This window comes from Malaclemys terrapin, chromosome 4 (genome assembly GCF_027887155.1).
Source record: "Malaclemys terrapin pileata isolate rMalTer1 chromosome 4, rMalTer1.hap1, whole genome shotgun sequence".
Taxonomy (NCBI): domain Eukaryota; kingdom Metazoa; phylum Chordata; order Testudines; family Emydidae; genus Malaclemys; species Malaclemys terrapin.
This window is the reverse complement of record NC_071508.1, coordinates 2,727,502-2,780,092: the sequence shown is the minus strand read 5'-3', so window position 1 is coordinate 2,780,092 and position 52,591 is coordinate 2,727,502. Positions and strand designations below refer to the sequence as shown.

At 55.2% G+C, this 52,591-nt stretch overlaps 3 protein-coding genes, 2 long non-coding RNA genes and 1 pseudogene across 6 annotated transcripts in view; 5 read left to right on the top strand and 1 right to left on the bottom strand.

Moving 5' to 3' along the window:
• The first annotated feature begins 7,167 nt into the window (after positions 1 to 7,167).
• On the top strand, positions 7,168 to 12,143 carry LOC128837347 (perforin-1-like). The gene is made up of 3 exons (XM_054028457.1): positions 7,168 to 7,367; positions 9,799 to 10,385; positions 11,024 to 12,143. Exons 1-3 carry the CDS (start codon positions 7,218 to 7,220, stop codon positions 12,141 to 12,143), a joined length of 1,857 nt encoding a protein of 618 aa, XP_053884432.1. The 5' UTR covers positions 7,168 to 7,217.
• A 4,796-nt stretch (positions 12,144 to 16,939) lies between these two features.
• On the top strand, positions 16,940 to 19,767 carry LOC128837332 (perforin-1-like; annotated as a pseudogene).
• Positions 19,768 to 24,205: 4,438 nt separating this feature from the next.
• Positions 24,206 to 33,172, top strand: LOC128836218 (perforin-1-like). Its single transcript, XM_054026273.1, has 3 exons — positions 24,206 to 24,268; positions 26,031 to 26,598; positions 31,957 to 33,172. Exons 2-3 carry the CDS (start codon positions 26,063 to 26,065, stop codon positions 33,068 to 33,070), a joined length of 1,650 nt encoding a protein of 549 aa, XP_053882248.1. The 5' UTR covers positions 24,206 to 24,268; positions 26,031 to 26,062; the 3' UTR covers positions 33,071 to 33,172.
• A 1,984-nt stretch (positions 33,173 to 35,156) lies between these two features.
• LOC128836219 (perforin-1-like) lies at positions 35,157 to 39,191 on the top strand. Of its 2 annotated transcripts, none has more exons than XM_054026276.1 (3): positions 35,157 to 35,452; positions 36,603 to 37,053; positions 37,431 to 39,191. In XM_054026276.1, exons 2-3 carry the CDS (start codon positions 36,629 to 36,631, stop codon positions 38,494 to 38,496), a joined length of 1,491 nt encoding a protein of 496 aa, XP_053882251.1. In that variant the 5' UTR covers positions 35,157 to 35,452; positions 36,603 to 36,628; the 3' UTR covers positions 38,497 to 39,191. The 2 variants fall into 2 exon arrangements, with proteins under 2 accessions (XP_053882251.1, XP_053882250.1); XM_054026275.1 differs by having other exon boundaries at positions 36,486 to 37,053.
• A 7,483-nt stretch (positions 39,192 to 46,674) lies between these two features.
• Positions 46,675 to 52,591, bottom strand: part of LOC128836225 (uncharacterized) — a 13,169-nt gene continuing 7,252 nt past the window's right edge. Inside the window, exons 4-6 of the long non-coding RNA XR_008444751.1 lie at positions 50,477 to 50,648; positions 47,504 to 47,637; positions 46,675 to 46,748 (exon numbers count right to left, since the gene is read on the bottom strand). This is a non-coding gene — a long non-coding RNA (uncharacterized LOC128836225). The remainder of the gene's footprint in view (positions 46,749 to 47,503; positions 47,638 to 50,476; positions 50,649 to 52,591) is intronic.
• Positions 46,702 to 52,357, top strand: LOC128836226 (uncharacterized). Its single transcript, XR_008444752.1, has 3 exons — positions 46,702 to 46,789; positions 47,553 to 49,286; positions 52,093 to 52,357. It is a non-coding gene; the product is annotated as an uncharacterized LOC128836226 (long non-coding RNA).

Below are 52,591 nucleotides of genomic sequence, written 5' to 3'. Positions count from 1 at the left end.
CAGCTCTGATCTGGCCTTAGAGCACAGGGATTGGCTGGCTAAGGAGGCTGGGGAATGAGACATGGGGCCTTTCCCTTCTAGGATGAGCTGGTTCTGATCTGGCCCCACAACATGGCTGGCTCCAGGGGCTGGGGAATTAGCGTAATAGCTCTCCTCTAATGGTGCAGCTCCGATTCCCTCCAGCAGGTGGCAGCCTGGACTCATGCAGCCCCCAACCACTTGATCCGCTAAAATGCATCTTACAGGTCAGTTCTGACAGAGCATGGAAGATGTTAGCTGGGGAGTGGGGACTGAGCTCCTGACCTGCCCCTGGAATGACGGCTGGAATGCTGGTGCAGAAGCTGAGAGATGGGGCGGCTCCGGAGAGCTGGTGGGAACGCTCTTGTGACACATGGTGGACTGGAGAGGATCTTTTCATAGCTTCCTCCCTTCCCACCACATACCCAGTGGCTTCAGAACAAACCCCTGCAGAGTACATGGCCCTAGCTGGCATGGCCCATGTCCATCCTGCTGCCCCGTGGCCCTACCCCTTCCCCGTACCCCAGTGCCCTGGGGCTAGGAGAGGCAGAGCATGAATGAGCTAGTTCCTGCTGCGCCCTGGGAAGGACAGCGGGATGGGCACAAGTGGGAGCCCCATGGCAGGTGGTGGAGCCGAGATGAAGGAGTGGGGAGATAAGGACATGGTGACGCTGATGAGACACAGGGGCCAACACAAGTGTCTCGTAGTGTTGATCTCCTCATAGAACCACAAGCAGGTGGTGGTGGTGGTGGTGGTGGTGGTGGTCAGGGCCGGCTTTAGGCCAATTCAACCAATTCCCCTGAATTGGGCCCCGCCCCTAAGAGGGCCCCGCACCCAAGCCCAGGTACGGTGTACCGGCAAGAGCCAGTGTGCTGTACCCGGGTGGCCCGGCATCCCCAGGGAGCCCTAGACCCTTTAAATTGCCACCAGAGCCCCACTGCTGGAGCCCTGGGGTAGGGCTGCGGGGCTCTGGGGGCTATTTAAAAAGTCCGGGGCTCCCATTGCTTCTACCGCCCTGGCCCTTTAAATAGCCACTGGAGCCCCGCCGCTTCCCCAGGGCTCCCGCGGCTATTGAAAGGGTTGGGGCGGTGGAAGCAGGGGATTCCCGGGCCCTTTAAATAGGCCCTGAGCCCCGGGCTGCTGCTGCTGCTACCCCGGTGGGGTAGGGAGGAGGAGGGGGCACTTACCGTACAGGGTGGGCTGTACCCGCACCCTCTGCCCGCACCAGCCCCACACCCCCTGCCCTGCCCGCAGCCAGCCCGTCTCCAGCCAGCCCCGACCCCCTGCCCTGCCTCCAGCCAGCCCCGCACCCCCTACCCGCAGCCAGCCCGTCTCCAGCCAGCACCACACCCCCTGCCCTGCCTCCAGCCAGCCCCGCACCCCCTGCCCGCAGCCAGCCCGTCTCCAGCCAGCCCCGACCCCCTGCCCTGCCTCCAGCCAGCCCCGCACCCCCTACCCGCACCAGCCCGTCTCCAGCCAGACTCTCACCCCCTGCCCTGTCTCCAGCCCCACACCCCCTGCCCGCAGCCAGCCCGTCTCCAGCCAGCCCCGACCCCCTGCCCTGCCTCCAGCCAGCCCTGCACCCCCTGCCCTGCCCGCAGCCAGCCCCGACCCCCTGCCCGCAGCCAGCCCGTCTCCAGCCAGACTCTCACCCCCTGCCCTGTCTCCAGCCCCACACCCCCTGCCCTGCCCGCACCAGCCTGTCTCCAGCCAGCCCCGACCCCCTGCCCTGCCTCCAGCCAGCCCCGCACCCCCTACCCGCAGCCAGCCCGTCTCCAGCCAGCCCCGCACCCCCTACCCGCAGCCAGCCCGTCTCCAGCCAGCCCCGACCCCCTGCCCTGCCTCCAGCCAGCCCCGCACCCCCTACCCGCAGCCAGCCCGTCTCCAGCCAGCACCACACCCCCTGCCCTGCCTCCAGCCAGCCCCGCACCCCCTACCCGCAGCCAGCCTGTCTCCAGCCAGCCCCGACCCCCTGCCCTGCCTCCAGCCAGCCCCGCACCCCCTACCCGCAGCCAGCCTGTCTCCAGCCAGCCCCGACCCCCTGCCCTGCCTCCAGCCAGCCCCGCACCCCCTACCCGCAGCCAGCCCGTCTCCAGCCAGCCCCGCACCCCCTACCCGCAGCCAGCCCGTCTCCAGCCAGCACCACACCCCCTGCCCTGCCTCCAGCCAGCCCTGCACCCCCTGCCCGCAGCCAGCTCCTGCCACACCCCCTGCCCTGCACCCCCATCTTACCTGCAGCAGCCTCGCACCCCCTGCCCTGCCGCTGCCCGCAGCCAGCCCTGCACCCCCTGCCCACAGCCAGCCCCTGCCGCACCCCCGGCCCTGTCTCCAGCCAACCCCTGCCGCACCCCCCTGCGGCCCTGCCCAAAGCCAGCCAGCCCCGCACACACCCCTTCCCGCACCAGCCCTGCACCCCCTGCCCTGCCTGTAGCCAGCCCCGCACCCCCTGCCCTGTCTCCAGCCAACCCCTGCCGCACCCCCCCTGCCTGAAGCCAGCCAGTCCCGCACTCCTCTGTCTCCAGCCAGACTCGCACCCCTTGCCCTGCCTGCAGCCAGACCCTACCTCCAGTCAGCCCTGCCCTGCCTCTAGCCAGCCCCATGTCCAGTGGTGCCCTGCAGTTCCCAGGGCATAACCCTGCACACCTGCTTCAATGAGGGGGGCAGGGAGCAGCTGGGACCCACACATGTGCACACCCCCCCAGGGAGTGGTGGGGACCCACACATGTGAAACGGAGCTCATTTCTAGTTCAGGCCCATCGTTTTAAAAAAGAACTTTAGGTAGGGTTAACATACATCCATATTTTCCCGGACATGTCAGGCTTTTTGGTTCGTAAATCGCCGTCCGGGAGGAAATACGGACGTATGGTAACCCTATTGGTACAAACAATACATACTGTGGCACAGCCCTTAAATCAGAACTTTTTATAGGGAACCAGTTGCTAAGTAATGAAAGGCTTTTTTGACATTTTTTTTTTATAGTCATCCCTGCTGGGGCCCCGCCGAAAATGTTCGAATTGGGCCCCGCATTTCCTAAAGCCGGCCCTGGTGGTGTGTGTGTGTGTGTGTGTGTGTGTGTGTGTGTGTGTGTGTGTGCGCACGCGCCCAATAATTCATCCTGGAGCCCAGATCAGAAAAAGGAGAGCCATGTGGCCCAGAGCAGTACGGAGCCGGGACGTAGCCCATCCCAGAGCAGAACGCTCCTGCTGGGAAGTAGTCGGGTGGAATCATGGAGCAGAGGCCAGGAGAAAAGGGGGCCTGAAAGATGTGGCAGAATGGGGACAGGATTCCTGTATCCCCCTCCCCTAGAGTCATGGCCCCCCTGCCTGGCACATGTAACCCCTATGACTCAAGCTGTAGCATTGGCAGTGGTAGAGACGCACATTTGAGTTTCTAGAGGCAGAAATAGCTGTTCTGACCACCAGCTTCCCCCGGCCCCTCGCTCCAGCTGCACGGTGCTGGGGCAGGGAGAGGGCGCCTGCGACGTCAGTGATGAGGGAGTGGCCGGAGACCCCAGAGCTCCATGCCATGCCCGCTGCTGCTCCAGTCAGAGCTGTGCCTTCATTCAAGCCTGGGCCTTTCTCATCAGCCTTGCCAGCCATGGGACAGTCACCCCCAACCAGTGAGTGAATGGTGGGTGGAGAATCTCTGGGCTCCCAGGCTCCTCCTGGAGTTGGGGATAGAACCCAGGAGTCCTGACTCCCAGAACCGCCCCCCCCCCAAACCACTGGACCCCACTCCCTGCTCAGAGACAAGATGGAAAACAGGGGCCCTGGCTCCCAGTCCCCAGTCTCCCCCCCCCCCCCCCCCCCGATCTAACCCAAGACACACCAGACTGCTCCAAAACAGACCCATTTTCTGAACCATGCTCCCCAAAGCTGGAGACTTAACAGAAAGTAGCTTAAGAAGTGCTCCTGTCTCTAGCACCCAGACACCCAGCTCCCAATGGGATCCAAACCCTAAATATATTAGTTTTTCTCTGTATAAAGCTTATACAGGGTAAACTCATAAATTGTCTGCCCTCTATTACACTGATAGAGAGATATGCACAGCTGTTTGCTCCCTCAGGTATTAATTAATTACTCTGGGTTAATTAATAAGATAAAGTGATTTTATTCAATATAAAAAGTAGGATTTAAGTGGTTCCAAGTAATAACAGACAGAACAAAGACAGAAATTACCAAGCAAAATGAAACAAAACACGCAAGTCTAAGCCTAATACATTAAGAAACTGCATACAGGTAAATCTCATCGTTAGAGATGTTTCAATAAGCTTCTTTCACAGACTGGACTCCTTCCTAATCTGGGTCCAGCAATCACTCACACCCCCATAGTTACTGTCCTTTGTTCCAGTTTCTTTCAGTCATTTCTTGGGGGTGGAGAAGCCATCTGTAAGCCAACTGAAGACCAAATGGAGAGGCTTCCAGGGCCTTTTATATTCTCTCTCTTGTGGATGGAAACCCCTTTGCTCTTCTTTGCAAAGTCACAGCAACAAGATGGAGTTTGTAGCCACCTGGGCAAGTCACATGTCTATGAATGATTCAGTTTTTTGCAGGCCAACACCATTGTTGACATGTTAGTTTGAATGTTCACAGGAAAGCCCAGATGTGGATTGGCGTCTCCTATAGTCCTTTGTCAGTTAAGTGTTTCTTGATTGGGCAGTTACTTAGAGTAATCCTTTCTCAAGAAGCTAACAAAATGCTTCATTGAGGCTACTTAGAATCAAACACATTGAGATACAAGTGCATAGCCAATATTCATAACTTCAAATATAAAAATGATACACACATACAGACAGCATAATCATAACCAGCAAACTACATCCTTTCTATACACACCCGACTTGACCTCCTCTATTCAAGAGCTGGGGCAACCATAGGACCCAGGTTGCAACAATGATCTATATGGTCACAGTTCATGTCAATAATGTCACAACCACAATTTATCTATTTATCCATCCCCATATACCCCTCTCTATCAATCTATCCATCCCCATACACCCCACTCTATCTATCTATCTATCTTTCTATATATCCCCATACACCCGCACAACCCCTCCCCAATTTATTCCCCATGCCTCTGATATTCCCTCTGTGGCTGGATCCCCAGCATAGAAACTCAAACTGGGGCACAGCAACTCTCCAACTTGGGCTGTCTCTTACAATGCTTTGCTAGTGATAAGCAGCCAACCCCTCCAGGCATTGAGGTCACTCTGCCAAGAACAGGCAGGGAGACACCCAGCTAAATTGCATTAATGCTCTAATTATACAGAGAGACCCCAGCAAATCTCTCAGCCTGGTACCCCAGAAATGTACCATTTTACATGGCTCAAGGCTTTCTCTTGAACAGTGCAAGCTCATTAATTAGTCCACCACTTTGTCAAAGGAAAGTGGACATGCACCAGCCTCTGTAACCTGAGCCGATTCCCCAAGCCCTCTAGACAAACTCACCGGTAAGGATAAAATGTTAAAGGCAGTTTATGAACTTCAGAAAGAGATTTTAGGTGATTAGAAGTGTGAGACACAGAGGTCAACGTTGGTTACACAAGACATAAAATAGAATCGCGATCTAAATTGCGTAACCTGTTAAACTTAGAAGATTTGAATTCAAGAACTTTTCTCACCCCACTGGGTGACAGTTGACAGTTCTCTATACACAGGCTGGATTCCCCTCTCAGCCTGGGACCAAGCTCCCCCGTTCAAAGTCTTTGTCTTCCCAACGATGTTGAGATGGGGGAGGAGAAAGGCCAAGTGGTGATGTCACTGGGATTCTGGATTCTTCTTGATTGGCCATCAGCAGGGGTCTGGCCCATCCTCATATAAATGTGTCTTGTTTCTTGCACCTCTGTTGTCACTGAAAGACTGGCTGTGGGCATTTCCCACTTACCACATATTTCAGAAGCAAACATATTTCAATACTTGATAACTTCACCTACAATGATAGCACTCACCATTCAACAGGTTATTAATGTTCAACAGATCAAGACTTCTCAAATGATACCTCACAAGACCTGTATTGTACAAAACATTTCATTGTCATATCAGAGTGTTGAATATGGGGGTTTCCGGGTGTTATTTTGAGGTACAGTGTCACACCCCCACCCCCAGTTTATCTCTCCATGGGGGAGTAGGAGACAGAAAAGGAGGGGGCAGCCTGAGCTGAAGTGAGGGGGACCTGTGGCAGGGAGTGGGGTGACTCCTGGAAAGATATTGGGGATGCAGGGTGATAGGGGTCCTACCAGCAGTGGGGTGAAGGAGTGAGCAGAATCCCCTGATGGGTGGAGCATGGGGGCTGGGGTTGGAGTCTCAGGGCATGAAATCGTGGATAGAACAAAACACAGGAGAAAGAAGGAAACATCAAACCTGTTCTACAGCAGCATAGGGTCTTCATTCCCCCCACCACCACCCAGTGGCCAATTTCCCCTCCCCCGCCACAGCCTGCTCTACAGGGCCAGGGCATTGGGCTTCCCCTGGATTTACCCAAGGATCAGAATCCTGGCCTGATTCCCCTGGGGTTTGTGGGGTTGTTCTGGATTTACAGTGGGGTCCTTGAGACGCTAGGTGCTGGCCCCAGTGTGGCACTAGGGGGCGCTGTACTGCAGGGTAGGGGGCTCGGCAGGGGGTGCTCTCCCCGGGCAGGCAGTGCTGGCCCCAATGCCCCACTGTGGCACTAGGGGGCGCTGTGCTGCAGAGAGCAGGGCTCAGTAGGGGGCGCTCTCCCCGGGCAGGCAGTGCTGGCCCCAATGCCCCAGTGTGGCGCTAGGGGGCGCTGTGCTGCAGAGAGCAGGGCTCAGTAGGGGGCGCTCTCCCCAGGCAGGCAGTGCTGGCCCCAATGCCCCACTGTGGCACTATGGGTTTCTCTGTTGCAGGGCAGGGGCTCAATGGGGGACACTCTCACCGAAAGGCAGTGCTGACCCCAGTGCCCCAGTGTGGCTCTAGGGGGTGCTGTGCTGCAGGGCCGAGGGTTCGGGGGGGGGGTGCTCTCCCCGGGTAGGCAAAGGCCCCAATGACTCGGTGCAGAGTTTGACTCACTGTGGTTTCCTTTTCAGACTCTCTAGCTCGTAATACCCTGGGTCGAGACCCATGGGAGCTGCGTTTCATCCACCACAGGGGTGGAACAATTGCTGACCACAGCTTCCTTCCCAACTAGATGTGGCTGGGGGCGTGAACGGGGGCTGGAGCTCAGGGCTGGGGGGAACGTGATGACGGCTGAGACAGTGAGAACACAGGAGACCTTTTGTGGTGCCTTGATACACCTTCAAAGCACCTCTCTCCCAGCAGAGACACAGCCCAGCCCGGGACGCCGACCAACCCCAGGGACAAAATATTCCTCAGCTCGTCTCCTGCAGCAGGTGAGTGATATATGGGTCTGCTCAGACCTCTGCCGAGATGAGGAACCCCATCGAACTGGGTGCTGCACAGTCCCTGACCGAGATCAGGGACCCCATCACACCGGGTGCTGCACAGACCTCAACAAATATCATGGTCCCCAGTCCCTCCTGCTCTAACCCACTTGATCCCACTCCCCTCCTAGTGTGACAGGAGAACCCAGGAGTCCTTACTCTCATTCAGTGCTCTATCCACTAGAGCAGTGGTTATAAAACTGTGGGTCACGACCCAGTACTGGGCTGCAGAATGGGTCACAGCAGCTGTGGTCAGGACCGACAACCGGGCTGTTAAAAGTCCCATTGGTGTTGCTGCCTGGCTGAGGCAGGCTAGTCCCTACCTGTTCCGACACCGCGTTGTGCTGCGGAAGCAGCCAGCAGCAGGTCCGGCTCCTAGGCAGGGGAGCCACAGGGCTCCGTGCGCTGCCACCGCGCTGACCACCATTTCCGCACTCCCATTGGACACTTCCCAGCCAATGGGAGCTAGGGCGGGGGTGGTGCCTGTGGGCGAGAGCCACGCCGAGCCACTTGCGCGCCTCCGCTTAGGAGCCAGACCTGCTGTTGGCCACTCCTAGGGTGAAGCGCGGTCTGCGGTGCCTGGACAAGCAGGAAGCCTGCTTTAGCACTCCCCTGCGTCGCTGACCGGGATCCACCCCAGGTCAGCCCACGCCCAACTCCATACCCCAATCCCCTGCCCCACCCATGAGCCCCCCAAACCCAAAGTCCCTTCCTTCACCCCAAACCCCTCATCCTTGTCCCCACCCCAAAGCCTGCACCCCCAGCCCAGATCCCCCTACCACACCCTGATCCCCTCATTCCCGGCCCCACCCCACAGCCCTTATCCTCGCACCCCAACCCTCTGCCGTAGCCATGAGCCCCTCCCACGCCCCAAACCCCTCATTCCCAGTCCCACCCCACAGCCCTTATCCTCGCACCCCAACCCTCTGCCATAGCCATGAGCCCCTCCCACACCCCAAACCTCTCATTCCCAGTCCCACCCCACAGCCCTTATCCTCGCACCCCAACCCTCTGCCATAGCCATGAGCCCCTCCCACACCCCAAACTCCTCATTCCCAGCCCCGCTGGGTCATGGGCATCAACAATTTACTTTTTCTGGGTTGCCAGAAAAACAGTTTGAAAACCACTGCGCTGGACCACGCTGCCACTCAGCTTTTGATAATTAATTTACATAGTTGATAATTTTCATATCAGGAGCATCTTGCCATTTCAGGCTGTTTGATTTTCTATTGGCATCAAAGGAGTGGGGCAGCAGGTGGGGACTGAGCAGAGACGGGAAGGAACCCCAGGGAAGGGCTTGCAGAGGGCTGCAGGCCGGGCAGAACCAAGCAGTCAATATTCAAATATTCCAATGCGTTTTTCCTGCCCGGTTCTGCTGGGGGGGAGGACAAACATTTACTGTCCCCTCCCAGTCTGAGCCTGCTACCACGACAGGATGCAGAGCTGTCACCCTTTGCTCTCCCACAGCCAGCATTGCTGTACAGCTCCAACCCAAGTGGAACATTATTCAGATCTACGTTTGACACAGCATCCCTTGTGGTTAGTACGGGGCGGGACGCACAGAGAAAAGTGAGGTGGTCAAACATCTGATGAGGAAGGAAGGCGACGAGATACCCATGGGTCTGCTCTGGGTTGGCAGGGAGGGGGCAGGATACCGGACTAGATGGGCCCAGGATCTGTTCCGGGGTGGTAGCATTTCCTTCTGTCTTTCTCCAACAGCCACAGTGTAAAGACGCTGGGGCTGATGCTGACCAGGAGAAACCCCAGAAAATGACCCTCCGTCAGGGGTTAAACATAACCAAATCCAGCACTCGGCATGGCCACAAGGGGGCCCCAGCAGTTTCTACAGTGAGGCCAGTCACGCCGAGCATGGCCCCAGCTCCCGCTGCTCTCGCTGGCTATGAAAGCCCCCACTCGCAAGCCACGGTGTGCGTGTGGCTTCGGGCTGCCCCCTAGTGGCCACACCCAGTCACTGAATTGGCTCACTAATTACAAGCCACGGACTCTGTCCACATAGCACCGCCCTCTAGTGGCCCCATTCAGGAACTGCAATGACCCATTATTGCATGCTGTGGAGTGGCCATGTGAAACTATATCTCCTCCTCGTAGTTAGTGCCGATATTACAACATCTAGAAAACAAGGAGGGGAATGAATTGATGCAAATTGGATAATCTGTAGTCAAACATGCAAATGAGGCATCACGTCATTTGTGTAAAGCCTCCAGGTTTCCTAGAGCCAAGAGTTTTCTTAGGTGTGCAATAAAACATGGCTGATGTCGTAGGTGATGGATGGCTCTGCTTCTAGAATAGAGATAACCTGTGGAACTCCCTGCCACTGCATTGTCACTAATTCTGAATCTCTCTCTGTCTCTCCCTCTAGGAGGGATCAGAGGCCAACGGCACCTCCTGGATGGGGGAAACCATTGCATCAGCCATGCCCAGATTTCATGCCTTCATCCCCCTCCTCCTCTTCATCTTCCCTGGGGCCTCCTCCCATTGTCACACAGGCACGGCCAATGAATGCAAGAAGCATATGGCGTTCGTGCCCGGGCACAGCCTGATTGGTGAGGGCATTGATGTGACCACGATGGGCAGGAAGGGGGCCTATCTGGTTGATAGCAGCCTCTGGCAGCACGAAGACGGCACCTGCACCCTGTGCCAGAACCGACTTCAGGGAGGGCAGTGGCAGAGGCTGCCGCTGGCTATGGTGGACTGGCGAGTCCGCGTCTCATGCAGCCGGAAGCTGAGCAGCTCGGTGCAGCAGTCGGCGATGGGCATGATGGAGTCGTCAGCGTCCGCGGTGCAGAACGACTGGAAGGTGGGGCTGGACGTGCCCGTGAAGCCCAAGGTTAATGTCCAGGTGGAGCTGGCCGGATCACATTCCAAACTGGCCAGTTTCGTGGTAGACCACACGCGGATGGACAAATATAGCTTCATGAGCCACGAGGTCTCCTGTGGCTATTACAGGTAAGAGCCAGCCTGGGTCAGGAGGACTCACCTGAAATTGGGATTACAGCAACACCACACAGTGACACAGGGCCTTTCCCCTCTACGGAGCGCCAGCTCTGATCCAGGCCTAGGGTGGGAGAATGGCTTGCTCGGGGGGGGGGCAGGGAATAGGACACAGAACCTTTCCTCTCTAGGGAACACTGGCTTCAATCCGGCCCCAGGATGGGGAACTGTTTCAGGATAATGGGGAATGGGGCACAGGACCTTTCCCCTCCAGGGGGCATCATCTCCAATCTGGTCCCAGGGCAGGGGATTGGCTGGCTAGGAAGGCAGGAAATGCTACAAGGGGTGTTTCCCCTCTCGGGGGCGCCGGCTCCTATGTGGGACTGGACAGCTATCTGGGATTTTCTTCTCATGTGTGTCAGGACAGCCGGCGACCTGCCATGGCCAGAGTGGGGGACGTCTGTCAGAACTATCAAGCAGCTGGCAGTATTCCCAGCACAGTCGTGAGGTTCAGCAGACAGGGTGGTTGCATTGACTAGGAGCCACCTGCTTAGACCTTGGCTTGTGGGTTGTCTGGGGCCTTAGGACACACAGCTAATGACCTCAGCTGACTCACCGAGCTGAACACACTCCTCACCTTGTGTCCCTACCAGGTTCCGGGTCAGCCAGACGCCCCCGCTCACCAGCCATTTCACTCTGGCGCTGGAGAACCTCCCGGGCCAGTATGACAGCAAATCGAAGGTGGAGTACCAGCAGCTAATCAGCAACTACGGCACCCACTACATGTCCCAGCTGCAGCTGGGGGGCCGGGCGCGGGACGTGACGGCCGTGCGGGTCTGCGAAGCGGCATTGAGCAGCTTGACTGATGATGAAATCAAGGATTGCTTGAGCATGGAGGCGGCCGTGAGTATCGGAATGGGCTCGGTCAAGGGTGGGAACAGCAAGTGTGAGGAGGAGAAGAAGAAGGGGAAGGTCCAGGGGAGCTTCCATGAGACGTATCGGGAGCGCCACGTGGAGGTGGAAGGAGGAGAGAGCACGACTGATGTGCTCTTCTCCGGCAGTGATGCCAAGGACTTCTCGGCCTGGATTGAGAGCCTCAAAGCCAGCCCTGGCCTGGTGTCCTATTCACTGTACCCCATCCACATCCTGGTGGAGCAGGATGACCCCAAGCGGGAGGCGCTGAGGCAGGCAGTCAGTGAGTACATCCGTGAGAGGGCCCTGTGGAGGAATTGCACCCGAAGCTGCCCTCCGGGGACTCAACGCAGCGCCCACGACCCCTGCTCCTGCGTCTGCCCCGGGGATACCATGACCAACGCCATGTGCTGCTCGCGGGAGCGCGGCCTGGGGAAGCTGATGGTGACAGTGAAGAAGGCCAGTGGCCTGTGGGGGGACCAATCTACTGCTACAGATGCCTTTGTCAAGGTCTCCTTTGAGAGAAGGGAGATCCGGACCAACACCATCTGGAACAACAACAGTCCCGTCTGGAACGTCCCGTTGGACTTTGGTACCATCCACCTCACCGGCACCAGCAAGATCCGTGTCCAGGTCTGGGACGAGGACACCTGGAACGATGACCTGCTGGGAAGCTGCAACATCCCACTGGAGGCTGGGGAGCCTCACCAGAAGGATTGCTACCTGAACCACGGCCGCATCTGGTTCCAGTACAGCCTGCGCTGTGGGCCCCACCTCGGGGGCCGGAGCTGCTTCGACTATGTCTCCCAGCCACCCCAGCTGGGAACAGCCAAGGGGAAAGAGGCAGAGGCCTTCTGGTGAGCCCCTTAGATAGGGGATCCAAGAGGGTTATGAGTGTGCATTGGTCAATGTCATTTGCTAGCTCTCACTCTGCTGACGCTACTGGGCTTCATGCTGTCACTCCTGCTCAGGAATCAGTGTCTCTGATGCCCATAAGAGACTGTCTGCTCCTGTGGGCCTGTCACCCTCCCTCTGGGAAAACATCCCACCACGTACCGTCCATTTCAAATCCATCAGACCAGTGCGTCCCATGATTCCTGCCATCCAATGTATCCATCTAATCAACCAACCGGCGAATGTGCCTACTGCATCCAACCTGTCTGCCCCTCCCCCAGCCAGCCAACTCCCAGCCAACCAACCAACAAATGGTTGCATTTAGTGTATCCAACATATAAAATCAAGAAATCACCAACTGGATTTAGTGTATCCAATTTATCAATCCAGCCAGCCAACCAATGAACATGTGTATTATATTCAAAATATCCAGCCAGCCAATCAACAAATGTATTTAGTGTGTCCAATGTAACCAGCCAACTAACAAATATATTTATCATGTCCATCCTACTTGCCAACCAATGTATCCAATGCATCCATCCAGCCAACTAACCAGTTTATGTATCTAGTGCATACCTAGTCTCAACCTGTTTACCATGTGGGCTGCATGTGCATCTCTCCATGTGTTACTTTGGCCACATCCACACTGCATATGTACTATCTGTACGACCCTCACGATGGGCTGCAGCTGTGTGCTGATTGGTGCACAAGTAGCCACGGGTTGAGAACTACTGATCTGGTGCATCCAGTGTAACTAACCAACCAACCAACTAAGGTCTTAAGTTTCAGAGTAACAGCCGTGTTAGTCTGTATCCGCAAAAAGAAGAACAGGAGTACTTGTGGCACCTTAGAGACTAACAAATTTATTAGAGCATAAGCTTTCGTGGACTATGCATCCGAAGAAGTGGGCTGTAGTCCACGAAAGCTTATGCTCTAATAAATTTGTTAGTCTCTAAGGTGCCACAAGTACTCCTGTTCTTCTTTTTAAGGTCTTAAGTACATCCAGCCAACCAACCAAGCTGTGTAGCCAGTGCAACAAACCAACCAATGAATGTCCTAAGTACACCCAACCAACCGGTTAACCAATATGTGCAAACAGTGCAATCAATCCACCACCCCATGTATCCATCCACCAGTGGTATTTATCTGTCTCGTGTATCCACCTGAAAACCAATTGTCTCTACAAGAAGGGATAAGGTGCACAGCTCAGCCCTGTCCTATTGTGGCTTCAGTGATTAACCCTCTGTAGAAACCCTAAGATACTCCAGGGTGGACATGGTTCTATACTCTCAGCGGATGGGCCAGCGTCCTGGGTGGAGGATTCATTAGGCTGTTCCCTAAATGTTGTTTCTTTTGCTTTCCACAATTACCGAGCTCCTTAGGGGTTAGTTATATCATCATGAATAAACAGGCCCCACCCACCATCCGGCTGGATGATGTCTCCTCAGATGGTCAACAAAGACGATGACATAGGAGAACATGCCACGGGGCTATTGATTCAGGCTGTCAGCAGGCTCAGGGAGATGGCACTGCATTGGGGTCACATTTGAGAAGGGCAAATTCTCGCTAATTCAGGGATTGAAGCTTCTTCCTGTCTCACCCCATCTGCATCTGTTGAGAGCCTAGATCAATAGCTCCACAATGCACCTCACTGATGGAGGGGGAGTGGTTAACTCTTAACCCTACTGACTGCAACTTAAATTTATCCAGCCTGGAAAATTGCCATGAAGCTTTGCAGCACCACTGCAAAATGATTTGCTTCTGGGAGGATTCCAGCTCTCTGGATTTTTGCAAGTGTATCGCCCTGCTTCAATAAATATTTATGAAAGCAAATTTCAAAGCAGGAAGCCTTGTCATTCTGCTAACCTCAGGGGGTTGGACCCAGATGTAGAGTAGAAATGAGCAGCTGCAATACAGGGGGAGGGATAGCTCAGTGGTTTGAGCATTGGCCTGCTCAACCCAGAGTTGTGAGTTCAATCCTTGAGGGGGCCATTTAGGGAACTGGGGTAAAAATCTATCTGGGGATTGGTCCTCCTCTGAGCAGGGGGTTGGACTAGATGACCTCCTGAGGTCCCTTCCAACCCTGATATTCTATGATTCTATGACACACTTGGGAACACTAGGGGGAGCTCTGGGCTAGAGGCGAGTATGGCATGGCGTGACAGGGGAGCGAGACAGCTGGATGAATTTGCTGCAACGGGGAATAGAGTGTAATGTGGCTAACGCCTTTCAAAGCAAGTGGCTTCTCTTGGGCACAGAGTGGGGTAGGAGGGAAAGAGATACAGGGAGATGGGCAGTGTTATTAGATGGTATTCATATCCCACAACTGATTCTTTAAAGACACCGCTCTTGCCAAGAGGGGATATGAGAAATTATCCTTCTAAAGGGCTTCAGCTCTGATCTGGGCCTAGAGCAGGGGGATTGGTTGGCTCAGGAGGCTGGGGAATGGGACACGGGGCCTTTCCCCTCTAGGGGGCGCTGGTTGTGATCTGGCCACATGATATGGCTGGCTCCGGGCGCTGAGGAATTAGGGTAACAGTTCTCCTCTAATCCTCCAGCTCCGATTCCCTCCAGTAGGTGGCAGCCTGGACTTACGCAGCCCCCAACCACTTGATCAGCAAAATGCATCTTGCATATCAGTTCTGAGAGAGCCTAGAAAGTATTAGCTGGGGAGCCGGATTTGCCTCTAGAATGGAGGCTGGGATCCTAGTGCAAAGGCTGAGAGATGGGGCGGCTCCGGAGAGACAATGGGAGTACGGGATGGGCAGAAGTGGGAGCCCCATGGCTGGTGGTGGAGCCGAGATGGGGGGGAATAAGGACGTGGTGACACTGATGAGACACGGGGCCAAGACAGGCGTCTCGTAGTGTTGCTCTCCTCATAGAACCACGGGCCAGTCATGGTGGTGGAGGCGGATGCAAAAATTCATCCTGGAGCCCAGATCTGCGCTCCCAGGCAGGTTAGGGAATCTACCTCCATAGCCGCCACCCATCCCTAAGAGAGCATGACGTTATCTGCTCCTGGGCCTCTCCTCCAAGGGGGTGTGACTCTGAGTTCTCCTGGCCCCTCCCCAATTTATTCCCCATGCCTCTGATATGTCTTCTGTGACTGGATCCCCAGGGTAGAAACTCGAATGGGGGTGCCACAGCACCCCCTTAACTCTCCAACTTGGGTTGTCTCTTACAATGCTTTGCCAGTGACAAGCAGCAAAACCCCTCCAGGGGCTGAGGTCCCTCTGCCAACAACAGGCAAGGAGACACCCAGCTATATTGCATGAATGCTCTAATTATACAGAGACAGACACCAGCAAATCTCCCCAGCCTGGCACCCCAGAAATGTACCATTTTACATGGCTCAAGAAATTTTCTTGAACAGTGCAAGCTCATTAATTAGTTTGCCACTTTGTCAAAGTGGACATGCACCAGCCTTTGTAACCTGAGCCGATTCCCCAAGTCCTCTAGGCAAACTCACTGGTAAGGATAAAACGTTAAAATCAGTTTATGAACTTCAGAAAGAGATTTTAGGTGATGAGAAGTGTTAGACACAGAGGTCAACGTTGGTTACACAAGAAATAAAAATAGAATCGCAATCTAAATGGCTTAATCTGTTAAATTTAGAAGATTTGAATCCAAGAACTTTTCTCACCCCACTGGGTGACAGTTGACAGTTCTCTATACACAGGCTGGATTCCCCTCTCAGCCTGGGACCAAGCTCCCCAGTTCAAAGGCTTTGTCTTCGCAACCATGTTGAGATGCTGGAGGAGGGAGGCCAAGAGGTGATGACACTGGGAGTCTGGATTCCTCTTGATCGGCCATCAACCGGGGTCTGGCCCATCCTCATATAAATGTGTCTTGTTTGTTATGCCTTTGTTGCCACTGAAAGGCGCTTCCCACTTACCACGTGTTTCAGAAACAAACATAGCAATACTTGATAACTTCACTTACAATGATAGCACTCACCATTCAACCGGATATTAATGTTCAACAGATCACGACTTCTTCAATGATATCTCACGAGGCGTGTATTGTACAAAACCCCTCAATCACATCACAGTGGTTCCCAGGTGTTATTTTGAGGTACAGAATAGCATACCGCCACCTCCAGCTTGTAAATGCATGGGGGAGCAGGAGAGAGAAAAACGGGGACAGCCTGGGACGGAGTGAGGGGGACCCCTGGCAGAATAATGGGTGGTTCAGGCAATGAGGTGACCCCTGGCAAGATAAATGTGGGGTGTATGGAGTGGTGGTGACCCCAGCAAGAGAAATGTGGAGTTTAGTCAGTGGGAGGACCTCTGGCAAGATAATGGGAGTGCAGGGAGATGGAGCAGTGGGTTGGAATGACAGAATCCCCTGATGGGGGGAACACAGGGGTACCATGTGGTCTGTGGGACCCTGGGGTTGGAGTCCCAGGGGATGAAAGGTTGGATAGAACAAAACACGGGGGAACAGAAGGAAAGAGAAGGCCATCTCAGACCTGCTCTACAGCAATCCAGGGCCATCTCCCCTCCACCCTTGCCCTCAGTGCCCCTTTTCCCCACTCCCACCACAGCCTGCCCCACAGGACCAGGGCATTGGGCTTGCTCCAGATGTACCCAGGGATCAGAATCCAGGCCTGATTCCATTGGCGTCCATTGGCGTCAATGGGGTTGCTCCGCATTTACAGTGGGGTCCCCCGAGGTGCTAGGTGCTGGCCCCAGTGCGGCACTAGGAGGCGCTGTGCTGCAGGGTGGGGGCTCAGCATAGGGCACACTCCCCCTGGCAGCACGGAAAATGAATGCAAGGAGCACACGGCCTTCGTGCCTGGGCATAGCCTGGCTGGGGAGGGCATCGATGTGACCACGATGGGCAGGAAGGGGGCCTATCTGGTCGACAGCAGCCTCTGGCAGCGCCATGACAACACCTGTACCCTGTGCCAGGACCGACTTCAGGGAGGGCAGTGGCAGAGGCTGCCGCTGGCTGCGGTGGACTGGCGGGTCCAAGTCTCGTGCCGCCGGAAGCTGAGCAGCTCGGTGCAGCAGTCGGCGATGGGCATGATGGAGTCGGCAGTGTCCGCGGTGCAGAACGACTGGAAGGTGGGGCTGGACGTGCCTGTAAAGCCCAAGGTTAATGTCCAGGTGGCACTGGCTGGATCACATTCCAAACTGGCCAGTTTCGAGGTAGACCACACGCGGAAGGACAAATACAGCTTTGCGAGCCACGCGGTCTCCTGCGGCTATTACAGGTGAGCGCCAGCCTGAGTCAGGAGGGCTCACCTGGAATTGGGATCCCAGCAACACCACAGAGAGATATGGGGCCTTTCCCCTCTAGGGGGCGCCAGCTCTGATCCAGCCCAGAACCAGGGGACTGTCAGGCTTAGCGGGGCGGGGAATGGGACACGGGGCCTTTCACCTCTAGGGGGTGCTAGCTCCCACCTGGAACTGGCCAGCTATGGGGCAATTTCTTCTTCTGAGTGTCAGGACAGCCCGGTGACTTGCCGTGGCCAGAGTTGGGGCAGTCTGTCAGAACTATCAAGCAGCTGGCAGTATCCCCAGCAACGTCGTGAGGTTCAGCAGACAGAGTGGTTACTTTGCATAGGAGCCACCTGCTTAGATCCTTGCTTCTGGGTTGGTTAGGGCCTCAGGGTGTGCATCTAATGACCTCAGCTGTCTCACCGGGCTGAACACACGCCTCACCTTTCAGGTTTCAGTGGTAGCCACGTTAGTCTGTATCAGCAAAAATACCGAGGAGTCCTTGTGACACCTCAGAGACTAACACATTTATTTGGGCCTAAGCTATCATGGGCTAGAACCCACTTCATCAGACGTATGAAGGAAAAAATACAGGAGCGGGTATAAATACATGAAAGGATGGGGGGTGCTTTACCAAGTGTGAGGTCAGTCTAACGAGATAAATCAATTAACAGCAGGATACCAACGGAGGAGAAATAACTTTTGAAGTGGTAAGACAGTGGCCCATTTCAGACAGTTGACAAGAAGGTGTGAGTAACAGTAGGAGAGAAATTAGTATTGGGGAAATTAGGTTTAGGTTTTGTAATGACCCAGCCACTCCCAGTCTTTATTCAGGCCTAATCTGATGGTATCTAGTTTGCAAATTAATTCCAGTTCTGCAGTTTCCCATTGGAGCCTGTTTTTTGTTGAAGAATTGCCACCCGCAGGTCTGTTATTGAGTGACCAGAGAGACTGAAGTGTTCTCCTACTGGTTTTTGAATGTTATGATTCCTGATGTCGGAATTGTATCCATTTATTCTTTTGTGTCGAGACTGTCTGGTTTGGCCAATGTTCATGGCAGAGGGGCATTGCTGGCACATGATGGCATATATCACATATATCACCTGTGCGTGTATTTTTTACTTCATACATCTGATGAAGTGGGTTCTAGCCCACAAAAGCTTATGCCCAAATAAATTTGTTAGTCTCTAAGGTACCACAAGGATTCCTCATTTTTTTTACTCCTCACCTTGTGTCCCTGACCAGGTTCCGGGTCAGCGAGATGCCCCTGCTCACCAGTCATTTCACTCTGGCGCTGGAGAACCTCCCGGACCAGTACAACAGCAAATCGAAGGTGGAGTACCAGCAGCTAATCAGCAACTACGGCACCCACTACATGTCCCAGCTGCAGCTGGGGGACCGGGCGCGGGACGTGACAGCCGTGCGGGTCTGCGAAGCAGCATTGAGCAGCTTGACTGACGACAATCAGGGACTGCTTGAGCATGGAGGCGGCCGTGAGTATCGGAATGGGCTCGGTCAAAGGTGGGTACAGCAAGTGCGAGGAGGAGAAGAAGAAGGGGAAGGTCCAGGGGAGCTTCCATGAGACGTATCAAGAGCGCCACGTGGAGGTGGAGGGAGGAGAGGGCACGACTGACGTGCTCTTCTCCGGCAGTGATGCCAAGGTCTTCTTGGCCTGGATTGAGAGTCTCAAGGCCAGCCCTGGCCTGGTGTCCTATTCACTGTACCCCATCCACATCCTGGTGGAGCAGGATGACCCCAAGCGAGAGGCGCTGAGGCAGGCAGTCAGTGAGTACATCCGTGAGAGGGCCCTGATGAGAAATTGCACCCAAAGCTGCCCTCCAGGGACTCAACGCAGCGCCCACGACCCCTGCTCCTGCGTCTGCCCCGGGGATACCATGACCAACGCCATGTGCTGCTCGCGGGAGCGCGGCCTGGGGAAGCTGATGGTGACAGTGAAAAAGGCCACTGGCCTGCGGGGGGATTACTTTACCGCTACGGATGCTTTCGTCAAGGTCTTCTTTGAGAGAAGGGAGATACAGACTGGCACCATCTGGAACAACAATAATCCCATCTGGAACGTCCACTTGGACTTTGGTACCGTCCACCTCACCAGCACCAGCAAGATCCGTGTCCAGGTCTGGGACGAGGACAACAAGTGGGACGATGACCTGCTGGGAAGCTGCGACATCCCGCTGGAGGCTGGGGGGCCCCACCAGAAGGATTGCTACCTGAACCACGGCCGCATCTGGTTCCAGTACAGCCTGCGCTGTGGGCCCCACCTCGGGGGTCGGAGCTGCTTCGACTATGTCTCCCAGCCACCCCAGCTGGGAACAGCCAAGGGGAAAGAGGTGGAGGCCTTCTGGTGAGCCCCTTAGATAGGGGATGGGAGAGGGGCATGGGTGTGCATTGGTCACTAGTGCTCCCTGTCCCCCAGAGCATTTCCTAGTTCCCACTCCGCTGACGCTGCTGAGCTTCATACTGTCACTCCTGCTCGGGAATCGGTGTCTCCTAAGTCACAAGAGAGAGTCTGTTCCTGTGAGCCCATCATCCTCACAGCTCCCTCTGGGAAAATATCCCACCACAAATTGTCCATTCCGGATCCATCAAACCAGTGTGTCCCATGATTCTGGTCATGCAATGTATCCATCCAACCAATAAACCAAGGTATGTACCTACTGCATCCAACCTATCCGCTCCACCCCATCCAGCCAAGTGTCAGCCAACCAACCAACCAACCAACCAACCAACCAACCAATTGTTGCATTTATTTTATACAACATATTTGGCCAGCAAACCACCAGCCAATGAGTGTATCCAGTGCATCCAAATAACCAATACATTTTATCTAGCGCATCCAATGTAAAAAGCCAGCCAACCACCCAACCAACCAACGAATGTGTTCAGGCTGTCCAATGTAACCAGCCAACCAACAAATGTATCCAGCCAACCTTCCAACCAATTCAACCAATGTATCTAATTAATTCAATATATCCCTCCAGCCAACCAATCACCGTATGTATCTAGTGCATCTGGTGGATCCAACCAACATGTGTAGCCAGTGCAACCAACCAACCAATGAATGTTAAGTACATCCAGTCAACCCATATGTGCTGGCAGTGCAACTCATCCACCACCCCACGTATCCATCCACCCACTGTAATTACCTGTCTCGTCCATCCAGCTGAAAAGAGATCATCGGGAGCAAAGCTCTGCCCCTGTCCTATTGTGGCATCAGGGATTAACCCTCTGCAGAAACCCAAAGATACTCCAGGGATGGACACGGTTCTAAACACCCAGGGGATGGGCTGGGCTCTTGGAGGGAGGATTCATTAGGGGGCTGTTCCCTAGCAGTCATTTCTCTTGCTTTCCACAATTACCTACCAGCTTTGGGGTTAATTATCTCATCCTGAATATGCAGGCCCCATCCACCAACCAGCTGGATGTTCCCTGCTCAGATGATCAGCAGTGATGCTGATATATCATTTGGCATTGGTAGGAATCAGAGTTAAAACCAAGGAAGACATGCCACAGGGCTGTTGATTCAGGCTGTCAGCAGGCTCAGGGAGAAGGCACTGCATTGTGGTCACATTGGGAAGGGCAAATTCCCCCTAATTCAGGGATTTAAGCATCTTCCTGATTCACCCCTATCTGCATCTGTGAGGTCCTAGATTGATAGCTCCATTGTGCAGTTAACTGGTGAATGAGGTTTGTTAACTCTGAACCCTACTGACTGTAACTGAAATATCTCCAGCCTGGAAAACTTCCAGGCAGCTTTGCAGCTCCACGGCAAAATTATTTGCTTCTGGGAGGATTCCAGATCTCTGAATTCTTGCAAGTGTATCTCCTTGCTTCAATAAACATTTGTGAAAGTATCAGAGGGGTAGCCGTGTTAGTCTGAATCTGTAAAACGCAACAGAGGGTCCTATGGCACCTTTGAGACTAACAGAAGTACTGGGAGCATAAGCTTTCGTGGGTAAGAACCTCACTTCTTCAGAAAGCATTGTCATTCTTCTAACCTCAGTGGGGGGGGACCCAGATGTAGAGTAGAAATAAGTGGCCACAATACACGCTTGTGAACATTTAGGGGAGCTCTGGGCTAGAGGGGAGCAAGGCATGGTGTCATGGAGTGTGGGGGAGTCAGGGCCCTGCACCTCCCACTTCCTGCGATTCACCGTGACCTTCAGCCAGCCAGTAAAACAGAAGGTTTATTAGACAACAGGAACACAGTCCAAAACAGAGTTTGTAGGTACAGGAACCAGGACCCCTCAGCCAGGTCCCTCTTGGGGGGTAGGGAGCCCAGACCCCGGTTCTGGGCCTCCCTCCTTTTCCCCAGCCAGCTCCAAACTGAAAACCCCGTCTCCCCCAGCCACACCTCCTGGCTCCTCCTCCAGCCTTTGTCCAGTTTCCTGGGCAGAAGGTGTCAAATGGCCCCAACCCCCTCCTGGGCTCAGGTTACGTGCTCAAGTATCATCCCTCAAGTGAAGTCACAGCCTGATATCCCACCACCCTCAGTATTCATGCAGACAGTAAAGTAGTAAAACTCCCATGCAACATTCCCAGGTTAATACTCCCTACTCCGTCACACACGGCAAGACAGGGGAGCTAGACAGCTGGATGAATTTGCCGCAACGGCGAATTTGCTGCAACGGTGAATCGAATGTAATGTGGCTAACGCCAGCCAATGGGATGGGCTTCTGTCGGGGACAGAGTGGGGTGGGTGGGGAAGAGATACAGGGACATGGGCAGTGTTCTAAGGGGGGCATTAGTATCCCACAGCAGATAGTTGCAAGACACTGCTATTGCCAAGGGATCCAGGAGGGGATAGGAGGAATTTTCCCTCTAAGGGGATTCAGCTCTGATCTGGCCCTAGAGCAGGGGGGTTGGCTGGCTCAGAGGACTGGGGAATGGGACATGGAGCATTTCCCCTCTAGGGGGCGCTGGTTCTGATCTGGCCTCATGACATGGCTGGCTCAAAGGGGCTGGGGAATTAGAATAATAGTTGTCCTCTAATGGTGCAGCTCTGATGCCTTCCAGCAGATGGTAGCCTGGATCTGTACAGCCCCCAACCGGTTGATCTGCTAAATCAGGGCTGGGCAAACTACAGCCCGCAGGCCTTGTCTGACCCATCAGACCTTTTAATCCGGCCCTCGAGCTCCTTCTGGGGAGCAGGGTCGGGGGCTTTCCGCACAGCTTCCAGAAGAAGCAGCATCTCCCCCTCCGGCTCCTACATGTAGGGGCAGCCAGGTGGCGCTGCACACCCTAAGTGTCGGCCCTCAGAGCTCCCATTGGCTGGGAACCCTGGCCAATGGGAGCTGCAGGGGCTGCACCTGTGGATGGGGAAAAGTGCAGAGCCACCTTGCCAGGCATCCGCATAGGAGCTGGAGAGGGGACATGCTGCTGTTTCTGGGAGCTGCTTGAGGTAAGTGCCACCAGCTGCCTGCCCCCCTCCCCTCCCGGGCCCCAACCCCCTGCCCCAGCCCCGATCCCCCTCCCACCCTTGGAACTCTTCGGTCCCAGCCCGGAGCACCCTCCTGTACCCCAAACCCCTCATCCCCAGCCCCACCCCAGAGCCCGCACCCCAAGCCAGAGCCCTCATCCCCTCCTGTACCACAACCCCGAATTTCATGAGTATTCATGGCCCGCCATACAATTTCCATATGTGGCCCTCAGACCAAAATGTTTGCCCACCCCTGAGCTAAATGCATCCTGCAGGTCAGTTCTGACAGTGCAGGGAAGGGGTTAGCAGGGGGTGGGGAGCGGCTCTGAGTTCCTGACCTGTCCCGGGAATGAAGGCTGGGATCACTGTGCCCAGCCTGAGAGATGGGGCAGCTCCGGAGAGTCGGTGGGAGTGCAGTTGAGATGCATGGTGGATGGAAGAGGATCTTTCCATAGCCTCCTCCTGCCCCACCACACAGCCAGTGGCTTCAGAGCAAGCCCCTTCAGGGTACATGGTCCTAGCGGGCACGGCCCACCTCCATCCTGCTGCCCCCTAACCCTCCCCCTACCCTGGTGCCTTCGCGCTGGGAGACGCAGAGCATAAATCAGCTACTTTCTGCAGTGCCCAGGGCAATACTATAAGTTGGCAGGGGGCAGCGGGCTGGGCACAAGTGGGAGCCCAATGGCTGGTGGAGGAGCAGAGACCAGGAAGCAGGGAAGATCAAGAACATGGAACACTTACGAGACACAAGGGTCAACACAGGCGTCTCGTAGCTTGAACCAGGGGCCAAGCGTGGTGGCTCATCCCCGAGCCCAGATCAGGAAACTGGGAGCCACAAAGGCCAGGCCAGGATGGGGCAGGGAGGCAGGAGATCCCAGTGCAGCATGGTCCCACCTGTAAGCTACCTCTGCTCCGAGGGAGGTGCAAACTGAGCCCAGGTCGGGAAACTGGGAGCCACGCGGCCCAGACCAGTACGGAGCTGGGACGTAGCCTATCCCAGAGCAGAACGCTTCTGCTGGGAAGCAGTCGGGTGGAATCATGGAGCAGAGGCCAGGAGAAAAGGGGGCCTGGGAGATGTGGCAGAACGGGGACGGGATTCCCGTAGCCCCTCCCCTAGAGTCATGGCCCCCCTGCCTGGCACATGTAGCCCCTGTGACTCAAGCTGTAGCAACGGGCAGCGCTAGAGATGCATGTCTGCGTTTCTAGAGGCAGGAAGAGCGGTTCTGACCACAGGCTTCCCCCCGCCCCCTTCACTGCAGCTGCTCGGCGCTGGGGCAGGGAGAGCGCCTGCAACGTCAGTGATGGGGGAGTGGGGGGAGACCCCAGAGCTCTATGCCACACCCCTGTCGTTTCAGTCAGAGCTGCGTCTCCATCCAAGTCAGGACCTTTCTCATCGGCCCTGCCAGCCCCGGGACAATCACACCCAGCAGGTGAGTGAATGGTGGGGGGGGAAATCTCTGGGCTCCCAGGTCGCTCCTGAAGCTGGGAACGGAACCCAGGAGTCCTGGATCTCAGGTCCTCCCCCCTCCCCCACTCTAACCCACTTGACTCCCCTCCAACAGCCAGGATGAGAACCCAGGTGTCCTGACTCCCACCCCCCTTCCCCCACAACATCAAGCCTTTCTCATTAGCACTAACTGGGGATGTAGAAAGTTTCACTCTGAGATCTGTCAAATTGTTTCTTTCTACCAGATGTATACCCCAGAGAAAGGAAGAGTTTAAGATGTGAAGAAGTTCTATCTATCTATCTATCTATCTATCTATCTATCTCCACACACCCTTCTCATCTATCTATCTATCTATCTATCTATCTATCTATCTATCTATCTATCTATCTATCCCCACACAACCTTCTCATCTATCTATCTATCTATCTATCTATCTATCTATCTATCTATCTATCTATCTATCCCCACACAACCTTATCTATCTATCTATCTATCTATCTATCTATCTATCTATCTATCTAATCGTCTTATATGATTCTGTTTATCACACTGAAAGGATCTTGAAAATTGACTGGCACCAGCAGCGCTGTGGGGTGGGGGGGGGACCCAGTTCTGTGATAGTAGGGGAAAGTGGCTTGGGATTGATGGGCACCAGCAGCGCTGTGGGGTGGGGGGGACCCCGTTCTGTGATAGTAGGGGAAAGTGGCTTGGGATTGATGGGCACCAGCAGCGCTGTGGGGTGGGGGGAGACCCAGTTCTGTGATAGTAGGGGAAAGTGGCTTGGGATTGATGGGCACCAGCAGAGCTGTGGGGTGGGGGGGGACCCAGTTCTGTGATAGTGGGGGAAAGTGGCTTGGGATTGATGGGCACCAGCAGCGCTGTGGGGTGGGGGGGACCCCGTTCTGTGATAGTAGGGGAAAGTGGCTTGGGATTGATGGGCACCAGCAGAGCTGTGGGGTGGGGGGGGACCCAGTTCTGTGATAGTGGGGGGAAGTGGCTTGGGATTGACGGGCACCAGCAGCGCTGTGGGGTGGGGGGGACCCCGTTCTGCATTAGCAGGGGGCTGCGGGTTGGGGTTGAAGGGTACCAGCTGAGCTGCTTGCGGGGAGCCCAGGGCAGGGCAAGCAGGGGACCGTGGGTCGAGATTCTGCTTTAATTTCCTTCCTTTCCATGGGTCAGAGCTCCCGCCCATGCGTGATGAGTGGAAACATACACACACAAGCTGGGGTGACATCCCACCCCCGCCCCTCTCCAGCTTCACTCTACATTTCTGTTTCATGTTCTGAGACATCCTGTGCCAGAGAGATTTTCACACCTTCAACCGTCAGCCCCTGCAACACACAAACAGCATGTCAGGGGCATAGTCCCACCCCCCGGTACAGAGTATGTGGAGGGGCAGGATACCGGGCTAGCTGGACCCATGGGTCTGATCTGGGCTGGCAGGGAGGGGGCAGAATACCGAGCTACATGGGACCATGGGTCTGATCCAGGGTGGCAGGGAGGTGGCAGGTTACCGGGATAGCTGGACCCCTGGGTCTAAAGTAACCGCAGTGCACCTAAAAGAAAAGGTGTTAACTCTGGATATAGGAGAAGCGCAAGGCACCAAAACTCCTAATTTCACTGGTATTTAGGCCCTGCTTTGAGGAGCCCAGTGTGGATGTAACTTTAACAGCATGTTAACCTGTGGAACTGCCAGCCACAGGATTGTTGTTAATGCAGAATCTGTCCCTGATTCTCCCTGCAGGGTCATTCAGAGACTGACATCCCCTCTCGACCATGCCCAGACCCAGCTCCTTCTCCTGCCTCCTCCTCCTCATTCTCCTTCCTAGGGTCTCCACCCATTGTCACACAGGCACAGCTGAGGAGTGCGAGGAGCACACGGCTTTCGTTCCTGGGCACAATCTCGCAGGAGAGGGCATCGACGTGACCACGCTGGGTAGGAAAGGGGCCTACTTGGTGGACAGCAGCCACTGGCAGCACCAGGATGGGACCTGCACCCTGTGCCAGAACTCGCTGCTGGAGGGGCAGCTGCAGAGGCTGCCGCTGGCCGCGGCGGACTGGAGGGAGAAGGTCTCGTGCCGCAGGAAGCTCTCCAGCACCGTGAAGGAGTCGGCCATGGGCGTGGTCCGCGCGGCGGGCGCCGTGGTACAGAATGACTGGAAGGTGGGGCTGGAGGTGGAGGTGAAGCCCAGCGCCAACACCCAGGTGACGCTGGCCGGCTCGCACTCCAAACTGGCAGAGTTCAGCACGGAGAAGTCTCAGCAAGACAAGTACAGCTTCACCAGCCACGAGGTGTCCTGCGCATACTATACGTAAGGGGCAGGGGAGGGGCGCAAGAGAGCGGGAGACTTGAGGTAGGGGTTAGCATGAAGATTAGCAGTTATGTGTTGGGTGCCGGTGAAGGTTGGGGGTGAGGGGGATGGTCAGGGGTTGATGCTGGTGAAGGATGGGGTGAGGTTGAAGGTCAGGGGTTGGGTACAGGGAAAGGCTGGGGTGAGGTTGAAGGTCAGGGCTTGGATACAGGTGAAGGCTGGGGGTGAGGTTGAAGGTCAGGGGTTGGTGCTGGTGAAGGCTGGGGCGAGGGGGAAGGTCAGGGGTTGGGTACAGGTGAAGGCTGGGGGTGAGGTTGAAGGTCAGGGGTTGGTGCTGGTGAAGGCTGGGGCGAGGGGGAAGGTCAGGGGTTGGGTACAGGTGAAGGCTAATATTGAGGGGCAAGGTCAGGGTCGATGCTGGTGAAGGCTGGGGGTGAGGTTGAAGGTCAGGGGTTGGTGCTGGTGAAGTCAGAGGGAGGTTGAAGGTCAGGGGTTGGTGCTGGTGAAGTCAGAGGGTGAGAAGCAAGGTCAGGGGTTGGTTGTTCCTGAAGGATGGGGGTGAGGGGGAAGGTCAGGGTGTGACAGCTTGGGTCACAGAGACTCCCTTGGGACGGCCACCTGATGTGCTGAGATGACTTCTGAACCCGTTTTCCCTGGGAGCTTGGGACTTCAATACCCTGTCTTGTTGAGCCAGACACATCTGGCCTGAACCATGTCCCCCAAAAACTGGAGACTTAACAGAAAGTAGCTTAAGAAGTGCTCCTGTCTCTAGCACCCAGACACCCAGCTCCCAATGGGATCCAAACCCTAAATATATTAGTTTTTCTCTGTATAAAGCTTATACAGGGTAAACTCATAAATTGTCTGCCCTCTATTACACTGATAGAGAGATATGCACAGCTGTTTGCTCCCCCAGGTATAAATTACTTGCTCTGGCTTAATTAAGAAGCAAAGAGTAATTTTATTAAATATAAAAGGTAGGATTTAAGTGGTTCCAAGTAATAACAGACAGAACAAAGTAAATTACCAATCAAAATAAAACAAAAACACGCAAGTCGAAGCCTAATAAAGTAGGAAACTAAATGCAGGTAAATCTCACCCTCAGAGATGTTCCAATAAGCTTATTTCACAGACTAGACTCCTTCCTAGTCTGGGTCCAGCAATCACTCACACCCCTGTAGTTACTGTCCTTTGTTCCAGGTTCTTTCAGGCATCTCTTTGGGGTGGAGAGGCCATCTTTTGAGCCACCTGAAGACAAAATAGAGGGGTTTCCAGGGCCTTTTATATTCTCTCTCTTGTGGGTGGAAACCCCTTTGTTCTTCTGTGCAAAATCACAACAACAAGATGGAGTCTGTAGCCACCTGGGCAAGCCACATGTCTATGGATGATTCAGCTTTTTCAGGCCGACGCCATTGTTCACATGTTAGTTTGAATGTTCCCAGGAAAGCTCCGATGTGGATTGGCGTCTCCCAAAGTCCATTGTTAGTTAAGTACTCCCAACTACTTGAATAACCCCTTCACACCGTGTTGACCAAATCTGCCTTATGTGCTTCCTACAGCAAACGCTTTAAATACAAGCACAGAGCCAACGCTCATAACTTCAGATATAAAACTGATCCATGCCTACGAATAGAATGAATATATTCAGTAGATCATAACCTTTGCAAAGATATGTTACATGGCATATCTAGCATAAAACATATTCCAGTTATGTCATATTTACACTCATAAGCATATTTCTATAAAGCATTATGGGGTGCAATGCCACACAGGGGTTGGGTGCGGGTGAAGTCTGGGGGTGAGGGTGAAAGTCAGGGGTTGGGTGCTGGTGAAGGCTTTGGGTGAGGTTGAAGGTCAGGGATTGGTGCTGGTGAAGGCTTAGGGTGAGCGGGAAGGTCAGGAGCTGGGTGCTGGTGAAGGCTGGGGTTGGGATGAAGGTCAGGGGTTGATGCCGGTGAAGGTTGGGAGTGAGGGGGAAGGTCAGCGGTTGGGTGCTGGTGAAGGCTGGGGTGAGGGGGAAGGTCATGGGGTGGGTACAGATGAAGGCTGGGGGTGCGGGAGAAGGTGAGCAATTGGGTCTTGGTGAAGGCTGATATTGAGGGGCAAGGTCAGGGTTGATGCTGGTGAAGGCTGGGGGTGAGGGAGAAGGTCAAGGGTTGGTGGTGGTGAAGGCTGGGGGTGAGGAGGAAGGTCAGGGTTAGGTGCGAGTGAAGGTTGGGGGTGAGGGTGAAGATCATTCATTGGTTGCTTGTGAAGTCTCAGCTGAGAGTGATTAGTAGAAGTTCCAAAGATTGATTCCCCTCACTATTGAAAACGTATACCTTATTTTCACTCTTAATTTGTGTAGCTTCAACCTCCAGCCATTGGACCTTGTTACATGATTATTACTCAAACCGTCTTGCTATTCACCTAACAACGCTGTCATGAACTTATGACATAAATGTGTGGATGTAGCAACAAAGAATTTACAAATACACATCAGCCTTGACCATCTTTAAGCATTTAAGGAATAGGAAGATTTTCAGCAGGAAACATAAGTGTTAGACCAATCTTCTGGAGAACATTTCCCAACCATCTATGTTCTCCTTCAAGCCAAACCAACAAAGATCGGTCCATGGTGCAAGCTTTTTAAAGGTTTTTATTTGAATAGGGACTTTCCTAGATTCCCTTGTGGGGTGGTTTGACACCACGTTTTTTCTTGCAAAGTTTCTGGTTAAAGAAATCTTCACTTTGAGGGGATCATTTGTGGCTCTCCGTAGCACAGTCAAGTTGCTGGCCAGTTTACCCAGGGAGCAAAAGACTTTTAGATCTACAATCTGCCATTGAGCATGTTTATGACCTGCACTTAAAGATTTATATCAATTCTCCTATGTAGCGCACGAACCCGCAAAGTACCAGCCAGCCGGCCCTTTGAAGCAAGCGGGCCTCGGTTTTGTCCATTATTTAGCAGCTAGCCCTCAGTTGATGAGCTAACAAGATCAGAGCTAGTTAGTAAAACCTTGTGGGTGTCCTGGGGCTTGATTAGGAGGACTGACCCCACCTGTGGTGGTGAAACAGGGAGGACGCTACTTAAACAGAGCTGGGAACCTAGTGGAAGGAGAGACCCACGATAGAGGAACAAGGGTGAGTTCCTGATGAGGAGGAAGATCCAGTTGTTTGGAACTGGCAGTGGCCAGAAAGCAGAGCTGTAGGAACAGGGTTACCTCCTGGAGAGGAGAGGAGAGGAGCCCTGAGCCAGGGGTGATGAGAACCCAGATGTGACAGGAGCTTATGAAAGCCAGAAGGTTAGTTTAAGCGGTACTTGGACACCCAGCAGGTAAAAGTCCAGTGTGGGTCAGTACCCAGACAAGGAGGATGAACTGAGGTTGACCCCTAGAGCCGAACCCTGCCAGGGGACTTGGCCGGAGAGTTGAGACACAGAAGACGCAGCGAGGCTGTCTGGGGAAGAGACCATCTGGGATATATCACTGCGGCTGAGACAGTAGCCCCCAGAGGCAAAGTCCCTTGCAACGCCATGCCCAGTCGTGAGGGGGTACCCTCAAGGTGAGGGCACACGTTTGCAAAAATTTACTTACTTCTTTCACAACGTAGACTAACAGCAAATAGTCTAAGATGTCAGTAACCGCTAGGAAAGGGATAGCTAATAAAACAGAAAATATCCCAGTGCCACTATATAAATCCATGGTACGCCCATCCTTTGAATGCTGTGTGCAGTTGTGGTTGCCGCATCTCATAAAAGATTTCTTACAAACGGAAAAGGTCCAGAGGTATGGAACAGCTTCCATAGGAGGAGAGATTAGAAAGATTGTTCAGCTCAGAAAAGAGATGACTGAAGGGGGACATGGCAGAGGTCTATAAAATCACGACTGGTGTGGAGAAAGTGAATGGGGAAGGGTTATTTACTCCTTCTCATAACACAAGAACCAGGGGTCACCTGAGAAAATTAATAGGCAGCAGGTTTCAAACAAACAAAAGGAAATACTGTACTTCTTCACACAACGCACAGTCAACCTGTGGACCTCATGGCCAGGGGATGTTGTGAAGGCCAAAAATATAACAGCATTCAAAATATATTAGATAAGTTCATGGAGGGTAGGTCCATCCGTGGTTATTAGCCAAGATGGGCAGGGACACAACCCCATGCTCTGGGTGTCCCTAAACCTCCAGCTGCAAGAAGCTGGGACTAGACGACCAGGGATGGATCACTCAAAATTGCCCTGTTCATTCTCTCTGGGGCACCTGGCATTGGCCACTGTCAGAAGACAGGATACTGGGCTAGATGGACGTCTGGTCTGACCCAGTATGACTAGTCTTATGTTCTTAATGTTATACGCTGCATAGGGCTGTTTTATGGCCAACGGTGTTATCTAGTTTGGCATATGAGGTCTGTAATGTTGACAGAAGACAGAATTCCTCCTAGGCGTTGGTTTAGACAGCTTAAATCTTTCATATAAGGAAATAAATGGTGTAACCGGTTGGCTCTGGGGCAAACCAACCCAGAGAAAAGCAGGGTTCTCTGGCGGAGATCAGGAGGGTGGTCCTATAATGAGAAGCAGGAGGTCACAACAAGAGGGAGAATGTTCAGATTCTGGGTTGGTAGGGCCTGGGAAGAGGAGGAGAAAATTTGGTTGTGTGGACTTCTGCATGGACTTGAAACTTTATTTTGAATGTTTATTCATTGATTGAAGCCCAACCGGAGAAGGGATAGGAATGGACAGAGGTGGTCGTTGAGTTTCTTGAACAGTCCAAGAGGGGAAACCGAGTCAGGCTGCCTGGAGCATGATCGTAGGCCGGGGGGGGGTGGGGGAAGAGGACATTACAAGAAATGATATCACAAGCGCATAATATACATTATTATGTTTTCCAAGCGTCCTGTGTAACCCGTGTAAAAATAATTGAATCTCATGTCAGTTCAGTAAAGGTGCAGGCAAGATATAAGACTAAACTACCATGGGAAGCAAACCTTTGGTCATGAGCTCTTCAGTCTAGCAGAGAAAGGTCTAACATCATCCTGTGGCTGGAAGTTGAAGCTAGACAAATTCAGATGGGAAATAAGGTGTGAATTTGTAACAGTGACAGGATTAATCACTGGAACGATTTACCGAGGGCTGTGGTGGATTCGCCAACATGGCCAATTTTTAAATCGAGATGGATGTTTTTTCTTAGAAGACCTGTTCTCGTTCGAACGGGAATTAATTCAGGGCAGGTCTCTGGCCTGTGTTATCCAGGAGGTCGGACTAGCTGACCAGAACGGTTCCTTCTGGATTTAGAGTCTGTGGATCTATAACACTGAGCTCTACCCCTACAAGACGCCAATGTCCGACGGTACGTCACATGGTGGCCATTTCTCTCGCACAGGTTCCGCGTTACCCACAAACCTCCGCTCACCAGCCATTTCACCCGAGCCTTGAGGGACCTCCCGGAGGATTACACCCGCAGCTCGCGTCTCGAGTACCGTCAGTTGATCAACACGTACGGCACCCACTACGTGTCCCAGCTGCAGCTGGGGGGCCGGGTGCGGGATGTGACGGCTGTGAGGGTCTGCGAGGCGGCACTGGATGGGGTGACGGCTGATGAGGTCAAGGACTGTCTGAGCCTGGAGGCCTCGGTCAGCATCGGGGCCGGGAAGGGCAAGGCCGAGGCGGCCTTCAGCCAGTGTGAGGAGCAGAAGAAGAAGCAGAACTTCAAGCGGAGCTTCCACGAGACCTACAGCGAGCGTCACACTGAGGTGACGGGCGGCAACAACCACGCCGACCTGCTGTTCTCTGAGGGGCAGGACGCCGAGCTTTTCTCAGCCTGGATGGAGAGCCTCAAAGCCAGCCCCGGCCTGGTGTCCTACTCGCTACGCCCCATCCACAACTTGGTGGGGCAGGACAACCCCAAGCGGGAGGCGCTGAGGCAGGCGGTGAGCGAGTACATCGCCGAGAGGGCCCTGTGGAGGAATTGCACCCACAGCTGCCCGCCGGGGACCCGGCGCAGCGCCCACGACCCCTGCTCCTGCGTCTGCCCCGGGGACGGTTCCACCAACACCATGTGCTGCTCACGGGAGCGAGGCCAGGGGAAGCTGACGGTGACGGTGGAGCGGGCCAGCGGCCTGTGGGGCGACTACACCAGCCACACCGATGCCTATGTCAAGGTCTTCTTCCAGGACCGGGAGGTGCGGACGACAACCGTGTGGAACACCAACAACCCGGTCTGGGGCGTCCACCTGGACCTGGGGCACGTGCGGGTGGCGGAGACCAGCCAGCTCCGCCTCCAAGTCTGGGACGAGGACAACAAGTACGACGACGACCTACTGGGGACGTGCGACGAGCCGCTGCGCTCTGGAGAGGGTCGCCACCAGGTCTGCTACCTGAACCACGGCCGGCTGGACTTCCGGTACAGCCTGGTGTGTGGTCCCAGCCTGGGCGGGCCCCACTGCTTGGACTACGTCCCCCAGGGCCCCGGGAACTACAAGGCAGCCCAGGATTAGCTCAGAGGGACCTTCCAGGACAAGCAATTCGCCCCACCTCGCCCCCGCAGCCAGGGGTCTTTCCTCTCCCCCAGGGGCCGTCTGCTGTGACCTCATTTCGCCAGCAGCTGGGTGGGCTCTGTCTCACGGGGGGTGATGGGGCTCAGGGGGTAGCAATGGAGGGGTGAGAGCATGAGCTTCCCACAACATAAAGAAAATGGAGAGCTGACTCAGCTGCCCTGGTGTCTCGTTGTGCGGATACCCCTCTGCCCCTGCCCTAGCACTGGGCCCTCAGCCCCCCACTGACCCCCGAGACCCTCTGCCCCCTATTCTACTCCCAGTGCCCCTCCCTTGTTTCTTCCCCCACTCCCTACTGGCCCTCCCACCCCACCAACGACAAATTCCTTCCTGAACCCCCAATCCCAGCCCACACATGGGGGGCAAGGAGACAGGTTTGCACCCCCCCAATCCCAGCACACATAGGGGTGGGGGGGCTTGGGTCCCCCCAGTTCTTGGCACACACATGGGGGTGGGGGGGACTTGTGTCCCCCAGTTCTTGGCACACACATGGGGATGGGGCAGCTTGGGTCCCCCAGTTCTTGGCACACACATGGGGATGGGGCGGCTTGGGTCCCCCCAGTTCTTGGCACACACCGGGGGGGGGGGGCTCGGGTCCCCCTAGTTCTTGGCACACACATGGGGGCAGGGGAGGCTTGGGTCCCCCCAGTTCTTGGCACACACCAGGGTGGGGGGGCTCGGGTCTCCCCAGTTCTTGGCACACACATGGGGGCAGGGGAGGCTTGGGTCCCCCCAGTTCTCGGCACACACATGGGGGCAGGGGAGGCTTGGGTCCCCCCAGTTCTTGGCACACACATGGGGGCAGGGGAGGCTTGGGTCCCCCCAGTTCTTGGCACACACATGGGGGCAGGGGAGGCTTGGGTCCCCCCAGTTCTTGGCACACACATGGGGGCAGGGGAGGCTTGGGTCCCCCCCAGTTCTTGGCACACACATGGGGGCAGGGGAGGCTTGGGTCCCCCCAGTTCTTGGCACACACCGGGGTGGGAGGGGACTTGGGTCCCCCAGTTCTTGGCACACACATGGGGGCAGGGGAGGCTTGGGTCCCCCCAGTTCTTGGCACACACATGGGGGCAGGGGAGGCTTGGGTCCCCCCAGTTCTTGGCACACACACGGAGGCAGGGAGAGGGGCTCAGCTGCCCCCAGAGCCTGCCACAAGCACGTGTAGGGCGGGCTCAGTCCCCCCCAATCTTGGCTCAGCCAGGGGGAGATGGGGGGAGGCCAGGATAAGGGCTCAGAACCGCCCCATGTCTAAACCCTCCCACTCCCCCTACCCCATCCCAGTGTCCCCGGCCCCACCCACGTCTGTCCTGAGGCCCACCCCCGCCCCTCCACATAGCCCCGCCCCTCGCCTTGGCCCCGCCCCCTCCCCTGGGGGTGGCTTCGCCAAGTGTCATTCACTTTCTTTTCTTCCTCCCCCCGGGCCCGCCCGCTGACGTTACCCCGAAATAAAATTCAAGCCTTTGGCTGAAGCAGCCGCGAGTCAGATGCTTTGGTGTCATGCTTGGATTTCTGCCAGCCGCCAGGCTGGAACTTCCCCTGCCTGGGTCTAGGGCACGGGCCACAGCAGTGCCCACAGCCTGGCTCCCCAGCAAGTCCTTGGTTTTCAATAGAACCCAGGAGTCCTGGCTCCCAGCCCCCCCTGCTCTAACCACTAGACCCCACTCCCCTCCCAGAGCTGGGGAGAGAACCCAGGAGTCCTGTCTCCCAGCCCCCCCGCTCTAATCACTCAACCCCACTCCCCTCCCAGAGCTGGGGAGAGAACCCAGGAGTCCTGTCTCCCAGCCCCCCCGCTCTAATCACTCAACCCCACTCCCCTCCCACAGCTGGGGAGAGAACCCAGGAGTCCTGTCTCCCATCCCCCCCCCCCCCCCCCCCCGCTCTAACCACTAGACCCCACTCCCCTCCCAGAGCTGGGGAGAGAACCCAGGAGTCCTGTATCCCAGCCCCCCCGCTCTAATCACTCAACCCCACTCCCCTCCCACAGCTGGGGAGAGAACCCAGGAGTCCTGGCTCCCAGCCCCTAGACCCCACTTTGGATTGACACTGGGATCAGGGAGATCAGGATCCTACCCTCTCCCTCCAGCCATCTCCCCCTCGCTCCAGTCCAGGGAAAGTCCCTCTTTCTCCCCAATTGCTAAGCCCAGCGGTGACATCTGTGCCTGGCATGGGTGGAGCGGCCCCTGGAAACTCCGCGGCTCCAGTACAGGTTGGAGCGGGCAGCTCCGGGAGTCACTCGGCACCGGGAGCCGCGGGGAGAGGCAGCAGCCAGTGGCCAGGGAACGTGCCCCGATCCCCAGCCGGGAGCCCTACGCTTTGCTCACCCAGGTAACCTGGGGGCAGGGAGCCCGGGGGGACGGATGGGCAGGGGGGCCAGAGCTGGCTGGGGGGCAGGGGGCGGGAGTGGATGGTATGCAGGGGTCTCTGTAGGTGGGGGGGAGCACCGTACCTCAGTGCCCATGCTGGTGCTTCCCAGGGCTCTCTGGGTGGCTGTTTCCTGGTGCCCCGCCCCAGAGGTGGCTGCATCCCGGAGCTGGGCGAGCTGTCCCTGTGCGGTATTGTGTGTGCGACTATTATCCAGCTGGCCTGCCCCAGAGGTGGATGCATCCCAGAGCCAGGCAAGCCATCCCCATGCAGTGTTGTGTGTGCAGCTGTTCTCCAACTGCCCCACCCCAGAGGTGGCTGCATCCCAGTGCCGGGAGAGCCGTCCCTGTGTGGTGTTGTCTGTGCAGCTGTTATCCATATGCCCCACCCCAGAGCTGGCTGCATCTCAGTATCATGCGAGGGATCCTGGCACATACAGCAATTTAGGATGTAAGATGGGAAGGGAATTCAGGACAAGGGCGTCTGTCTGTCTGTCCCTGTTGCCGGGAATCAGGTGCTCTGTGTGTGTGTGTGTGAGAGAGAGAGCAATGACGCCCTCTAGTGGCTGCAGCTCACATGGGGGATTCAGTTCCGGGCATAGTGAGTGGAGACTCATCTTTGGGGAGCGGCAGGGGTGTGCACATGAATGCAGGTGCATGTCTGCATTGCCATCTGTTGGAGGGAATTTGAACTACCCACCCATGTGTCTCACGTCCCCTACGACACACAACTAAACCCAGGGCACCCTAGTGGACAGAATCAGAACTGCCAGCCTCTGTGTGTCATAGCCCCTATACTGTTCACACCCAGCAGCAATTCTCCTTTAGGTTCAGAGGGCAAGGTGGGGCAGGTTACAGCGTAGGTGTGTTGCAGATCTCTCATCTCAGATCCAGGGAGGGTTGTAACAGCATGGAGGCTGCTAGGATGTGATGTGCCTGTGGAACTGCCTGCCACTGGATTGTAGTTAATGGAGGCTCTCTCTGTTCTCTCCCTCCAGGGAGGCTCAGAGACCAGGTGAGGGATCCTATCACACTAGCCATGCCTAGATCTGGTGCCTTCATCCCTCTCCTCCTCCTCTTCCTTCTCCCGGGGGTCTCCCCCTACTGCTACACAGGCAAAGCTGAGGTGTGCAATGAGAATATGGCCTCTGTGCCTGCACACAACCTGGTGGGGGAGGGCATCGACATCACCACGCTGGAGTGGACAGGGGCCTCCGTAGTGGACACCAGCTTATGGCGCGGCCCAAACGGCACCTGCAGCCTGTGCCGGAACCCGCTGCAGGAGGGGCAGGTGCAGAGGGTGCCTCTGGCCGTGGTCGACTGGAGGGTCCACAGCTGGTGCAACCGGGACCTCAGCAGCTCGGTGGAAGAGTCAGCCGTGGACGTGGCCCGGGCAATAGCGTCGGATGTGAAAAATGACTGGAAGTTGGAGCTGGGGCTGCCGGATGAGTCCCCGGTCCTGGCCCTGGGGGGGTCCCAATCCCGGCTCGCTGGTTATGCCTACCAGAAGGAGCTGCATGACAAGTACATGTTCGTACGCCACGAGGTGTCCTGTGTGTATTACAGGTGAGAACCCCCTGCAGCGCCCCCTGCCGGGCCCCCCGCCCCGCTCCCCGCAGCACAGCGCCCCCTGCCGGGCCCCCCGCCCCGCTCCCCGCAGCACTGCGCCCCCTGCCGGGCCCCCCGCCCCGCTCCCCGCAGCACAGCGCCCCCTGCCGGGCCCCCCGCCCCGCTCCCCGCAGCACAGCGCCCCCTGCTGGCCCCCACCCCGCTCCCTGCAGCACAGCGCCCCCCAGCACTGCATTGAAGCGATAGGGTTAGCACTGACTGCTAGGGATGCCACAGAGTGGACACTGGGGAAGTGAGACCAGTTTGTTCAGGGGGAAGGTGTCAGGGATCTCTCTGGTTGGCTCCTAACTCCTCCCTCTTTCCCCTCTGACCAGGTTGAGGCTCCCCCAAGACCCCCCACTGACGCCCCACTTCTCCTGGGCCCTGAGCCGCCTCCCACCCAGCTACAACTCAGCTGCATACAGGCCCTTCCTGGCCACGTACGGCACCCACTACATTAGCCAGGCAGCACTGGGGGGGCGCGTGCGGCAGCTGACGACCGCCCAGACCTGCCGGGTGGTATTGGGCGGGCTGACGGTTTCCGACATCAAGCAGTGCCTGGCTTCACAGTTCTCCCTGAACCTGGGCTTGGGGTCACTTGCCTCAGACTCTGAGTGCCGTGAGGGGAGCAGCCACTGGCACAAGTGGCGCTCCCAGGCGGCCTACATGGAGCACCGCGCCGAGGTGACGGGCGGCCACGGCCACGCCAGCCTGCTCTTCTCCACCAAGCAAGACGCTGGGGTCTTCTCGGCTTGGATGGAGAGCCTCAAAACCAGCCCCAGCCTTGTCTCCTACTCCCTGATGCCCATCCACACCTTATTGGAGCCAGATGACCCCAGGCGGGAGGCGCTGAGGCAGGCAGTGAAGAAGTACGTGGCTGAACGGGGAAGGAGGAGGAGTTGCCCTCGTAGCTGCCCGGAGGGGGGCAAAACCTACTCCTGGGACCCCTGCAAATGCTACTGCTTTGCGAGCCCCCTCACCAACTCCATGTGCTGCTCACTCAAGCGGGGCATGGCCCGGCTGAAGGTCCGGGTGCTGTCGGCTGAAGACCTATGGGGGGACCCCACGTCCGCCACCGACGCCTATGTCAGGTTCTTGTTCCAAGGCCGGCGGCTGCAGACGGGCCACATTGAGGAAGATAACAACCCCGTTTGGTTCAAAGACCTGGACTTTGGGCCGGTGACGCTGCCGGCGCTGCCCAAAATGGAAATGGAGGTGTGGGACAGTGACCTGTGGGAGGATGACCTCCTGGGCCGCTGCTACACCTACCTCGAGGTTGGCAGGGATGTCAGATACACCTGCCACCTCGCACACGGCCACTTGAAGTTTTCCTACACGCTGGAATGTGGGCCCAACCTGGGGGGCAACAACTGCCATGAGTACGTGCCTGCAAGAGGCTGAGGGGAGAGAACCCAGGAGTCCTGGCTCCCAGCCCCCTGCTCTAACCCACCAGACCCCACTCCCCTCCCAGAGCTGGGGAGAGAACCCAGGAGTCCTGTTTCCCAGCCCCCCCTGCTCCAACCCACTAACCCCCACTCCCCTCCCAGAGCTGAGGATAGAACCCAGGAGTCCTGGCTCCCAGCCCCCCCTGCTTTAACCCACTACCCTCCTCTCCTCTACAAGAGCTGGGATCCGAAACCAGGGGTCCCAGCTCCAAGTCTCAGGAGGAAAAAAAAAGGCGGTGCTGTCTTTGAAATCGGGCCCGAAACAAGCCCAACCCATCTCAGAGGGAGAGGGGTGTGTGTCTGGGGGTGGGGGAAGGGAGGGTATACAAATTCCATTGGTTTTTTTTTAGTACTTCTAGTTTTGCTGCCTACAACATGAAGTTACACATTAAAAATAATAACCGTGCGTGGACTTCCATTATGAAGAAAAGAGGTCATCCTCTCACTCGCCCCCCTCCATGGTCTCCGTTGCCTCGTGGGACATTCCCGTGTGGCACCGTGAAAGCATCTTCCGGTGCAGGACAAGAACATGGAGCAAAGGATGCAGCGAGTGGGCGGGATTTTCGTAATTGAACGGGAGCAGGGAGCGGAGGCTTCTCAAATTCGGATGATGGGCATCAGTCACCAAAACCGCGCCCACCACCGTTTTTAAAGTACAACTTGTAGGGTGACCAGATGTCCCTATTTTATAGGGACAGGCCCAAGATTCAGGGCTTTTTCTTATATAGTAACCCCCTCCTCCATCCTGACTTTTCCCATTCGCTATCGGGTCACCCTGTGCTTTGTGCTGAAGTCCCCTAGTACACAAACGAAAGAAGCTACCTCCAAATAAAACAAGCTCCCAGCCTCCCACAGCACGCCGCTCTCAAAAAATGAAAGCAAAGCCCAATTCCACTTATTAGAGGTGGACTTGACCACATCTGGTCCCCTCTGGTACCTCCTCCCAGGAACACCCTCCCCGGCACTCCTGGGGCCCCCGCACGCTGCTGCTCTGGCGCCGCCCTGGTGGCAGGGAATCTCCCAACCAGGCTTAATCCTTGTCAAGTATTAAACTAGGGGGTCGCACCCTTCGGTGCTGCTGGTGTTTGAGCTCTCTGTGCCCCCCTCCCTGCAACTCCTCCCCCCCATTCCCAGGGGCTCTGTGTGCTCCCCGTCTTCTCCCCATGCTGGGGAATCTGTGGGCCCCCCCCATTCCCCAAGCCTCATGCTGGTGGCTCTGAGGGTCCCCATTCCCCCTCCCCCCATGCCAGGGGCTCTATCACCCCCCATTGTCCCCCTCCCTCATGGTCTATGGACCTCCATTGGCCCCTCCCCCCATAGCAGGGGCTCTGTAAGCCCCCCGTTCCACTTCCCACTATACCAAGGGCTCTGTGTGCCCCCCATTGCCCCCTTCTTATGTCTTTTCTTCCTACCACAGAGCTCCATTGACATTTTAAATGCCATAGGGACACAGGGGAAGAGATGACTGGGCCCTTCTGAGATGCTGGCTGGGTTAATTTGGTTCCAGGGTGGGGCACTGACTGACTCTAGTGGGGTGGGGAAAGGGATCTTTCCCCTCTAGGGGGCGCCGGCTCCTATCTTAACCCAACAGCCACACGCCATTCCCCATCCAGGGATCAGTGAGATGCAGCTGCCTCTGGGGTGGAGCAGAGGGGACCTGTCAGGGCGTGGCCATTTCCTACCCATTTCAAAGGGGACCACACAGTCCACATCAAAGCCCCCAGCTATGCGTGGGGCCTGGGCTGGGCTGCAGATGCAGGCAGGATGCTGCGGCCTCTGGGGCCTGACTCTTTGTGGCCACATGACTCACAGGCTGCCGGTAAACTCGTGAGCAGAGGCAGCGCCAGGATGTGGCCAGAAGCCCCCTCTTCCCCAGCAGACAGCCCTCCGCAGCTCCCGCCCCGCCCAGTGGGGCGCGTGAGAATCGAGACCACAGAGGTCAGCACAGCTTTGGGGGCAGAGCAATGAGCATCAGCTGGATTGTTTTACAGCTGGGGAAATTGAGTCACGGAGAGGGCGGGGGTAAGCCGAGCAGCGAGCTGGGGATAGAACCCAGGGGTCCTGGCTTCCAGTCCCATCCCCACCCCCCAACTCTAGCCTCTGGACCACACTCCCCTCCCAGAGCCCAGGATGGAACCCAGGAGTCCTGTTTACTAGCCCCCCCCCCCTTCCCCCAACCCACCAGAGCCTACTCCCCTCCCAGAGCCCAGGACAGAACTCTAGTGGGTAAAACCTGTGTGGCTTGTGCGACAGACACAGAAGAAGGAAGAACAGGAGTACTTGTGGCACCTTAGAGACTAACAAATTTATTAGAGCATAAGCTTTCGTGGACTACAGCCCACTTCTTCGGATGCATAAAAAGAAGGAAGGACACTGGGAGCTTTTGCAATGGAAACTAGGCCATGGAGACCTTTAGTGTGCCAGTAAGCCCTCCTCCCTTTCCCAGCTGCAGCCCCAGAGCTGCGGGGCTGGTTGGGAACGGGACATGTGGCCTTTCTCCTCTAGGAGGCGCCAGCTCCACTCCGGCCCTAGGGCACGGGACAGGCTGGCTCAGATGGGTGGGGAATGGGATCTAGGGGGCGCTTTCTGCTCCAGCCCCAGTTTGGGGGTGGGTGGAACTTTATCTTGATGAGGACTGAGGTGGGGTTCTAGCTGAAACGAATTGTCCTCTGGGGACGGGGGTGGAGTTGCTGGTTTGTTGCTGCTGTGAAAGGCCGATCCTGTCTCCCAGGAGACCCTACAAGACCAACACACACAAACAGGGAGAGAAAAGACCAGCAGAGAGAGAGAAAAACTCAGCGGCTTTCACTGGCGTTGACCCTCCCTTGTAGCCTCACAGCTGGAGAAACACGGCCCCAAGAATAGGCACCCATGGGGAAAAATGGGGGGTGCTGAACACCCACCAGCAGCTCCCCAATCAGCACCTCCCATCCCTCCCCATGCCTCTCATCAGCTGCGATCAACTGTTTTGCAGCGTGCAGGAGGCACTGGGACGGAGGAGCGAGGGTGTGATGCACTTGGGGGAGGGGACAGAATGAGGTGGGAAGATGCAGGGCGGGGTGGGTCCTTGGGGGAAGGGGTAGAGTGGAGGCGAGGCCTGGGGCAGAGCTGGAGGTCGAGCACCTGTGGCCCCAGGTCCAAGTCAGCGCTTGTGGCCCCAGGCCCTAGGCCCTCCTCTGCTCAGTCACTTCAAGATGTAGCAAACTTGTCTCAGTGACAGGCCTGTTTCAGGGCTGCCAGTTTGGGATGGCTGTATTCCTGAAGGTTTCATCGCATGAATGACAGATTAATCGTCAATTCCTGGAGACTCCAGGCCAATCCTGGAGGGTTGGCAAACATGGCCATTTCGGGTGTTGCAAAAGATGCAGCCTGGGCTAACTGAGCCGGACTCTTCTCAGAGAGAGGTGAAAAGACCGAGAGAAAGAGGGGAGAGAAGAAAGAAGAGGGGGAAGGAAAAGACGAGCACAAGAAAGGAGGTAGGAGCAGGAACTCCACGTCTCACCGGACCGTGTTTGGGATTTAGCCGGAGCCAGCAGAGGTGGCAACATCACCTGGGTCCCCATATCTGGCCTGATCCCAGCTCAGCTCCAAGGCCCAGGCCACTGAAGGCCCAATGACGTCATGGTGGAGCCCAGGAGATGGTGCCGATGGCTCCCATCTGTCCACCCGGCTCCCTTCATCCCCACCCCCATGTGCCCCCTGAAACGGGCAGTGGCCGGAATACCCCTCCCCTCCTGCTTTTGTCCACCAATCAGGATTGTTTTATTTTTCAAAACCCTCAAAGCATTTTATTTGACCAAACATGATATTTTTTATGTGCTTTCACTTTGCCAAAAAATTGAAATTTTGGTGGTGGGGGGGGGGGGGTTTAAGCCAAAATGAAATCCCCCCCCCCCCAGTTTTTGGCATCGCTCCAAGTCATTCAGTTTGAGGAGGATTTGGTGCAGGGAAGGACCGAGGGGCTACAGCGGATCACAAATTGAATGAGTCAAGAGTCGGATGCAGTTGCAGAAAAGGCGTTAGGAAAGATGTGGACACACTAGAGAGAGTCCAGAGGAGAGCAACAAAAATGAGAAAAGATTTAGAAAACCTGTGAGGAAAGGTTAAAAAACTGGGCATGTTTAGTCTTGAAAAAAGAAGGGGGACTCGAGAACAGTCTTTAAATATGTTCAGGGCTGGTATAAAGAGGACGGGGATCAACTGTTCAGGTCGGACAAGAAGTAACGGGGTTAATCGGCAGGACGGGAGATTTAGGTTAGATGAGAGCAGGAAAAGCTTTGCTCAGCACAGAAAAGGCCCCTCCTCTGCATTTCTACCCGGCTGTCACCTTCTAGGGCCTTGTCTTCTCCCCGTATGCCCAGCAAGGGCCGATGAGGATTTACCCGCCCCTCGCACAGCTCTGCCCTGATCTCTCTTACAGAGACAGAATCCCAGTCTAATGCAAGGGGCTCAGAGCTCGCTTCACAGGTTCTGTCGCCGCTGGGGTGATCAGCGCTCCCAAGAGCCAGCTGTGGGGATCAAACGTTATCTTACTGGTGGGTGTCCCTAGCAGATAATACTGGAGCAGAATTTCACTAGATCCAAAGTGGGCCAGGCACTGGGACCAGCTGCCCGCCAGCAGACACCCCCATTGTTCCTCCATCAGCTGGAGCCGCGGCAGGGTTTAGCCGTAAATCGCTCTGGCAGATATTAAGCTGTTCACCCATATAACCTCGGCACGTGTCCTGATCCCTGCTTTTTGCCTAGCGTCCGTGAGGGCAGCCGCGGCTGAGTGAGCCGGGCCTAGTCTCCTTCCGATTGTCCTGGCGGCACCTCCTGGCTCGGATATTCATGACTGAGAAGGATACTGGAATGGGGAATGAACAGATCAGATCTAGGGGGTTGGAAATGTGGCCGCATTGGTGGACAAAATCAGGAGTGGGGGCTATTTTGGCCACTGCCCCCTTTCCAGGATGAAGAGAGAGCCGGGTGGACAGATAGGAGCCACCGGCACCGTCTCCTGGGATCCACCATGACGTCATTGGGCCTTCTGTGTCCTGGGCCTAGGAGCTGAGGTGGGGTCAGGCGAGACAGAGGGACCCAGGTGATGTTGCCACCTCCGCTGGCTCCGGCTGAATCCCAGACCGACCCCAGGAGGTGAGACATGGACTTCCTGCTCCCACCCCCAACCCCATTCTCTTCTTTTCCTTCCCCCCTTCTTTTTTCCGCCTCTCCCTGAGAAGAGTCGGACTTCGCTGGCCAAGGCAGCATCTTTGGTTGCCAACCCTCCAGGATTGGCCTGGCATTTCCAGGAATTGAAGGTTAAACTTCAATGAAAGATTATATTGTGATGAAACCTCTATGAATATGTCCAAACAAAACTACCAACCTATCGCTGGGACCAGTTTGCCACTTCTCGACGTGGCCCACTGGAGCCAGGCCTGGGCTTGGGTTTCTCCAACCGGGAGGCTATGAAGGAGAGTCAATGGTTACTGCGTTTTTCTTCCCCATTTCGTGCGTGTTCGTCTTGTTGGTTGTTGTGATAAATGAAGGGCGGGGGGGGGGGGGGGGGTGTAGCTCCCTTTTATGGACACCCAGCTAGGCAGTTAGCTATAAAGTTCCTCTTGATGGCTGTTCTCTGCTTGTTTTACCTGTAAATGGTTAAAAAAGTCCCCCAGGTAAAGGAAAGGGAGTGGGCACCTGACCAAAGAGCCAATGGGAAGGCTAGAACTTATTAAGACTGGGAAAAAAGCTTTCCCTTTGTGTCTGTTGTTGGTTCTCCGGGAAAGAATGGAACAGGGAGCAGTTATGCCATGAACAGCTTTAAGCCAGGTATGATCATAGATCATCAGATGATACCTATGCAGTAGTAGGATTTTATGTTTGTATTTTGTATAATTTAGAATGAAGGATAAAGAATAATAATGTAGCACGTACTACATGTTTTGGTGTATGGTTTGACCATATCCTGCCAGGCACCCTTTCTGAAAGGGGAAAGGAACGGCCTAATGGGCCAGTGGTAGAGATGCATCAGCCAGAATCTGTGTCTGGGCTGATTTCAAGGCAGTGACAGACCTTTTAGGGTCACCACTTAGCTGTAGGTTTAGCATTTTAAAATAAGTAAAAGAATGCATTGGTTATTTTTTCTCTTGCATTGCAACTTGATGTTGCTGTTCAAATGCTCTGTGTAAATCAATTCTGTGTTGTGTGTGAATGAGGAATGTGTGTGGTAAGAGATAAGTGTGAAGGCCATCACCAGAACATCCAGGAGGCTGCAACACACCCCTATTGAAATGTCAGAAGAGGGCAGATTGCTGACTCTAAAGATGAGACAGGCACCTATCAATCGGGACAAGATAGCTGTGATCAAAACCAGCCTGGGGTAACTCCCTGAGAGACTTGATGAAAGAACCAGATAAAGGATGAAAAGGACAATTTAAGAAAACAAGCACTTGTCAAACAACAATTGATTACAGCATGACGGTGCAAAACTCATTGGTCCCAATGAAGGAAAATCACTATATAAACAGGCTGCCTTGCCATGAAACTTTGGGTTCGTCCTGCCAAGACTTCCCCGGAGCATTGTGTCGCGACCAACGGATTCCGGCTCCTACCTACCCTTGATCAACCTAGCTGGCCACTAGATTGATCCGGACTCTGGACTGGTAACGATAACATTGATTGGCGGGACAGTGTGTGTGTGTGTGTGTGTGTGTGTGTGGTGTGATTGAATGCATATGCTATTTGTTGTATCTTCAATAAACGCGGCATATTGCCTTTTCCCCTGAAAAAGATCCCGTGTGCTTCTTGTAAGCACAACAGGAGAAGGGGACTTAGGGGGAAGGTATGGACTGAAGGCACAGCAGGAGCGGGAAGAGGCGAGGTGGGGGTGGAGCAGGGGTGAGGCTCTAGGGGAAGGGATGGAGCAGGGATGGGAAGGGGCAGGGGCACGGCCTGGGGCGGGGGTCCCGGGCCTTGCACCCCCCGAGGGACAGCCCTGAGAGGCATGGCCCTGTAACCTCCTGCTCCTGTTTGATCATTTGTTCTCCCCTGAATTTAGCTGAACCTTGAGCTTAATTAGTGGTTTCTCCCCCTGGGCTGGTGCAGGAGCCTTCAGTTGTGGGTGGACTAGCATCCTCCCCCCTTCCCGGGCTGTTGATAGGTGGGTTTGCTTTGTACGATGGAGAAAAAGAGCCAATAGGAAACTGAAAGTAAAACTCTTTCAGGGACGATGGCTTTGCATTTACCAGAAATCACGCAGAGCACAAAGCCCAGAAAAGGTCAACAGCCTTCCCCTCCTAACCCGGGCCCCGACGCACGGCCGGACGGCAGAGGGAAAGCGTGCTTGCTTGTAGGGTGGCGTCCTACGGTGGCCATTCACATCTCTGTGTAACAGGCCAGGTCGGTGAGAACTGCTCGGCCAGACACGCTTTGGAAGTGATACCCATGGGTATGAGAAAGTCAGATCCCTCAGGGGTGGGTGGGCACCAGGGAGTATGAGCCCAGGCTGGCTGTGAGGTTCTCCAGCCAGGCCAAGAAGGCTCCAGCCCATGCAAGGGGCTCCGTGTGCCCCAATTCCCCCTCCCCCTATGCCAGGGGCTCTGTGTGCCCCCTCCCCCATTCCAGGAGCTCTGTGTTTCCCCCTTCTCACGTCTTGTCTCCTTGGGTCAGGGCATTGACATTTTAAATGCCAGAGGAACACGGGGAAGAGATGACCGGGTCCTTCTGAGATGCTGGCAGGGGTTAATCTGGCCCCAGGGCGGGGCACTGACTGAGTCAGGGGGATGGGGAATGGGCCCTTTCCTCTCTAGAGGTGCCGACTCCTGTCTTAACCCAACAGCCACACGCCATTCCCCATCCAGGGATGTGTGAGATGCAGCTGCCTCTGGGGCAGAGCGGAGGGGACCTGTCAGGTTGTGGCCATTTCCTTCCCATTTCAAAAGGGGCCTCGCACTCCACATCAAAGCCCCCAGCCATGCGTGGGGCCAGGACTGGGCCGCAGACGCAGGCAGGATGGTGTGGGCTTCTGGGGCCCAACTCTTTGTGGCCACATGAGTCACGGGCTGCCGGTAAGCACGTGAGCAGAGGCGGCACCAGGATGTGGCCAGAAGACACCCCAGCAGACAGCCCTCCGCAGCTCCTGTCCCTTCCAGTGGAGAGTACAAGAATCGAAACCACAGAGGCCAACATAGCTTTGGGGGCAGAGGGACATCAGAGCGGGGCTGAGCCCTGTGCAAAGAGAAACAATCATCATCTGGATTGTTTTACAGGTGGGGAAATTGAGGCACGGAGAGGGCGGGCCTAGGTTACAGTTAGGAAGCCGGTGATAGAACCCAGGAGTCCTGCCTCCTTGCCCCTCCTTCCCAACCCACCAGCCCCCACTCCCCCTCAGAGCTGGGATAGAACCCAGGAGTCCTGGCTCCCAGCCCCCCCTGCTCTAACCTACCAGACCCCACTCCCCTCCCAGAGCCCAGGGCAGAACCCAGGAGTCCTGGCTCCCAGCCCCCTCTGCTCTAACCCACCAGACCCCACTCCCCTCCCAGAGCCCAGGGCAGAACCCTAGTGGGTACAACCTGTGTGGCTTGTGTGACAGACACAGAAGAAAGAAAGACACTGGGGGCCTTTGCAATGGAAACTAGGCCATGGAGACATTTACTGTACCCGTCGTCCATATTCCCTTTCCTGTCCGGCCCCAGAGCTGAGGGCCTTTCCTCTCTACAGCATGCCATTTTCACTCCATCCCCAGGGCAGGGGCTTGGCAGGCTCAGGTGGGTGAGAATGGGACATGGGGCCTTTCCCCTGTAGGGGGCAACAGACCCCCGTCTCCCCCACCACAGCCAGCCCCTGCCCAGGTGTCCCCCAGGCAGTCAGCTTCCACCCTGGCCCCCTGCTGACTGGCTCAGGCAAGTGGATTATGGGATTCGGGGCCTTTCCCATCAAGGGGCCACTTCTCTGATCCAGCCTCAGGTTGGGGGGGATTTTACCTTGTATTTTGATAAGGGACCCCCGTCTGACAGAATGCTTTTCTTCTAGCTGGAACAAACTGTCCTCTGGTGGGAAAGGAGACGTGGGTGGATCTGCTGGGGAGGTTGCTGCTGCTGGAAAAGGCCGATCCCGTCTCCCAGAAGATCCAACAAGATGAACACACATGGAAGGGGATGGAAAAGACCAGCAGAGAGAGCAAAATTGAGCTGCTGACTCACTCTTGTAGCCTCATAGCCGGAGAAACAAGGCCCCAGATCCCGCCCTGACCAGCCACTTGAAGGCCTGGCAAACTTGTCCCAGCAGTGGGCCATTTTGGTAGCCAATTTTGATTGGACGTATTCCTGGAGGGTTCATCACATGACATAATCTTTGCAAAAGATGCAGCCTGGGCCCGCTGAGCCGGACTCTTCTCCGAGAGGCGAAAAGAGCGAGAGAAAGAGGCGAGAGAAGAAAGAAGAGGGGGAAGGAAAAGACGAGCATGAGGGAGGGGGAGGGAGCAGGAAGTCCACGTTTCACCTCCCGGGCCGGGTGTGGGATTTAGCCAGAGCCAGCGGAGGTGGCAACGTCACCTGGGTCTCCCTGTCTGGCCTCATCCCAGCTCAGCTCCAAGGCCCAGGACAATGAAGCCCCAATGATGTCATGGCGGTTGGGACACCGACCCTCCTAGAACCTCCAGGAATTAAAGATTAATCTTTCATTAAAAATTCTGTCTTGTGATGAAACCTCCAAGAATACAGCCTACCAGAATCGGCAACCCTGCCTGGTGGAGTCCAGGAGACGGTACAGGTGGCTGCCCTATCATGAAACTTGCCCCCATCTGTCCACCTGGCCTCTTCACTGCCACCCCAGAGGTCTCTCCAAAAGGGGGAGGTGGCTAAGCTAGTCCCTCCCCTCCTGATTTTGTCCACCAATCAGGAATCCAATTTTATTATCTGCTAGGGACTTCCACCATTAAGATAATGTTTGATCCCGGCAGTGTGCTCTGTGGATATATAGCAGGAGTTGGGAGGGAGCGTTTGTCACATGTAACCTACCAGCTCTGTGGTCTTGGGAAACCAGGGTGCAGTATCCAGCCTGTCTGACTCATGAAGGACCTCCCCCCACCCAACCTCTGCTTGAATCAAAACTGCTCAGAAGAAAGACTTACCCAAGCCTCTCCAGACAAGGGTGAGAGGATTAAGGCAACTCCCTTAGTCTCATTTGCATCAAAGATGGGACAGGGGGCCTTCTCCATTAGCATAGAGAATGGAGAACAGAGATTCCAAGGCAAGAACTGCACTGAACTCTGGGACCAGAAAAGCAGGGAAGCACTGCATCATGGGGGATCTCTGCTCCAGATGTTAATGAACCTACACCTGCCCACACCCAGCTCAGTGCTTATCAGACCAATTCTAGTAATAAATCCTCTATCGGTATCCAAAATACTGAAGCTGCCTAATTGAATTATGAGCTCCCTCGAAAGAACACCGCCCATAGCCAGGAATGATCAGTTCTTATTCTCTAGCTTGAACAAAACAACTTTGATATACTCCCTTAAATCAATCGTTTTACGCACCAAGAATTCTAGTGTTCTCCCTTGAAACATTGTTCTTTTTCTACAGAAACCCACACACACGCTCAAGTAGGTGTTCTGTTGCCTGCATCCAAAATCTGCATCCGTTCCATTGGGATTTCATCTTCTCCTGCCTGACGGTGCTGGGGGCTCTGCCGGTCTCCAGCACTACAGACCCTCAGCTACCACCATCACCTGGGAACCCTGGTCGATTCAAGCTTCACGGAGAGGTGAGAACCCTCCACTCTCTCTCATGGGTGTTTTTGGCTTCCCCATTCGCTCTGCAGCCACTCTCCTCATACCTAAGCTAAAGACCCCTGCAGAGCCCAAAAATCCTGTGGGGTTTCCTCATCCAGTGGGTTACGACCAGAACAATTGTAACGCGGACATGGGGATAGGGACACGCTGAACCTGGGGCATATGAGGGTGGAAGCTTGAAAGTGCTGCTCGGCCTAGCCCATTGAGCCCAGGGACATATAAGGGGTCAGCTTGGGAGTGCTGATTAACTCAGTCATCATAGACACAGTGTGTGTGTGTGTGTGTGTGTGTGTGTGTGTGTGTGTGTGTGTGTGTGTGTTCATCTGATTCGGGGGCTGGAAGAACCGAGCCCTGGGGAATGTAGGTCCTGCAGGGTAGCTCCATTGGGAGGGAACTTGCAGCCTGGAGAAGTAGAGTTCCGTATGAGAACACAATGACACAAGCAGTACATTAATACAGTTACAGAACCCCTCCCCCCACAAAGAATAACCCTAATAAATGAGCGTACCCCAAAGTAAAGGGCAAATCTGATAACACACCCTGGAGGCGACGGAGCCTGGGGAACGAGCTCTGAGCTCCCTGCTTCAGACGGGGTTTCTGTCTCCTTGAGAGAGATATGATGGTAGAGCTGCACAAGGGACAGGTTTGCCAATCCTTATCAGACCCTGTTGGCCATACGGGGAGAAGACAGGGCCCTACAGGGTGACAGCCAGGTAGAAATGCAGGGAAGGGGAGTTTTCTGTGCTGAGCCCAGTTTTTCGTGCTGTCAAACCTAAATCTCTCTGGCTGCAGATTTAACTTGTTGCTTCTTACCATGGTTTCTGTGGCCAATGAGAACAATTGATCCCCGTTCTCTTTATACCAGCTGTGAACATATATTTAAAGACTGTTCCCAAGTCCCCCCTTCTTTTCTCAAGGCTAAACATGGCCTGAGTTTAACCTTTCCTCACAGGTCAGGTTTTCTAAACCTCTCTCATTTTTCTTGGTCTCCTCTGGACCCACTCCTGTGTGTCCACATCTTACCTAAAGTGCGGCTCCCAGAATTGGGCACAGTTCTCCAGCGAAGGCCTCACCAGTGTCCAGTAGAGCAGGACAATTACCTCCCACCTCTTACGTACGACACTCCTGTTTGTGCACACTAGAAAATTCACTTTTTTCTCACCTGCATCACACTCTGGACTCATATTCAATTTGCGATTCACTGTAGCCTCCAGGTCCTTCCCGACACTCAATCCTCCTCAAACTGAATGATTGGAGTGATGTGAAAACCTGATTTTCATGTGGTTGGCTGGCTGTGAAAAAACTCAGGGCGGAGAATTTCATTTTGGGTGACCCTGAAAAGAAAGAAAAATCAGTTGTTTGGCAAAGTGAGAACGCAGGAGAAAAATCATGCTGGGTATATGAAATGCTTCGATTTGGAGGGATTTTAAAAATAAAATAGAAGATTTTGACTGGAATAGAAATATCAAAATGTTTCAACATTTTGGACCATTTTAGGGAGGGGAACGAAAACAATTTATCAAAATTGAAACAAATTTGCAAAAATTTCTCTGTCAACTTAAATCCGCATTTAAAATTTTTTTTGCCCAGTTAAAGCCAGGAGTCTGAGCTCCCCAGCCCCCGGCCCATGCAGGTTCTAGCTGAGCTCTGGGAGAGGCGTGGGGCCAAGTGGGTTAGAGAAGTGGGGGTTGGAGCCAGGGCTCCTGGGTTCTCTCCTGGCTCTGGTAGGGGATAATTATAAAGCCTCCCTAGACGAGCTGCTCATGGGGACAGGAGATGCATGGAGAAGCACTGCCCTCTACTGGTGGATACTGTAATACAACAGGCCTAACAGGAGGCACATTCAGGTTACTTCAGTGACCAAGGACCCCAAAGTGCTCACCCAGCACTGAAGTGCAGCCACCTCTGGGGAGGGGCAGCTAGGGAAGAGGTTCAGGGTGACGACACACCAGGAGGGCCATGTTTCATTCAATCGCCAAGGCAACTTGGAAATGTCACTCCACATTGCAGCTCATAGGTTAAGAATTAAAATAAAGCGCTCGGGGTGAACCCAGTAGTCCTGTCTCTCAGACCCCCTGCTCTAACCACCAGACCCCACTCCCCTCCCAGAGCTGGGGAGAGAACCCAGGAGTCCTGACCCCGTGCCGGGTTAATGGGGAGAGCCAATAACTGGCTCCTGCTGCCGTGGGTCAGACACAGCTTGGCTCGGGAGTGGAAAGAGAAGGAGGTCAGAGACCCCTCCCTGGCTTGTTGTGGGGGGTTGGGCCAGCTGATACCCCACAAACACAAAGAGCAGGGGGTGCTGTGGGTGAGGGAAGAGAGGGGCAGCCAAGGCCTGGGAGTGAGGGCCCCCATTTGGTACAACACAGGCAGTGTGAAGGTCGTGCTAAGGCTGGGAGTTGATGGGGAGGGTGATGGAGGGGAGGGGCTAAGGAGAGCAGTAGAGCAGGGGCTGATGGGAATGGGGGGAAACAGGGGCGGGGGTGCAGATCAAAGGTGCCAGACACCAATAAGGGGACAGCCATCCCTCCCCAATCTGCTGCCTCCTGAGATGCTGCCTCCTTTTCCCAGCTGCCCCTCCCCAGAGGCGGCTGCATCTCAGTGCTGGGTGAGCACTTCAGGGTCGTTCATCACTGAAGTAACCTGAATGTGTCTCCTGTTAGCCTTGCTGTAGTACAGTATCCACCAGTAGGCGATGATGCTTCTCCAGGCATCTCCAGTCCCCGGGAGACCTCCAACAAGGGACATAGGGAAATAACCCATTTCCTTCCCTGACAGACTGTATCCGTCTATAGAAGATCCACCAGATACCGACGGACCGAGGGACAAACTCCACCCGTGTCCATATCCACTTTGCCTTTACTGGCTCTGACACTTTACTATGGGCGACGTATCCGAGAACACTTATTCTCTGCCGCTTTTAAAAACTCACACACCTTAATCTGGAACAATGCTTGTTATGTACACTATGGATCTCGTCAACTTTATAACCAAGACTTTTAATTTCTCACAACCCAAGCTTGACCCCAGACCTACAGTGCCTTTCCTTTAAACCTGTGTAACGCAAACTTGATTCCAAACATTAGATTTAATAAAAAAAATGAATAGCCACCAGTAGGCTGTGATGCTTCTCCATGCATCTCCAGTCCCCGGGAGCGTCTCCTTTCACATCAGTTCCTTCTGTATGTGCAGTAGTCCGACTCAGTATAGGCATCTAGGGAGCAGGGCCGGTGCAACCACTAGGCGAACTAGGCGGCCGCCTAGGGTGCCAAGTGGT

What these genes read in the sequence shown, in the direction of transcription:
- LOC128836219 (XM_054026275.1), top strand. Translation starts at nt 36,527, where the DNA reads ATGCCTAGATCTGGTGCCTTCATCCCTCTCCTCCTCCTCTTCCTTCTC. An exon ending in GTGTCCTGTGTGTATTACAG is followed by an intron (nt 37,054 to 37,430) that starts GTGAGAACCCCC and finishes CCCTCTGACCAG; the next exon opens with GTTGAGGCTCCCCCAAGACC.
- LOC128836218 (XM_054026273.1), top strand. Translation starts at nt 26,063, where the DNA reads ATGCCCAGACCCAGCTCCTTCTCCTGCCTCCTCCTCCTCATTCTCCTT. An exon ending in GTGTCCTGCGCATACTATAC is followed by an intron (nt 26,599 to 31,956) that starts GTAAGGGGCAGG and finishes TCTCTCGCACAG; the next exon opens with GTTCCGCGTTACCCACAAAC.
- LOC128837347 (XM_054028457.1), top strand. Translation starts at nt 7,218, where the DNA reads ATGACGGCTGAGACAGTGAGAACACAGGAGACCTTTTGTGGTGCCTTG. An exon ending in CAGCTCGTCTCCTGCAGCAG is followed by an intron (nt 7,368 to 9,798) that starts GTGAGTGATATA and finishes CTCTCCCTCTAG; the next exon opens with GAGGGATCAGAGGCCAACGG. An exon ending in GTCTCCTGTGGCTATTACAG is followed by an intron (nt 10,386 to 11,023) that starts GTAAGAGCCAGC and finishes TGTCCCTACCAG; the next exon opens with GTTCCGGGTCAGCCAGACGC.